The sequence below is a fragment of the Ophidiomyces ophidiicola genome (assembly GCF_022830035.1).
Source record: "Ophidiomyces ophidiicola strain CBS 122913 chromosome Unknown scaffold_12, whole genome shotgun sequence".
NCBI lineage: Eukaryota > Fungi > Ascomycota > Eurotiomycetes > Onygenales > Onygenaceae > Ophidiomyces > Ophidiomyces ophidiicola.
Genome location: NW_026054652.1, coordinates 11,137 through 80,492, shown reverse-complemented (window position 1 = coordinate 80,492; position 69,356 = coordinate 11,137). Strand labels below are relative to the sequence as shown.

Genomic DNA, 69,356 nt, shown 5'->3' with positions numbered 1-69,356 from the left:
CGCCGCCCAAGCCGTCGCTGGCCGGCTACTGGCGCCTGTTCGCCTACCCGCCCATCGGCATCGTGTGCCTCAACACCGCCGTGCTGTACGCCTCGTACTTCTGCATCGCCGTGCAGCTGCCCGCCGCCCTGCAGGGCGTGTACCGCTGGTCCACCGCCAGCGTCGGCGCCGGCTACCTCGTCGTCGGCATCGCCATGGTCCTCGGCTCGCTCTCCGGCGGTCACTTCTCCGACTGGCGCCGCGCTCGCATCGCCCGCCTGCGCGGCGAGCACACGGTCACGCCGGAGATCCGCCTGCTCGATCAGATCTGGGGCGTGCTGCTGTGCGCGGCCGGTTTGCTGATGTTTGGCTGGTTCGTCGACCGCGCCGTGCACCCTGCCGCCACGCTGGTGTCGACTTTTCTAAGTGAGTTGGTCCCAAGACCTCGATATTGTGAAGAACTTGACACATTAACCTCTCCGATAACTACAGCCGGCTTTGGCATGTCGTGGATCTTCGTGGCCTCCAACGCCTTCCTGACCGAGTGCATCGCCCAGCAGGCCGCCGCCGCTTTTGCCCTTGGCAACATGCTGCGCAACCCCGCCGCCGCCGTCGCTGCCGCCATCATCGAGCCGTTGGTCCGCCGCATGGGCTGGGGCTGGTGCTTCACCGGCCTCTCCCTCCTGAACCTCGTCGGCGTCGGCGCCTCCGTCACCGTCCTGCGCCTCAAGTCGAGCGGCTGGCGCGAGCAGCGCCAGGCCCGCATGGCCGCCGCTGCGAAGAGCAAGAGCTGAGTGATCTTTTTGTTTTTTTCTTTTTTGTAGTACAAAAATATAACGATATGTGACGAAGACGCCTGTTAATACAAACTTATATAGACTTGGACGAGGCCCCCTTCCCCCGCCCCTTCATACTTAGACATAATCTAACAAGCATTCAAAACAAGTCTTTTTCTTGCCTCCACCCCTTTCCTCCGTACATTCTTATTATCCACAATTATTATGACTTCTTCGCCATCGAGCCCACACGGCTGGGGGGGGCCTCGTATAACCACTACATCCAGCCCGTTGGGAACCTCTACCAAGCTTTTCCTCCGCCCGCAACCAAGCTCATCATGAGCGCATATAACTACGCAACCGGGGAACACGTTCGCCCGTGCAGTGTGGGGAGTTAGCTTCGCCCTCCCGCGATCCAAGCCCGCCGCCGCGCCGGCCCCTCCCGCGCCCACCGTTCGGATGGACGCCGCTGCCGCCCCCGTCGTCGTAACTAGTTGAACTAACTAGAGAGCTGCGGAGCTAGCTACGGAGATGACGCGGACTGGATGACTCAGCGCGCATGTGCGCGAGCGCGACCACCGCCGGCTTTAATTCAACCGCAAACTCGTTTCGATCCGTGCTCGGCGGCGTTTTGACGTTGGTGTTTTTGTCGGTTTGTTTGGTGACAAAGGATATGGTAGGGAGAAGATTGGGAGACGTTCAGAGGTGTAGTGGTATGCCTCTGGTTTATGCTGGTTGAGGGTGAGACTCGCGTGAGACTGTAACTACCATGGCTGACTTGACGGCGTTTGATTGACTAGTTAACTATCTAGTTTACAGAGTAGTCGAATCCGCTTCACGCGTACCTTTTATTCTCCGCTAGTTAATTTATCGTCTCGCCGCCGAAGCAGTGCGCTGTGGAGTCGTTCCCGTGTATGCTTTCGTCGCGAAACTACCTACCTACCTCCAGCCGTGCCCTGACCGATTGACCACATCATCGCTTCGACCACGGCCCACCCGGATACTCAGGGCCGGTAAAACACCGTTGATAGGGAGGAGACATAGTCATCTCGCACGCAAAAAAGAAACCAGCTCCTCCATATTCTCGCTGTACGCCCCGCCGGGGGCCCTTCCCACGTCATTCCCGGTTCCTTTTTCAATACCCCGCAAACCGCCCGCGTGCGTTTTTATATATTATTTTTTTTTTTCTGGTTTGGTTTGAATTTCGAAACGGACCGGGGGGGAGAACGGATGCCACGCGGAAGGAAGATCTGCGGTGGCGTGGAGGAGACTTAATTGGTTAGCCAGTTAGCTGGCTCTGACCTTTGGTCGGGCTGGAGTCATCTAGCTATTAGCTAGTTACTGGCTGGCTGGTTGTCAGATCGGTGCTCAAGCTGGTGAGCGGAGACCTTAGTCGTCCAGACTGCGGGCGAAGGGTTTGAACCGCGTTGAGGGGAAGATGGTTTGATGGCATGGGACTTGGGAAGGACTTATGTTTACGGTATTGGCTGGTTACTTGAGGAGCTACTTACTGAGCGTTGAAGCTCGCGTTTATAGGTACGAGTCACCATGGCTAGTTTTGCCCAAAGGACAATTAACTTTTTGACTGAGCGTCATCAATGTGGGGAATTGTGGAGAGAGAGTGAGTCCCTGTTGAATGGCGGAATGCTGAGAAATTCTCGGGTCTCGGTGCACACTGACGGATAGACTGAGACGTCCCTGAGAAACTGCCTGAGGTAAAGGTGAGGTATGTATGAAGCAAGAGGTGATGATGCGGAGAGTGACTGGTAAGTTTGACCCTCATGCTTACAGTAGGTGATACAGATCCACCTCCCCAGCCAGTGCCCTAACAGGTAGGTATATTACCTAAAGTGAAGTTTCTTTGAAGTGAGTTGCAAGAATGCGAAGAATCAATTCACCAGCTTACTAACTTCCTCCTGCAGCCAGTGAATGGCACAAAGCATTGCCCATGCCTTATAAATGGCCCTCTCCATTCTTCCTCTCCTTCCTCTTCTCTTTTTTTTTCCAGAAAATAAAATACAATACAATGAATAAAAAAAAAAAAAAAAAAACCGCAATAGCACGATGGCTGGATGGACTGGAACCCTGACATAACAGCCTACACATATAACCATACCACAGACAGAATGTATGTGAGAGAAGACTGGATTGCCTTACAGTAAAACTTGGATGCATAAGCCTACCGGTCACAAAAATGACCACGAAGCATCGGTCATAGAATTCATTGCCACTGAAACAGCTGAGCGTGGGAAACCACGATGGCGACTCCAACCCCTAATACTTCAAAGCGCCCAAAATTAGGATGCTCTGCAAATAAATCTTCCAAAAAGCACCTTAAGAACAAGGTTACAATCTCCGCGTGGCCCTTATACCCAACTGCAAAATATCTCTACTATACCCAAAATTAAGAGCCACCTGAAAAGGGCCACCCCGGCCCTTTCTAGATGGCGATAGCAATGCGCTATACGTTCTTTTATGAAGCTTGGGAAGTCTTTTATGAAGTGTTTCCACCCTCCACACATGTGGCTAATAACTTATCAGAGAGCTAATATTCAGGCCTGATGGGAGCATTCAATGGTATCAACTGTGCCCAGTAATGATTTTTTCTCAAGCACCAGCTCTGTTGCCTCTGTTTGTCAGGTGTTGAGGGAGAGTGGTCACTCTTCCCCCCAGTCTGGTACTCTTGTTGGTAACACCCCACCTCATTTCTCTCAGCCTGAGCCATTCTTGCCACATCCTCTTCCACAGCCTGTGCCTTATCTCTTGCTGTGCCCATCTTTCAGCATCGGCACTGGCTCTGATGCCCCAACAGTATGTTGAAATGATTAATGTCCCCACTTCATAACATGTGACTTACAAAGCGGTTTTCACTTTGTAAACCCATTTACGAAGTGTTGTTTTGGGCTCTTCAGCGGCCAACTCTCCCCTCTCCTGCCCTGGGTTATGGCCGGGATGGAGAGATTCCACCAGCCCTATCACAGACAATGTTTGCCCCTGCCCCAGGCCACGGCCGGAATGGGGGGTTGGAATCGCTCCGTTTCCTGACGCTGTACAGTTCACAGCCCTATACCTCCGAGGACTCCCCCTTGTCAGGCAGCCTCTCCCACTGCTCCCACCCCTATTGGGACTGGGAAATCCATCCTACCCAGCAGAGTGGAGTCTAGAGTATCCTGCGAGTTACAGCTTGGCAAGCTTACATAGATACCTTGTTGTCTCGCGGTCAAAATTATAAATAACACTCTTAAAAACAGACTCCAAGCTTTCTTAAAGGCTCACACATGGTGTGGCTGATTAGCCTAGAGTTGAAGGTCCAAGAAAAGCAATGGAACCGATTCTGAAACGAACAGTCGCTACTGAGGAAATGTGGAGAGGCGTATGGGGTGCAGAGAAAAAAGCAAAAACAGAAGACCTACTCTGGAAACCCCTACACAGTAAAGTCTGCACAGGGTCAAGACTCCACTGGCTTGAAATAGAAAAATAGATTTTCTACTTAACAGCCCACAGAACACAGATATGCCAACAAATTCATAAGTGACAAGAGAATTACATCAAACCTATGTCGCCCACATGCCAAACTTATGTGCTCAAAATTTGGTATGCAAACAAAATGATTAAAGACAAATGAATTGTACAGCTGATTGCAGACACTGTATTGGAATTGGATGGATCAGGCATAACCACCATTATTGATATGTCTTCCCGGGACAGCGAACAGGTTGTTGTTCCCCTGGAAGCGCATGTCAGAGTAAACAGTGAAAGTTCCAAAATGATATAATAGCTGATATGCAAAAGTTAACTGAGGCACAGAACAATGAGATGTTTTTCGAGGTTATTATAAAACCTATTGTCCAGCACCATTCCTGGCAACACCTCATCTCCAACTTATTTTTTTTAAAAATTAAGCGGCACCCAATATCTGGGACTTCATATGCTGCATGCATATAGTCAGCTTCACAAACGTGGCTGTTCGCTAAATTTCCTAGTCTAGATGTACCAATTGGGCTTTTATGGCAGATATTATATCACGGGGCTTGAAACCAAATCCATAAGCGGTGATACAATCTGGAACATTTTCCCCAACAGGACTCTTTCTTCAATTTAAGCTGGCTCATATATCGAAATGAGACAAGAATAACCAGCATATTTTCTACACTGTTATTACTCTGGGTTCTATACTTTTATCTCCCTGAATATTTTTCGTGCCGGTTTTCAAGATCTAAGAGCTTTGAGAACTAAAAATGTTTTAATTTTCCCGTCTATGGCTTCACTTGCCTCCTTTGAATTTCTAAACCTGGGCTTTACCAGTGATGACGATATTGGTTTTGATGATGAGTCGATGACCAGCTGGGAATCAGTTTGACCACCTTTGCAGACCTAAGTATCACCAAAACCAACAACGCGCATAATTTGTGAAGAACAGCGGGGTTTTCTAATGGATAAACGTGCATCAAAACTTTGTGGTGTCAGAAAATTCTCTGATCAAGATTACTGCTTTTGTAATATGTCTTGTTTCAAACCTCTCAATAATACAGACAGCACCACAATTTTCTGAAGCGAAGAACTTCATATACAATCATGAGAATAATTAAGTGCTTTCTCTTAATGAAGACACACATTGAGCACCTGCCCAGAACACTGATGGTGGAGCTGGTGGCGTTCGGCAGTGGGACCGCCCAGTCCCTCTGCCCTGCACCCCAAAGCAGCACCCAGGCCGCTGTGTTTACACCTCTACCACCAGCCTCTGTTCTGGCAGGTGCTTCGCGGGCAAACCCTGTTGTTCTCGCGGGGCTTCCACCGCTTTTCGATCGCAGGGCCTGCGGGTGGAGCTCCAGCAAATCTCTGATCTCTAGTCATAGCGGAATTACGTTAAAGAATTCAGCAAGGGTTAGTTTTGATGGTACAGCGTGCTGAACATTCTGACCTCTCTTTGCCAACTGGCATTCTTTTGGAAAATGATACTTACATGGACTCATGGAGACTGAAGAACGGACCAAGGAGCCCAGAAGCTTTGTGAACTAAGCTGACACCGAGTCAATAAATGGGTGAATAAATGAGATATTTTTTTAAACAAAATAAAAAGGAGGCTTATGATATCCTTTCCTTAAAAGGCTTACATTGTGTTCTGAAATAATAATAGCAAACTGCAAAGAGTAGCAGCTCTAGAGGAGAGAGTCGCAAGACTGGAATTATCTGCTACAAGAATCTATGTTCCTGGAGTTTACTTTCTGTGTATGTACATACACACCAACAACAGTCTTGTGCGATCCAGGGACATTAAGCCAGAGAATCTTTCGATCACTGGATAAGAAACTTTGATGAGTAGAAGGACAGCAAGCTACCACAACCACTTACCTTCTGATCCTTCCATAAAAGTCCAACTATACCGAGAAGTGCAGCAGGTAAAGCAAAAACGTGGAATGCAAATCTGGTTACAGTTGACTTTTCAGGGGCTTGCTTTATTTGCAACGCGGTACACAACGAAATGGATCTTTTCCGTTGCCCTTCACTTACATACCTCAAGACAAACCCTAAGTTTGTCAATTTCGTAAATGAACTACCCAATTAATGTCCACTTTCTCGCTGAAATTGGGACCTACGGAGTCGGTTTCTCGTGATTACTATCCCGCGGCCGTCCGATGGCCCGGTCCAGAAAACGGAATCGTCAGATTTATGAACAACACACATGTAAAAATGCTCACCCAGACCTGGAGCTGAATCCCCCTGCCACAGAAACTCAGTGTGAAAAAAGCAATCAAAGCCAATCTGATCTCACATGATTCATGAAGAGCCTGACCCAGATGTTTGACTTGATGCAATCGGCTCAAAATACAGATATCTCAGAGATTAACACACATCTGACACGAGTTGAAAGTCAGCTGATGATCCTGACTGATATGATATCTGCTCTGATCGATAACTTGTCCACAATATATTCATTCAAGTAATATTGTCTCTGAACTACTTTATTGCTGGAATCTGGACCAGATGTCTGGCAAGTTATTGTATGTAATCAGAATACGGAATAGTATGTAGGAAATAAAAATGATCAGATCCATTTCCTCAAGTATCACAATTGTTAGATTCATTATCACATAAGACAATCAGATAACCAATCTCAACACTGAAGCAGGCAAAGATTGAAAAAAAAGACAAGTTAAAAGACATCAGCACTGTTCTTTCAGATCATTCAGAAAACAGTACCAACAATGTGGTTCATGGATCACATTCTTTCTCTACTGATGATCTTCTTTCAACAGCATCAGAAGAGAGCAGCAACACTGTCATTCATGTACCACTTTCTACTTCCACTGACTCTGCTCTTTCAAACTCACTGGCATATCTGTTGTGCATGTGCTACAGCTTTCCCCGCTTCATTTCAAATTCAGTGATAAAGCAACAACTAACCCTTCATCAATTAGTGAGTCCAAGAAATATTAAGACTGATCTGTGCAACAATCCCTGGCAGTTAATGTTCAATCTGCTTCATAATCTGCCCATTAATTATTTGCTTATGATAAAGATCCTGGTTAATACTGTTGTTGTCTTCTCCTTCCCTATCTGTACCTAGTTTCACAATATGATAAAGTCTCGCCCAAGATACGGGTATTTCGGAAGCAATGGGTATTTAACAGATTCAATTTGTATATTTGACTTGATCTTTCATTTCATAACAAGACGTTCCTAGGGTTATAACCTTTGCACCGTGGCAAAGAAGTTCTTATCTTAGTGTCCGATATAGCAAAACCATCAAGTCATTCCAGCAGATTTTGTTGGTACCACGTATATTTCTCGTGGCGAGTCAACATACCAGGTTGAACCGATACATTCTAAGTTCTGAAAGGGGTTGAGAGAGTTAAAATAGCGACCTATCAACATCAAAAGGTCGTGGTGGTGATCACAGAAGAAAAACAATTGTCCAAGAAAGCTCGATAGCTTCGAGAACAAGCGAAATCAAGGGATCTTAAGTGGGATAGAATAATAGATTTTGTCTTTTTATTTGAAGAGTGTGAGATCACAAACTTCCAAAGGCAGATCCGGAGTTGACCAAACAGCTTTAGAACCACAAGTGGCCGAAACCAGTTATTTTTGAAAGTGGAGAGTGTTGGTATGTATCTCATGTGCAAGTTGTTATGGTATTATGATAGAATCAGGGATAGATTAGCACTGCCTATAGAATTGATAAATAAAATGAACAAAAAATCTATTGACCCATTAGTTTAGACCAGCAAGCAACGAAGGGAGTAAATGAGCCCTAGAACGATGTGGTGCATTGGCTGCCGGTTTGAGGAGATGACGGTACTCTTCGATATCACCAAATGCCGGGCCATTATTAGCTTCGACATGCGGTATAAGTGAGCACCACTGTGCGACTCGGGGCAAAGCGGCAATCGCGGAAATGTAAGTATTTACATAATGCGATCCTAAGGAACGTGACGACAAGCCTCGTCGAGTGCTACGCAGAGTAGCAACTGTCCATTTGGCTCTGGGATATTTGATAAATGATAAAGTCTTGGTCCCACGCAGCACATAATGCCCCCCACATACCGAACCACGTGGAGGCAAGGCAAGCATCGAAGTTCCGTTGTTCAAGGTATACTCCGCACATGCTGACGGGTGCTGACGCTTAGCCGGGCATGTTCATGGATAAGATGTACGACCCACGTGTGATAACAGGAATCCTATGCCGATCGAGGCAGCAGCAAAGGAACGGAACTGATAATAACGTGATACCTTTGGCACTGTTTCGAGGTGGGGAATAATACTCTTCAGCTAATACGACATGGACATGGACATGCACTAGCTGGCTAGTAAGAGCTGGGATACTGATATTATAGACAGTGGGGCAATGCCACGAGGGAACGGCGTTTCAACAAGGGAGGCCGTCTCTCGCAACGTGCTTTCGGACGATTGAGTCTGTGCTTGCTTGAAGACATGGGTCTCCTAAACTCTCCGAGGGTTCATCTGCATAGCTCCAGCCTGCATTGGAAGTATCTCAGCAGGAATGGGCAGGTTAAACAATGCATGTCTCATCTCCAAACCACAACATCTGCAGTTGCACGAGGGGGCGATGCATATTTCCGTGCCTTCAGCGTCTTGTCAGACAAAAGGTAAGAAGAGATCAGCTTTAAGATTCGTGTACAGTGTGATTCCGACGAAACTCCATTAGCAAGGGGCCATTCTGGCACATCTGGCACCAGGGTTCGGGTTCATCGTTGGAAGGCTGGTTTGAAATTTTGGCGGCGCATTCGCCGAATTAGCACCGCTGGAGCCAGAATAGCTTACCCGTCGACATGAGTCGTGTAGTCGCATCCAACGCTTATGTGGGATGAAAGTAGGAAAGGTAATTTGTTTCGTGAATCGACTTTGCCTTGGAGTAGTAGAGAATATACAACGTCGCGATGAGGTTGAAGTCAATCCGAGGATATATATTTATCCGAACACCAAATGCGGAATAATGTTTACCAATAACCACTTTCACGTGCTTGATATAGTTATTGATTACATCAGCTTACGAAACCGCAGGAAAAATTCCAGCAAATGCGAATGGAAAGCCGGAAAGTTGCTCAAAAAATAGAAGAAAATTTCATAGGGTCGTTCAACTATTGTTACCGCTTTCCAGAGATACACAGGCGTCCACATTTCAGTCGTAGAAGTAAAAAATGGGGGGTAAGGACCGACATTAAGCAATGGACAGTAGAAGACAGGTAGAGAAAATAAAGAAATGGGGTTGATACAATGTACTAGAATGAAAAGGAGGAAATGACTGAAAGATATCAAGACAAGAGGCGTAGACAGTAAAATCAAACCTCCCAGCTGGGCACGTAAAAAAGCAAACCACCCTGGCGCCAGGTTGTAAAGGGAGCAAGCGCCCAAAAGAGACAGGACAACTTTTTTCAGGCTCGCGAGAGTCAACACACATCTTTCATTCAAAGGGGAGGAGGGATCAAGTCAAACGCAGCACCGAGCGCCCAGAAATTCTTTTCCATAACAGCCAGCATTGCACCAGGCTCTCCTTTGCACGCAACAAAGCTGGGGTAGTAATTTCGACAAATTTTCCTCACCAAAATACAGTTGTCAAAAAGTGGTCAGAGTTAAGATAAAAAAGGGTAGAAAAATTGGAGGGAAAATGAAGGTAATAGAGAAAGGAATGTAGAAGACCAAATAATTCAAAAGATTATGTCGGGGGATAAGGACTCCGAAATAACGCCATTCTCGCTCATAGACTCGTAGCATCTCGTTCAAAGGTCGGGTTCAGATAAGAAGATTCGTAAGCGATAGTGTCAACCGCTGATGCGGCGCGCATGCTCAAGTTTTGCGGCATTTTTGGCTTCCCATTCCTTTCTGCGCTGTTTGAACTCTTCTGGGTCGAAAGCAGGGTCGCTGTCTGAGCTGCCGGAATTGCGCTTATCTTTTTCTTTGAGCAGGCCAGACTTCATTCTCTTGAGGCCCCGTACAGCCTTCTTCTCCTCCTTCGCCGAATCCCCAAGGTCACTGCGCGATTTCATCTTACGAATTTCTTTAGCAATTCTTTCCAGCGTTGTTCCACCCTTGGGTCTGGGATTTGTTGGAGACTGGGGGAGGGGCTTGTTTAGGTGTTTTGTATGATGGCTGGCGACACTGCTGCTTGTGGAGGGTCGGTCGATCGACATGAAGCTGATTCCCGAATCAACCTTCCGGTTCTTGTGTTTGGTTTCTTGCGGCGGCTGTTCAAAGTTCTGGCGGCTTGTGACCTCGGAACACTCATCGATAATGGCATTGGCGGCACGAAGGTATTTCTCAATATAGTCTTGGGTAACAGGCCAGCCAGTGGTATCGCCAGGGCGCATATCCTTCTGAATAATTGGCTCAAGAACTTGTTTGCCTCTCTTTCCAATATCGAGAATGAGGTTGTAAAAATGCATGCGCTGCTCCTGAAGAATCTTTGAATTGAGGTGGGCGGTGGGGGGTGTGGCCACAACAGGAGGGAACAGAGTATTAAGCATGGCGATGCAATTGGCCTTGTTGAAGGGTTCGAGGAGCATCTCATTGATCAAAGTCTAGGCTTGTCAGTTAAGATCCAGTAAACGGTGCTGCAGAAAACCGTTTTCACTTACCCAGTGGCGGAGGCGTAGATAAACTTGAGTATAGAGCGCCACAGCAACTCTTTCTTTAGCTTCAACGGAATCAACCCAAGCCAGAACACCAGGATAACGGCGCGAGAGCTCTTCCTTTTCGCCTTCGGCACCACTAATACCCAGTCTGCTCAGCGCTTCCATGACACCCTTTCTTCTGCGGTTCTCCAGGTCTCGAAGGTAGTCCAACGCGGTCAATGACTGAGGAAAATCGACTTCTTCGACGATAGGAGGGAAGCATCTGCGAACGAAGGAAGTGATGAAGCTTGGCGGGAGCGAGCAGGGCTGGGACGGCAGCTGTGCGATCTGGGACATGAGCTGAGCCTTGAATAGCGCGGCAGTATCGGACATGCTGTGCTTATCGCTCCCTAGCACTGGAGACTTGTTGCCTGGGAACGCGTTTCCGGGTGCTTCACGAGCGAAGGCGGAAGTAGGCGGCAGGAGAGGCGCAGAGAGCGTAGGAGGCTGAGCGATGGAGGTAGAATTCAGAGAGTACATGGTGCGAAGGGGAATCTCGTAGCTGCCCGGGTAGGCCAGGAGATGCTCCAGGATCCATGGCAGCGCTGCACCCTCGGTATTGCTGGAAGACGTGCTGCTCTGGCGGGAATGATCTGACCGGCCATCCATGTTGTGGGATTGGCAGCAGAAATGCAAACAAAGAGTGGAAAAAGTGCTAGAGAATGGACAACAACATCAATCTGACTCAAACCAACAAAGATGAGAAGAGTTGGAGAGAGAGGAAGAGGACGGGGCGGGCGAGGTGGCGTTGAGGGTTGTTTGCAGGGAAGAGTTTGATATGGTCGGTTGTTTGGCCGGGATGTTTATTTATGAAGGAGAGCGGACGACAAGCACGACACAACGGCAGGCTGCGAGCAACACAGCGCGCGGGCTTAATTTAGGTAAAGTGTTTTCCCTCACGGTCCTGACCTGGTGAGAGATTTTGTTTTGAAATTGCAGAAGAGGCACTTGAGACAAAACACCGGGCATGCAGGGTTTGAAAGGAAGGGCAGTAGTGGCCAGACCACAACACGGGAGGGTGGCAACAGGGTCACAGATAAAGAGAGCCAGGCAGGGCGAAGAGGGGAGAGGCAGAGCAAGCGGAAGCGGAAGCGAAAGAGAGGACGAGAGAGCGAACAGGCCGTTGGTAACGAGAACGCGGAGAGGCAGGAAAGCAGAAGAAAGAGAGAGAGAGAGAGAGGCTGGTCGCGAAGCTATAACGCCGGGGCTAGCTGAGCTGCCACGAAGGAATGCCACGGACAGCAACAGCAGACAGACGCTTGGGCAACGTCCCGAAGATCCTGTGCTCCGGCACCCTTGTGCTTCACGCCGGCAAACCCAATAAATGCCAGACGGGCGTGGGCGGCGATGGTTTGGCGGGCCCGCAACGCTAAGACGCCAACCAAGGCGCCGGCGCGATGCTGCAGAGGCGGTGGTGCCGCCAGATGGCCGCCCGGTCCACCAGCGCCGGAGCGTCAATCCCAGTCCCTGTTTAATCTCGACGAGCCGGTTTCCCCTCACGTTAGCCGCAACAACGAGCCGGGGGGAGGGAGGGAGCAGTAGGAGGAGGAGCAGCAGCAGGAGACCGTGGTGGGCGGGATACTTTGCGGATATTGGCTCTGCGTTTCAACTGCTCGCTGTGGGCCAGGATTGCGGCCAGCACAGCATTCTCTGCTCCCTCTCTGTCTCTCGCGTGCGCGCTCTCTCACTCTCTCTCTCAGCTGCAGCAGAAAATTCAGACAGGCTCGCACAGTGCAGCCCGTCGAGTCCGGCTTGTCGCCAACGCGCGGCAGCTGCAGGCGTTCAAGCGCAGCTGCAGGCCTCGCCCGGCCCAGCCCACGCCGCGAATAGGGCTGCCTGGCCGTGCTGGGGCGGTCTGGCGGGTTGCAGGCGACGCGGTGCCGGGTGGCTCAGGCCGGCATGGAGCTGCGATGGAGCAGTGCTGACTCTTCCTCCTCGTCAATCAATAGTAAGTAATTGATTGATAGTTATTAATACTCCCGCCGCCCCCGCGACTATCGATTCTGATGAATCCTAAAGCTTCTTTTACATACGACAGCTCAGCGGGGAGTGCGGTGCGCAGCCTCTGCGTGTTTGTGATATAAATGAATGGCCACGGGCTGATCGCAGCTCATCCCTCCCCCCCCAGTACGATCTCGCAATAAGCGACCCAATTGCGAACCCTCCGGCGGCCATCCGCGGTGGCAGGGGACAGCCCGGCCGCCGGCGAGCCACCCGTGCGACCACGGAAACATTTGCCCCTTGCAGCTTCAGTTCGCCGGGGCGATGGGCACAAGAGCACCCCGTCTAGCACGCCCTGAAACAATCAGCATGCATCGCAGGACCATCGCGACCGGTGGGAAAACAGCAATCATCACCAGGCGCCGTCGCCCACGGGCCACCCGCCGACCAGCGCGCTGGAAGGTCTCTTGATAGTTCTGCTGGCGAGGTGCGCTGGCCGCTGCCCGCGAATTGCGATACGTCCAGTCCGCCACCTCGATCACCCGCAAGGGCTTCACAGATCTGAGAGATCGCCTGCCGGACGCCCATGGCGAACGACAGCTTGGCCCCGCCCTTCGCGCCTCCTATTCGCCGCGGAGCGTCGTGCGGTGGAGATGTTGAGCTGTGAAACTCGCGGTCGCGCCCCTGGCGGTTTGAGCTGTCGATAAACCACCCCGTTCCCGCCCACCGGCTGCGCTGGCTGCTGGACAGGAGCCAACAAACGTGCTTGAGGATATCAGTCGGCCCGTCGCTGGCGAGCTAGTTAACGAACTAGTTAACTAACCAACTAGCTGACATAGACTCTAAGACCTCCCCCATCGCCTCACGCTGAGCCCCGCCGACTTCGCCACAGGATGTGCATGATGTCTATGAATTAACCTCTCTCGTCCAGTGCCAAAAGGGCTAAAGCATACCCGATCCGTTACGAGGCGCATATCGATCCCCCCGTCTGCTGAATCAATGCCGTCATGATGGGCGTGGATAAGGCTGCTTGCAGCGGCGTGTTGAACAAAGGCGGCAGAACGATCGCCCCTTGGTTTGCTTTGGAATTCGATTTCCCGCGCATTATTGTGCCACGGGGGGTGCGCTTTTCTTTACATGTGTGTCCGCCGTGCTCTCTCTGTATATACATAGTGCATCCATCCATTTTTGTTTCTTGAACTACATACGCGAGCACCCGCCCACATGTAGACCGCAGGAGGCCAGCACGCACGGGGCTTCGGGTCGCGCGTCTGTGCGTGTGATGAAGACGACCTGGATTTTACCGTGGGATGATAAGCAATAATGGGCCTCCCTCTGCAGCTCGCCGCTCCCAGAAGGCTACTCAGTGCCGTCTCTACGCGGCTGTTACCCGGCGGGCCCTGAGTCAGGGAAGAATCCTACATCCGCGAGAAACCAAGGAGGAGCAGCTGCGAAATAAAAACTATATCATGTTTCAGGAACGGAATCCTTTATCGCAGAGAGACACCCAAGCCGGTGTTTCCAAAGCTGCCAATAGTAGGCATCATGCAATGCACGGAGACAAATCGCAGACTGTGCATCACACCTGTGCATACATATGTGCTCTGTATGTACTCCGTATGTTGAGACGTGCGTGCGCTTCCCAGGACATGCAAGGCCTTCCCTGTTCTTCCCTTCGAGCGATGGTCGTGCGTATGTGTGTGCGGTTTCAAGCAAACCGCCCCCTGAAGCTCGTACCGTCCGAGCAATGGCCGAAATGCAAGCAGAAGTTAGAACACACCAATGGGTGGCGGGAGGGACGGCCGGCCAACTCCAGCCAGGTAGAATTTTGGATATGTACATGCCGTAGAAGACCCGCTCGTCACCAGCACCGGCGGTGGCCAGCGGCCGTCCACAGACCCAAGAGCAGCATGCAATGCAACCAAGGCGTCTCCCTCCACTGTCAGCTCTCGACGGCGTCAGGGCACGGCGCTGAAAGAGATCCCAAGACTAAGCTCCGGCTCGGTTCTGATCCAATCACCAAACTCCCCAAGAAGCCAAAAAGCCAAAACGCGCACCGCCGTCACCAGCCATTCATGAAACACGCTTTCCAACGGCTTTTCCGGCGATCCGTCAGCGATCTTCGCCCAGCACGCCCGCTTTCGCCAGGGAAACAAACGATATCGCCGGCGCCCGTTCGCTGTTATTCTCATTATTATTCCATTCGCCCGACGCTGGGTCCTGGGTTTCTTTTTTTCTTGCAGTCTTCCCAGGCTGCTGTTTCGTAGACGAAAGCTTAATCCGCACCTTACGCGTTGGTAGGAATCGGCGGGACGGGTGACAGCCAGACTGTTTAACAGCGGCCGCTAGGGAATCTCCGCCGGCGTGGAGCTTCGAATTTCTTGAGCAGGATCTCTCTGCATCGCAGCAACATCTGGCGCGGGGGAGCCAGCCAATTGGTTCAGCGCAGTTCGTGGGAATATGGCGGCTGGGCCACACACGTTTGGTGAGAATCCGACCTGCGAGTTGGCCCATTGACTTTGGCTTGCAATACGGGGAGGCGGGCTGTTGGTCTTCCTGCTGGAAGCTGCCGTGAGGCTGGTCGGACTGACAGATTCATTGATTTGGCTTTCCTAGTTGCGGCGGACGTCTTCTCGTCGGAAAGGTGATGTGCTTGCTGCCCTGCATCTGCAGTCGACATCGCGCCCCCACCACCAACCAGCCATCCCCAGCGTGCCTCAACGCTCACCGCATCATTCTCTGACACGCACTGCAGATATCGTGGCCTCCAGCTCGCGATCGTTAGCGTCCGTGGCGATGCCCTCTCCTACCAGCAGAAGCAGCAGATAGCCAGAGAGTTCAACCATCCCACAACCGCCTTCCTGCACGATGCGCCCCATTATTCATCTCGACCCCGCAAGCTAGAGCTGTTCAGCCCCGGGGCCGAACGAAACTTTGCTGCGGGTGCCGTGCTGGGAACTGCTCAGTATATCTTTCAGAACCTGATGAACGAGGACGACGCCGCTTCCGCCGCGTTCGCCGCCCTCCCCAACCCGAGCATCCCCACCGGCCACACGCCAGGAGCAAAGTTAACCAAATGCGCCCTCGAAACCAAGGCTGGTGTGATCCAAGCGCATTTCGATCCCACCAGGCGGATTGCTGCCATTGACGTCCCGGTCGACGTCCACGTTCACGCCAAAGAGACTCCTAGAGATGAGATTCTGGCAGTCCAGCGCAGTCTTCGCGCCAGCCCGCTGGTGGACAGGATGAAGGCCTCCTACGCGGTCGTATCGATCTACAGAGGATTGGCTTTTACCCTGGTCGATTTCACGACTTGCCCAACCCTAATCAGCTTGCTTCAGCCCGGCGAGACCCCGGAGCCCTCTCTTGACATCGGCTGGAAGTCGGCTCCTGCGTCAGGCGCTTCAACACCCACGACAACGATAACGATGACCACGACGACGACGACAAAGACAAGCCCTGCCCCGGTCGTCGAGTGCTACGGCGCCGTATACTTCATCCAACTGCAGACCGATTTTACCGAGGAGCCGTACATCACGCGGCTGGTGGTTCGTGTTATCGCGGGCGGCGTCGAGGAAGCCGCCAGTGCGAGTGGGTGCTGTGCACTGGCAGCGTATCTCGCGCTCCAGAAAGGCGGGGCCAGCTCTAGACACGCCTTTGCGATTGAGCAAGGGATCGAGATGGGCAGGAAGAGCCAGCTCTGCATCGATGTGCGATTGAACGAGCAGGGAACTGGGGTCGTGAAGATTATGCTTTCGGGAAAAATGACCTTGGCCATGGAGGGCAGGCTGCTGCTGTGACTACTACTTACTACTGACGGAGCGAGGAACAGTAAATGCCCGTGCGGTTCATGCACATCGTGCGTTTCATGTTAAATAATGTCGTTTAAGGTGGGTAGGATCTTTTTTTTATTGGAAGGATTTTCAAATAGTTACTTTGATAAAAATGCTAAAGGCCCAAGTTATTATTTGTCTCTCAAATTCATCTATCTACGTTTTCGAAATTAATTGCCCTCCCCAATAATAATTATTATTAGCTCACTACCATTCGCAGAGAAATATATCTTCGCCATCGACCGTTCTCGATCTTTCGTCATCCCTGCCATGTCGTTCACGAGCTCATGACTCGAAACTCAATCATAAGGGTAACTGACTAGCGAATCTAACCTCGGAAAAGCTGTCATCCAAATTGAAAAAGGATCAAAAACTCCGTCGAACTATATTTCCCCTACATTAAACTCGATACTAACGCATGTCAAAGTACATCACTTCAACATGACAGTGCAACGTTCGGTCATTTTGCCTCGAGCAGCCTCACGTCAGATATTTAGCTCTCGCGCTTGTTTCAAACTGTGGCTTGCCGAGACCACACTACCGACCACGCTTCGCGGAGGGCGGGGTTGGTAGCAGCCAGATTTGGGAGGGAAGAGTTCAAAACTTGCTTTCGCTGTTTGTTTATTTTGCTGTTCTAGAGGGTCGCTCTAAATTGCCGGGTTTCCGATAGAGAACCACGTCCGGAAAAAAAAGTTGCAAGATGGTAGCTTTTGTTTATCATTTTGAAATGAAACTAAATCAATAACAAATGTCTATCCAGAGAAAGCCAGCGCCTTCAAGATCAGCGATGTGCAAATACGCCGCTTTCATTTCTGGCCCCTCCAAACAGACTAGGTAGATAGGGGGGAAATAATAAAATAAAAGGGGCAGAATTGTGAATCAGAGAGACGATCCGATCAACGAAAAGCACCAAATCTATCGTTTTAAACATAAGGAAAGGGACAGATGGCGTTTGAAAGATGCGCGTAAAATCAAGAAACTCAGTCAATGCCGCACCTCACGTCGTCCGTACAAACCCATCATAGCTCTAAGCTGTAACTCCATTTTTGGGACCCTCGACAACGCCACGAACGCCTCCTTTCCCGCCAACTTCCCTGGCAGTAATCTGTACCACTAGGTGCTCGTTGACGCTGATCATGACTTCAACCTTGCCACTGGCCTTGACACCTTTGATGGCAGTCTCGGCGATGGGCTTGGAGATGTTCCACACAATCTCACGAATCTCCTCCTCTTCCTCGTCGCTGTCGTCATCGGAGTCAAAGTCCGAGTCCTCCTCGTCCTTGGGCTCCGCGGCTTTTGGTTTGGGTTCTGGCTTCGTGACCTTGATATCGCGAGTGCCCTCGCAGACACGGATCAGGACGTCGCCACCAGTTTTGGGCGCGGGATATTGTGCAACCCGGCGAGCAGGAAGGGCAGTCTCGGCGTTCAGGAGTGGCTTGAAGATGGAGGTTGATTCAGGACTCTGGTCGGCGGAGACGAGTTGGACACCAATGGCTCTTTCGAGGTGAGGGGCGGCAGTCACCATGGGGTGGGTGGACTGGTCGATGTCATCCTTTTCAAACTCTTCTATTAATGATGCCTGGATGGCAGCACCCCTGGCAGCTAGGTCTGAGGGGTTGATGGCGGTAGGTGATGTGGATGGGGACTGGACGGCTGTTTTCGGGGGGAAGAGGGATTGCACAAGGCGGGCAATCTTGGGGGTGTGTGAGGTACCGCCGCAGAGGATGACCTGTCATTCGTCAGTTTGGAGCTACATACATAGCATATGGGAAAACGACCAACCTCATCAATATCAAGCACATCCAAGTCTGCCTTTTTTACTGCCTGCTCGATCAGCTGCGTAAAGCTGTTGAACACTCTGCCGCAAAGCAGCTCATATCTTGTTCTGTTTACTGTAGAGCTGAAATCAATACCATTTGCCAGGCTCTCAATGCTAAGTGCCGCGTTGGATCCAAGACTCAAGGCTTTCTTTGTTACCTCAGCTTCAAGCTTCAGTTTTGCCAAACTGCGTTCGTTCTCGCGCGGATCAGCCTTGTGCTTTTTAATGAACTCCTTAGCAAAATGATCGATGAGGATCTGATCTAATTGGGCACCTCCAAGCTCTGGATCGTGTACGGTAGACAGAATGGTATACATTCCGCCTCTCGAGGCGATGACGGCAATGTCTGATCTTGTTCCACCAAAGTCCGCAACGACAACAAACTTATCTCTGACTTGAGTTTCAGGCCTGGCGTCATAAGCCAGCAGCGCGGCAACCGGCTCGTGTATGAATTGCAGAACTTCGATGCCGGCATTCTTTGCTGCTATCTTCAACTCGTTACGCTGCGCTTCAGAGAAATCTGTGGGCACAGTGACAACTGCAGCGTTGACATCCTTTCCAAGAAAGTCAGACGCGGACTGCTTCAGCCGTCTTAAATGGCGGGTGGTAATCTCAGATACGGTGATAATGCTGGGTTCTTCGGAAGCAGTATCGCAAACTGTGAATGCAACGGTAGATTCGTGAAGTTGAGGGTGAGCAGAAGCGTGGGCTGCTGTTGGATCTATGGATTTGAAGCTAAGAAATGAAGTGATCAGTATTCGTCCATATACAGCACTAAACCTCCAGATCAATGATGGGGTAGCTAACGTACTCTTTTCCGAGAAAGTCTCTAAAATATGCAACAGTATTCTTTGGACTTCGAACTAATTGCGCTTTGGCTTGTGCTCCATGATACTCTTCCGCTTCGACATACGATAAAACGGAAGGTATATGGCGATCTATCGGAAAAAAGTTCTTGTTAATCGGGCGGAAAGACTTCATAGCCTTGGGTGGAAATGAAAGACTAACCTCCCTCTTCATTAGCGATGACTTGGGCTTTCCCCTCCTACGAGGAATGTTTTAGTTCCATATTCGTTTCATATTCGATATAAATTGGGGCGAATCGCTGGCTTACGGGAGAAATATGAGCTATAGAGCTGTTGGAGTTTCCAAACGAGATACCGATGGCGTATCGCTCTGCCGCCTCCGGAGCAACGCCATTAGGCTGGTCACTCATTTTCCTAGGGAAAAAACGTAGAACTATTCGAATTCAATACAGATAGTTAACTTGCAAGGGAAAAACAACTGTGCCCGCTCCTCCTCGCTTCGACTCTCGAGTTGGAATCGAAATCGCGAAAATCAAAAAAGAAGATTTGATGAGGCTCGCGTCCGCCTTCCCTTCAGAGTTTATCGATAAGGCTCGGCTAGACTTTCTTCCGCGGCTGCCAGTAGGACACGAAATGATTCTTCCATTCATGGATTTTGCAATACATGCAATGTGAAGATAGGACAGAAGTCAGTGGCTAGTTTTCATCAAAGCTTTGGTGCCACTGGTGATGGCGAAACTCAGGCATAAAGTTCATAAGGAGCTTCTTTTTGAGAAAAAGAACCGAGATTTGTTGAAGCTGCCAAAATGTGATACACAAAAATTATGCATCCAGGTGTTTGAGCAAATGCTAACCTTCATTTTGATCTCTGTCCAGATGCTCATATCAAGAAACGCCCGATTAACCACCCTCCAGCAGCATCGCCTTATGCCGGACCAAATGTGCCGAAGATTGTTTACGTTTCTAGCAAAACGCCATTCATGAGCGCGGCCAAACGCGTCCAGAAGCTTTTACGGGAAGCCGAAAAACGCGCCATATCAAAGGTCAAGATTCAAAATAAGAAGACTGATGATAAAGCGAACTTTTTGCTCCTGAAAGAGAGCACTGAGGTGCTAAAAAAGGATGAGGTATTCATCAAAGCTACTGGCCGCGCAATAAAAAAAGCGATGGATGTTGCGAAATGGCTTTCTGAAAAGGAAGGATGTAATATCAAAACGAAGACGGGAACATTGTTAGTTGTTGATGACATCGTCGAAGACGAAGAGCTGAAAAGGAGCGAACTACAGACGAAGGATGTTGATCAAATAGAAGAACAGGACGACAGGAAAACAACCGGGCCAATACGAGATGGGCAGAAGCGCCCGAAGAGAAAGCAAGTACTTAGAGGTGAAACAATAGCCTCGGGAGAGGACATGCCTGAATCACGTACACGATGGGTCAATGTGGTGGAGATCGCGGTGGCCTTACGGTAACATATGGACCAGGCCACGTGTGCCCCCTTCATGCATATAACAATACCCACGAGTATGATATTCTGGGTTTTGCAAGAACCAGATTTGGCATAGCAAGCAGCTGCTGGACTAAGCTGTGTAAAGCTGCTGATTATCTTTCCGGGTCAACAAACGTCTTTGAATAAGTGAAAACAGATATATTCTGTGATTTGGAACACTACTGCTGAACGGAGAAGGCCCCTCATGAGAAATCTCAGTGTCGAATAATAATTGCCAGTCGCCAGCGACAAAATAGCCGTGGTGTCACTATTGGGAACACCGAGACTAAGTTTTGAATAGCAACATGAAAACTGGCCTATTTAGGTACCTATTTGACTTACGAAGAACTCTATGCTGTCTCCTTTTGGCAGATTCATAAAAATTTTGATAGCTTTCTCATGCGGATAATGCAAACATCTTATCAGATGAGTTTGTACCTAACCTTATGGAACTCACGCTTAACTTAATGAGGGATAGTTTGGCATTGCTTACCTACCGTGATGTCATCTGCCCCATTTCTCCAACGATCCCGAGATCGACTTCAGATTCTTAGAGATCGGCTTGGATCTTGTTGGATAAGTGTTTTAGAGTATATATTTGATTTTTGATTGGTGCATTCTTCTTATACCCACGACTTTGAGAGGCAGACTGAAGTATAGGTGGTCTGCTAGCACGGCCGAAAAGGTTGATAAATTCCATGCAGTGGATCGCATATCAAACACTTCCTTGAAATGCTCCGTGAAAAACCTGCAGGGCTGAACCTACAGTGTACCCTTCCTCCTTCCTATGAGGAATCTACTTCTGGCTCCGCATCACGCGGAGCCCCGCACTCCACTATTTCACGGATATCGCATCTTGAAATTAATAAAACTTTTATCAACCCTATATCACCCACCTCAGCTTCGTCCTGTGGAACAGCCCCTATATACGAGCTCTCTCACGAACTTGATGCCGGCCACAGCGTCATCTCCCTGTCTCGCCACCTCCCCAACCCAGGCCCCGCGTTGGAAACTAGAAGCAAACGTGTTTACTACTTCAGTCAGCCACCCCTTTCCGACGCCGTTGAGATTGTTGGGATGCGCCGTAGCTCGCTGCCTGGCACTTTATATCTTCAGCTGAATCGCACACTCTTTCGCCAAATGTGGGAGCTTTGGCATCGCCCCTCCTCCAACGAGAAAAGCAAGTTACTCTTTCGAACGCGACCCACTAAAAAAGTGCGGAAAGCGGATAGGCTACAATGGGAAAACGGGGACAGAGAACTTGTGGCAGTGGAAACGCTGTCCACGAACGAGTCTGCGCCGGATCTCCATGTGGTCAAAGATCTTGAAACCCGTATGATGGACTTGCTGGTGACGGCATGGTGTGCCCAGATTTGGATTCAGCGGCAGGTGAGAATTGCAGAGGTGAGAGAGCGAGAGCTCAGTTCTGGTATGTCCTTTGGCGTAATACCGGAGACTAAAATGTCTTTATACCAGCAGCATACTGACTTAATGATAGTTCATACAAGTTGACATATGGAAGTAATATCTATTCTTCCGATTCTAATGCGATGTTTACTCTATGGTCCCATTGAGGGGACGAATTCGAAGTAAAGAATTCCCCAAAATTGTCCATATTTCGTCCTATAGTTTCACATGAGCGGATATAATGATTGTTCCAAGTTGATTTTGCTGGATATGCATCGGAAATTTATCATGTTATAACTAAATGAATGCCTATTATGAATAAAAAAGCACATAGCAACCCTTCTAAGCTTGTTTCTTTATCGATTCCAAACGCCAGGGTATACAACATCCCTATATGAATAAAAAGAGCCAGTGAAACAAAGAAATCGATGCTGGACAGGACAATGATCAAGTCCCCAATTCCATCTCCCTCAAAACTTTTGAAACAAACTTTTTCTGCTCCGACACACTGATATTCTTTTCATCTGCCTCTCTCAGGCATCTTCCAACCGCAACAATTATCGAGGTTCCGATTTTCCCATCTGCAGAGCTATCAATCCATACTCTACCATTTCGACCCACAGCAACCTCAAAGCCGCCATGTGACTCGAGCTTTTTCCCTAGTTCGTCTAGCACCACTAAGCCACTGTTACCTCCGGTCATCATTAACCTATCCGCAAGGCCCACAGAGACGTCAAATACCATCCCGCCATTCAAGGGACCCAACCCGCCAGGCTCTGCCTTCCCAGTTGCAGGATTGACACACGATATCTCAATCTCCGCCACAGGTCCAACACCAACAGACATAACACGCGCGTAAACTAGTTCTCCAGATTTCAGCTGCGGGCGAGTTTTCCGCGTTGCAGCTTCAAACGCAAGGTGTGCAAGGTAAACATGCGGCGTATGCGGAGAGAGGCTGCAGAGGAAGAAATCGGAGCTGGACCGGCTGATCTGGGCAATTACAAGATCATTGGGTTGAGCTATATATCGGCGATTGGGAAACGGAAGAACGGTGAGTGTGTTTCGTTTCGGGTCGGAAAGCAGGAGGCCTGTTTGAGTGCTTGTCACTGTGGAGGCGGCGGAAGCGGAGGCGGCGGTGTTCGCGGGAGGGAGAATGTGGAGGTGGGTGCCAAGTTTGGCAGAGGCGCTGAGGGGGTTTGAGACAGAGTCCCCCGGCAGCAGAAAGGAGCGCGAAGACATGGCGCCAGGATGCGCGCTCGTCGTTGTCGTTATCGCGGTGTATCCCAGACGGATCGTTTCGGTGCGGCGGCTAGAGGGGCCCGTCACGTGTCGGGCGCAAAGGCTAAATCGGTACTCCGGGCTCCATAGAGAGAGCATGCGTATTCGAAGTACCGAGTACCCTTGTAACTCCCTTAGTTGATCGCATCCACCAAGAGCCCAAGCCGTAAATCCATCGGCCGAAGTCTTATAAAGCCCAGGCAGATCCCCTGTCGTTCACCCCGTTTCTCTTCGCAATTGAGTCGCTGCGGTTATCCAATACTCAGTCGCCATGAATTGCCCTTCCCGGACCGAAAACGATTTCCTGCACCCGCATTGGAACCAGAACCCGCCACTACTTTCCGCCGATCTCACCCCGCGAGAAGATCTCAACGGCCGGGTCAATGCCACGCAGCTACGGGACGCCTCTGCGGGTGCCTCGTCTCCTGCTGTTCCGACCGGTGCGGATGAGGGTCCTGAAAAGAGTCTAGACGCTCCGCCGTCGTCCCGGCCTGCTTGCCCGCTTGCAGATGCAAAACTTCTTCGTGAATACCGCGAAGGTTAGTGTGGCCGCAGTGCGTACATGTTATGAAAAGATCGTCGCTAATTTGTTTCTTTTCCCTGACTGCCTTCAGAATTTTGCTCTGCAAAACACCAGGCGCCCCGCCTGACCTCTTATCTCAAGACTGCCGCCAGCAATGGCTGGCCTTGGTGGCTATCGGGCGTCTTTATGGCCCTATATTCTATCTACTATATGGGAGTCATAGTTTCAACTTTTGAAATAAGTATGTATATCCATGCTATCTACCTACTCATGAACGTTGTTGCTGACACTCTTCCCTTACAGAGCAAAGGCCGGCACCTACCAAAATGGAGAAACGACAGGCAGTTTCTTGCAGCACAGGAGGCCCCAAACCCAACTACAATGTCGGCCTACATGTGGGTGCACTCGGCATCATCCTCTTCGTGTCCTTTTTTGCGTGCTCGTTTCCCATGCTCACAGTCCGATTTCCGCGTTTACGGATTCCACATTCCTTCCTGTTCTTTGTCAGGCATTTCGGTACTGGGGTCCTGGTAGCAACGGCCTTTGTTCACTTGCTTCCAACGGCTTTCATCTCGCTTGGAAACCGTTGCTTGTCGTCATTCTGGACTGACAAGTATCCTGCAATCCCCGGCGCTATTGCGCTAGCAGCTGTCTTTTTGGTCATGATTGTGGAAATGGTTTTTAGCCCGGCTCGCCATGTGTGTGGCAGCACCAAAGAGGTGACCCGCTTGGTGTGCAATGATAATCGGGATTTATCGGTTTCATCGGCCGACGAACGGCCGCATGTCCACTCTCGCGTCAACGAGCATCATCATCACGGTATCAGTGCGAACAGAACCGGCCATTTGGAACACGACCCGCTCTCTGGCCGGTCGGCGAGCATGGGTCGTGAATTGGCCAGTCTCAGTACAAGCGGCGACAGACCCGAAATTACAACAAGCGACGAGAAGATGGTTCCTCCTCACGATAGCGAGAAGGCCGCCATACACGATGAGACCAGCCCCATCATCCTGACCCCTGAGCAAAAGATGCAAAAGGCGTTTATGCAATGTGTCATGCTTGAGATTGGTATCCTTTTCCACAGCGTCTTCATTGGGATGGCACTGAGCGTTTCCGTCGGAAACGACTTCGTTGTCTTGCTCATTGCAATCACCTTCCACCGTACGTGCCCCCACCTTTTTTTTTTCTTTTCTTTTACACTGCTCATAACAGGCTTACGTTGATATTTGCGAATAGAGTCATTTGAAGGCTTGGCACTTGGCGCACGCATTGCCTCGCTGCCGTGGAATCGTGAGGCCATCCAGCCATGGCTCATGGCTCTCGCATATGGCTGCACGTAAGTGGATCTTTCTTAATCTTCTCATACCTTCAGAGCGAAAAAGCATGGACGTGGACTAAGGATGCGGAACCAGAACCCCGATTGGTCAGGCAATCGGCTTGGCTACTCACCAACTCTACGAGCCGGAATCTGAAGTCGGTCTCATTATGGTTGGCACAATGAATGCCATTTCATCGGGCCTTCTCGTATTCGCCTCTCTTGTTGAGCTGTTGTCTGAGGATTTTCTCAGCGACGAAAGCTGGCGAACACTGAGGGGCAAGAAGCGAATCATTGCATGCGTCTTGGTTCTCGCTGGCGCATTTGGAATGAGTCTAGTCGGAGCCTGGGCGTAAGGTGTTGCAAGTGACGATTGTGATAAGTATGTACTTGATCTGTGCGAGGAACTACCCTGGGAACGAATTCAACATTCTCTCGGGCAAAGGTGATATACCTGCAATGCTTCTTGAATTGAAATCTCCTCGATGCTGGCTAATAATTTCGGGATTGTGTTGATTGATCCCTTATCACCTCGGCTGCAGTTCAGCACATTAACATACCCTTCTATAATTTCACACCTTGGTCTCACTTGGCTTTTCCTATTACACTTTAGTCTCACTACATTGTTTCTTACTTCTTCTACACAAAGAGCGTTGTTGTTATGTTGGATATCTACACTCTAACGAGTGACATGCTACTAGAACAGGCATTTGCTATTTTCATTTCATATTGCTAGACCTGACTTTAAATACCGTCTTATATATACTATATCCACTCTACAAAAATCTAATAATTAACCGCGAGGCCTTCGTGTTATTGATCCTCCTGCGGCACATCCAAAATGTAACGGTCGGGAGATACTGTCCACGAATTCCCAGGCGAAATCCCAATATTACTACTCTCCATATCGACCAAACTCCCGGGAATCTGGGGGCGGGACATGCCACCCGTCGGTTTTCGGGTGCCCGGGACCGAAAGGCGTCGGGCTCAGTTAGATTATTTGTGATAAAAGCCGTTCGGAGGCGCGAATTTGAAATCGCAAAGCCACCGCTATCCTTTTGCTCCAGATCCCGAAATCTCCCGGTAACTCTGACCGCCACGAGTAATGTCTTTTTTTTCGTATCTTGTAACGAGCAGCGTCGCGCTCGCTACGCGAACCGCCGCGACCCTTGCTAGTAACTATTCCGTTACTCCGTCGTCCTTTTACAAAAGAAATCCCAGGCGGGCGTGGAATTTGCTTCTGAAAGGCGCAGAGCTGCACGCCGCGCCTGACGCATCCTACTCTGATGATCAAGAGAGCCAAGTGAGCAAGTAAAAGGGTTTTAAATGGTTGATTAAGGAAGAGCTAGCAAAGGTTAACCGGTTGTCTGGCTAATCATAGCAGGATTTCGACCGACTAAGCAATTAGGGCAAGGGTTGGGTGAGAACGTGACAGTATGCTGTGCGGAGCACTCCGTACATCTCTTGAAATGAATTTGGAGGATAACTAATGCGGGACAGGTCAGGGATTCCGGCGCGAACGGAACATGGGCTTCGAGACAGCCAAGAGGCGTCATGTCAAAAAGAGGCGTTTTTATTTGATGATTTGTACGGAGTAACCTGTGGGAGTCACTGCGAATTTGGGAGACGCAGAGCGGCGAAGTGATCGGCCAACAGCGCAACGCAAGGGGTGATGGGTGATGGGGAGGGTGGGTTGATGCCGCCAGCCAGTGCCCGCAGAAATCCTTCCGGCGTGGTCTGTTGTTGGGGAGCAACCACCTGAGGAGGAAGACTGTGGGTTCAAATCCCACTATTTTCAACTGAATCCATGATATGTTGCAGAGAAGGCCTCTCTCTCTATGAGAGCAAGTTTACTGATTGCTGAGAACCAGGAAACACTTCAAGTGGCGGAATAGAGATTAATCTTCTATACGGAGTATTCTGTTCCGAATTTCTACCGGTTCTTGTCATGTTTAGATATATCAGTTACATCCCAGATTTTAGGAGGATTTATCTAAAGGGCATAATTCAAGAGAGGAATAATATGATAGAGACCTTGACTCCTTCTAAACATACTACAACATAAACAGAATGGAGAGGTGAGAGCCCAGATATTGATGATAACACGTGCCAGAAACACTTGTTATACTAGACGTCGCCTCAAGTTTGAAATGTAAGGTGTTCTGAGTATATATTGATTATTGCTCTCTATCGACTGATCTGTATTTGCCAATAATGAAGGAAACTTGCCCACCCTAGCTACGTTTCTCCGCCTCTCAAGTGCGACACAAATACCTCGTAGGACAGTACTCTTTCAGCAACAGCTGTATTGTTCATCCTTCTGTATATAAATTAGCCACTACTCCGTATAGCACTACAGGGTCCAGGCTGCCTTTCCTCTTGCCCAGTTCTAAAAATATCTAAAGTTGCTACCCCTTTGCGAAATAGCAAATACTTTATGCAAGTGCCTGAACGTCCCTGAAATGGTTCGAGGCCGGAATTTCGGCTTCTCTTAAAAGATTATCTCACACTTCTGGACGCAGTATAGCAGGGCATGGCAGTACATGGGTCCAAAACACGCAAATGAATCTAGCAGTGACAAGTTGACTAGACATAGCAAACCTGACCTCATTTGAGCATTTTGAATTTCCTTCAATATTTATCATCAATAATGGCCTTGGGCACACCAAGACTTCCATACCTTGAAATAGATTGTGATGACGGCATTCAAGTGTTCTTTTGTCCCAATACCACACATTATACCATCAAGCCCTAGTTCTGTTCTGCGGATATGCTATCGGTTTTAGGAATTGATATTCTGACTGTAAATCCTCCGCAGGAGACCTTGAATGCGTTGAGTCGTGTGTAACGATGTGCAGCACGGACGCCTTCTGTTTGATCATTTCCTGATACAGGTGTTGCAGGGTTCTATGGTTCTCATCGAAGAAATCAACTTTGCAAGCAGCGAAAACGGAGAATAGGATATAGAATGACCGCATCACGTCTAAGCTCTTGTTAACGGCATTTTTCCAAAAAAAAAAGGAAGCATGGGACAGAAGGGTCTTAGCCCCCACAGCAATTTCTCCTATAGAATTTTTTTGTCTCTTATCGAACTTCCTTTGGTGAATTTTCTACCGGCTTCTCTATTGTTATTGGAGGTATCAGTATTCCGACAAGCGGCCCTAACGTGCCTTGTTATGGGATCGAAGAACAAGGACAACAGTAAATTTTCGAAGGGTGAATTAATGCTGCCCCATGCTGCAAGGTGTTTGTTCATTTTGCCGCCCCTTATCAAGTGCATGGAAAAGCTCCTCGAAAGGGGCTGACGCCGCAAACAGGAGTTCACCCAGTTGACGAGCGGAGAGCAAGAATGAAGTAGCCCAAGGTTAGCGAATGGGGCTGACCGCTTAACTAGGGGCCCGACTCCTGCGCCTTGAGAAGACCACAGCCACTAGGCGAAAGGAGACCACACAGCTTGATGGATGCAACGCGGTTCGTTTTGTTGCATAAGGATCGAAGTGTCCCTCTTTGGCGCCAGATGAGACCGCCACCCCAGGCAGAAGAAGGATTGAGGATGCGGTACGCGTCTTAGGGGGATAGCTTGATGTCGACTATGGCCGTCTGACAGGCGAGTGGCGTTGCGGTTGACGAAGCTAACTATGTGACACCTCCTGGCGCCAGGCCCAGAACCGGCTTATTGATCAGCCAGGAGCGCCGGGACCATGGAACTGCCGCGCTTTATGCAGCCTGGCGATCCATCACCCCTTGGGCTCATCTTCTAGCCCATGGCAGACCGATTCCTGCTGGCAGGGTGAGTTGAAAAACCGGTTCGCATACGGGCCTCCCTTTGGTGGTGCCTTCAGGTACCTCGCGGACGGGGCAGCAGAGATATAGGGGACGCTGTTATGGCGATGTATGCATGACCTAGCAGACATGATTACCGTGTGTAGGTAGTACTTACTATTCAGTACTTCTAGAGGTTGATCACGTATCATCTGCGGTTCTAGAAGGTTACTCTGTGCCTGGGAACAGAATTCATCTTCACCTACTAACTGGCAGTCAACAACCTAGTTATTCGATGAACCTCATTCGCCAGTAAGCCCAAACCCGCCTGGAGTTCTACCAGGGCGGGCAGGGAACGTAATCTAGATGAGCCTACTAATGAATATAGCCATTATCATTGTCTAAGGGTTCGAACGTTTATTCATAACATGTATTCGAACTAACGAAGGAAAGATAGGGCCAATTAATCAAAAGGCACAGAGGGATGAAGACAAGGGGGAAGAAAGAAGGGGTGAACGTAAAAAAATTTCCTGTACAGCTGAAGAAGTAGGAGCAAGAAAGAATCCCAAGGAAAGACATAAATAATACACAAAAGTCGAGTACTCGCGCGGTGCCATAGATCACATCCAGAGACAAGGGGCAAGGCCAGGGGAGAAGTTCGAGGAGAAAGGGGTGGATATCACTGGGGCGGAACTACAACTCGCAACGAGACCCTCCTTCATTTTAAACAACCTTAAGCAATGAACTCCCTTTTAACAAAGGCACGACGTGGCCGCGCCTTTGCTTGTTGAGTCCCCTGGCGAACCTGGGTATTGCGTCGGGCCTCACCACCTCCAGCACCGCCAAAGCCGCCGGCGGCCTCACCACCATCAGCACCACCAGCGCCTCCAGCAGCCTCACCTTCAGCACCGCGGCCAGCGCCGCCAGCTCCTCCAGCACCACCGGCAACTTCACCTTCAGCACCTTCAGCACCACGGCCAGCTCCACCAGCTCCTCCAGCACCACCGGCAACTTCACCCTCAGCACCGCGGCCAGCTCCACCAGCGCCTCCAGCAGCTTCACCTTCAGCACCTTCAGCACCACGGCCAGCTCCACCAGCTCCTCCAGCACCACCGGCAACTTCACCTTCAGCACCGCGGCCAGCTCCACCAGCAGCACCGCCCGCAGCACCACCTTCTTCACCGTCAGCGCCAGCGGCTTCTGCAGCAGCAACTCTGTTACCACCAGCAGCGCCTCTGTTGGCGCCGGCGTTGCCAGCTTGTCCTTGGCCTGCCTGCCCAGCTTGCCGTTGACCGCCTGCCTGTCCTTGATTGGCAGCCTGTCTTTGTTGGCCGGCCTGTCCCTGACCAGCTTGTCGTTGGCCTGCCTGTCCGGCTTGTCGTTGGCCGCCTGCCTGGCCTTGGTTACCAGCCTGTCCCTGATTGCCGCCGGCGTTCCTGCCAGCGTTGCCGCCTTGGCCCTGGTTGCCCTGCTGTCCTTGGTTGCCCTGTTGTCCTTGGTTGTTATTGTTGTTGCCGCCGTTATTGTTATTGTTGTTGTTATTGTTATTATTGTTGTTGTTATTTCCTCGGCCGACTGTGAATTTTTGGCAATCATCCTGGGCACCACGTTGCGCGACCTTCGACTCATGTTAGCAAACCCGAGACGTAGAAAGTCATGCATAGATAGAGTACTTACAGGCATGATGACAGGCTGGTGATTGGAGGCAGAGCTCATTGTACACACGCGGTATACGCCTGCTGGCAATCCACCTTCAACTGCAGCACTAAGGCCGCCTCGTCCATTCCCTGCATCATTTATACCCTTGAAGAAGACGAACTGTTCTGGGTCAGGCGGGTTTTGGGTCGCAAGGTTGTTACCCAAAGATTGAATGGTAACATGGGTATGCCCAACAATCTTGCCACCTTGGAGTTCCTGGGGAGCGGAGTAGTAGGTGTTGTCAGGGTTGGTGAATGAGCCCGCAACCAAGTTTGTAACTTGAAGATTGACATTGAAGTCAGTGTTGGGGTTCAGGTTTTGGCCGGGGCCGGGATTTGTGATAATGGTCGAGACCATGTTATTTTTATTGGGGATATCACCCATCACTATCTTTAAGTCAGCTTGAACTGATGAAGCACCTAGCCACGTAAGAAAACGAACCAATTCCGTTGCAAGAACCCTGCTGGTTTTGAAGGCCATTGGTCAATGTCTTTCCGGTACAGAAGTTGATGAAATTTGCGTTATCGCTATCATTTAATTGTCAGTAAAAGCAAGATAGCCACGGAAAATAGAGACATACGTCTTTGAAGGGCTCTGGCCCTCTTCTGCATTTGCATTTCCATCATTCTGGCTTCCCCTTTGAACATTCTGAGCTCTCAGTAAAAGAGCATTGCCCCCATTGTTATTGTTGTTATTGTTATTGTTGTTGTTATTGTTTCCCTGGTTGCCACCGTTGTTCCCTTGATTTCCACGATTCTGGCCGCCATTCTGGCCGCCATTCTGTCCAGCGTTCTGTCCGCCATTCTGAGCACCGTTGTTCTGACGGCCTCTGTTTCCCCCGTTATTTTGCTGGCCAGCCACCGCACCGAGAAGACTCGATGAGAGGAGCAAAGCAAAAATGAAATTCTTCGTAAACATTGTTGGCGAATGGCTTGGTTATGCCGAAGTGCCCGCTTGAGAAGCGCTCTTCGAGTCCGGTTAAGAAATCAGAACTGCACAGCTTATTGGGAGTTGTGTTTAGATATTATAGTTTCCCCCGAAGCTCGTTCACCAGTACCGGTCGAAGAATAAGAATAAATTGAAAGAAAGGAGTGAAAGAAAAAGATCCACGATCAACGTGGTCTCATTAAAAAGCAAATGGTTGGAATGAATGGAGGGAGACTGACATGGAATGAAAGTAATCCCTCGAGCGATCGTCTTCAACCAGTGGACTGAAAAGAAGGCCACAAAAAAGATTGTAAGTGAACGCGACAAGACACAAGAGGGGAAGAAATAGGTAAGAAATTTGGGTGGTCAGTAGGAGATATTTGAAAGGCCAAGACGCTGAGACGGGCTCCATCTTGCAAGTCCTGCCGCGGGGAGGTCACAGTAATGCTTAAGGTGCCATGAAACCTGGCTTGACATCCTCTCTGTCGCAGAATCCAATGTGGAGGCTGCGGCCCATGTCCAGGAGAGGAAAAGGCCGGGTCCTTTGGGAAATGGAAAAAATGAAAAGCTTGCCCAATCGGGGGTTTTTTAGTGCATGGGAGCGCATGAGGGTGGCTAGCTTCAAAATTGGGGCGAACTCTCCGTGAACCATCGGATGTCGCGATGGTCGAACATAGACTGCCGCACCTGAGTTTGACGTGGAGCAATCTCAAACCGCTGGCGCGTGGAGAGACCCTAGCCGCGAAGCCAAGCCCCAGCAATTCTCCGGGATAGGCGACATCCCCCTATACATAAGAGCGATACTATCGGGCCCGAATCCATTGATTGCTGTCGCAGGAGGGGGGGAATTTGTCATTCGGGAGCAATCAAACACCCCTTGGATGACGACGTGTAGACCGCACGGTTGAGGAGTCAAGAGGCGCCGTTTAAAATTCCGACAAAGCCCCGAGAGGGGTTCAAGAGGGGTCCTTGAATGCCGGCAGGCTCCTCTCCCTTTAATGATCACGCTGTTCCCAGCTGTCAGCGCACAGTACGGAGTAGAATTGAGGGTGAAGGAAAACCAGGAAGGACGACGACGACAGCGACTCCAGAAATAGACGCGTGGCGAGAGGTCGGCCTGGACGGCCGGCTTAGTCAGCCATCCCTCTACGCCGACGCCGAAGCCCTTCCAGAAGACGGCCGAGCTGCTGAGACACAGCGCGAAACGCTTTACCTAGTTAATTGGTTAATTCACCTAATTCACCTAAGGTATCCGCCATGGCGGCGTGGGTGTACCCACAGCTGCCGCCCACCCAGCTGCAACGCGAGGAGGAAGATTCGCTGGTAACAGCTCTCCATGCTACACCCAGAGCCGAACAGGCTGACACGCACGCCGTCTAGTCCCGTGAATTACTGTGGCTGCTACGGTCCTTGCAGGATTCTTTGGCTGCTTTACGTGAAGGCTTTCAAGAATGCGCCGCCCTACTCGCCCCGTCCGAACCAGGCTCAACATTGGTGCTGTCGTCTCTACGCTCTGAGAGTGTCAAGGGATATGTAACTAGGGTTGGGCCAAAGATCGTCAAGGGGGTACGTTGTCGAGAAACGAGGGGAGGTACTTGGTGGACATTTGATGAACCCCGCTATGTAGAATGGAACCGCTGGCGACGCCCATGGTGGACTAATCATTTTGCCGTTGACAGGACGTGCATCTTCGTATGCAGACTTTAGCTCCTCCGCGGGGCTCAAATTCCACAAGGCTCTTTCTTTCCAGCGCCCCCACTGCCCCGGAATTAGTTCTGGAGCAGCTCGTGTCGGCTCGCCGGCATATTAACGACTGCCTTGATGTCGTCGATGTCAGCACCTTCACAGGTGACCCCATGAACGCCAGCTTTATATCCGGCCAACTGCGACTTTTACAGGACCATATAAGAGAGGCACAGCATGCTTTAAAAGGCGAGCGAGAAGATACGCGAAAGCCATGGAATGAAGGAAGTGTGGATGCGAATGTATGGTGTCCCTTCTCAGTGGCTCGATTCCCAAGAAATCTCATTGACTATTTTCCAAGGCATTCGACCCTCCTCTTTCAAGCTATCTCTCATTCTATCTTACTATCTCTGAGGCCGCGCTTGTCCTCTACCTGCGTACTCTTGAACCTCTGGGCGCTTCTGAGCACCCACCCACTTATTTTTCTGGCGAGCTTGGACTAAGTGGATTCTCTCTCCGTGATCGCCTCTTTGGTACAAAGCAGTCGACTCATGATGAGGCAGGGGATGTATTTAACTGGAGGGGTGAAGACGTAAAGGTCAAGGAAAAGATAAGAGTTGAAAGCCAGGACCCTAGTCTGATGGCAGTTATGGCTAAATTGATTGCCTTACAGCATGAAACTGCCAAGCTAAGGAAAGCTCTCGGGGTTGTAATGGGGGATGAAGAAAGTGATAGTGAGTAGATTAAAAGGTCTAAGCACTCTATACTAAGTTTTATTCCTATAATTCATATACATGTACTCTGTATACTCCGTATATATATAAAAATACATGTGTATGTGTATTTCTATTTCTATATTTCTTTGAATTCTCACTCAACTGAGAAACTAATTCGAGCATATCTACTGAATTTGTAGTCGAGGAGAGCTGCTGTTGCAAATTGTGATAGGCTTCAAGTACTCCGTATGGGGTTGAATGTTCAGGTTAAATCACGATCGCGATCAATATCACGCCAAAGCAGTATCCGTGTACATTATAACGTAGAAAAAGTGTAGACATTAAGCAATAGGAATTTTCAGTGTTTATACTAACTTGGCAAAAAAGCCACCAGTACGGAGTACATCCATAAAGACGAAGAGCCCTCGGTATATATTACTAAGGGTAAAAACGAAATTTTGTAAGTGTTATCTTAAATATCATTAAATGCCGGAATAATTTTGATTCGGACTCATAACATTCCGGCACGCCCAGATTTGATGAAGAGGCTGGTCGGATAAAGGTTTCTCCCGCCGGACAATGAAGAAACTTTATACCAAGACGATGACAACGGGAGATCAAGCCTATAAACCAATAAGAGCTCGCTGATTGACGAGGGCGCAATCACATGACTATCAGTGGATCCCACTTAGAGTTGGGGTTAGCGCAGAAGTCAAACCAAAGCTTTTTTACGTTTTTTCGGCATCATAAGTCGGTTTGATCACGGCTCCAACTCCAATTATCATTTTTCATTTATTTACAGACCATTTCCTTTGCCGTTAGTTCCGCCAACGGTGGGAGTATTGTCTCTGGGTACTGACATTATGATATCTGGCAGACCTGCGGCAATATGCACACTGTATCGGCGTAATGTGCTTACTCGTTGGGCTTTAAGCCCTTCGTCGTCTTCCTTTTCGACAGCCCGGACAGCAGGGACGACTTGTTTTCTGGGCCGCTCACTCGTACTATTATCACACATTCTGCGTCCTCGTATTTCGTCTTGTACACGGCGGCGCTATGACGAACGTTTATCCTCAACAACCTCCACAAACCCTCTCCTCTCTCAGACTCTTGCTATCTTTGAATTGGTAGATAGGATACACGAACATCAATGCACTTTGATAAAGGAAGCACACTATTTAGGAATTTCGAGTCATCGGCTTGCCGGGCTAGGTAGCCTTATAACATTGGGTCTCGAAGACCAGCTCGCTGCTATCCTCTGCTCTCCCAATGGAGCGGAAAGAGTCCGGTTAGCGAGACAGAGATATGGCGATGAGTTGCCAGATGGAGAATTGAATGTGGATGAGATGGCTCTATACAAAAGTCTGTATGGAACGCCACGCGCAGCACCTGCAGCTGAATCTGAGGAGACGCAAAATCCTGGACCTCAATTGTTCCGTGCTGATGGCCAAGGCAGCCTTATTAAGGTTGATCTTGGATCCGAATTTGAATTGGATAAAAACGATCCCTATTCACCGAACGAAGATGAAGTTTTTCAAGAAGAGTCTCTCGACACGGAGGAATCCGAACGTTGTCTTGAAACCCATCAAAGAGCCGTACCTGTAAAATTTATTGAAGATTATGATCCTAATGAATTTGGCCCTCGAGCCCATCCTTTGACTACTATCGGAAAATTTAATACGCCCTCTTCTACAGTATTCATGCCGCAAACTACTCTTATCAAGCCTATCACCGACATTATTTCCCACTCAAACATGAAACATATCATAGACAGATCGCATGAATTGTTTGGCAAATCTTTGTCAGAATCTACACGTGTTGTTAAAGGCACTCCCCAGTTACCTATTGCATGCTCCGCAACGCAGCACTCCATGAAACCAATAGACGCTACCCTTTTTCTCTCTGTTTTATATCCTGGATTATATACTACTTCTTTGAGTATCCTATCAGAAGTTCGAAAGCGATTAGGAAGCAAATGGCTACGCGACCTAATGTACAAGAAAGGAGGCGCTAAAATACTTGACGTTGGTGCTGGAGGTGCTGGTATTTTGGCATGGAGAGATGTCCTCAAAGCTGAATGGTCGCTTATTCATCCAGATTATACGGACGCTTCCCAGGCTCCTCAAGGGAAGGCGACCGTCGTCGTCGGGTCAGACACCTTGCGGCACAACATAAGCCACCTTCTGGAAAACACAACATTTATTCCTCGATTGCCAGATTACTTGCATGCGAGTGACCCATCAACAGTCGGTGACGAAGAATCATCGCCAAAGCGAAAAAGGTTTGACGTGATCATTGCATCGCACAACTTAATGAAGCATTCTGAAGCCTATATGCGCAAGGAGACCATTCTAAAACTCTGGTCGTTGTTAAATCCAGATGGCGGCGTTCTTATTCTGGTAGAAAAAGGGTTTCAGAGTGGGTTTGATTGCATTGGGGGTGCTCGAGAGATGATTTTGAACAGGTTGATCGCTTCACCAGGGTCTACTCATTACGAAAAGATTTTAGGGTCCTCGAATGATGAAACTATTGTGCAAAAAGAGAAAGGCATGATTATCGCACCCTGCACTAATCACTCAGAATGTCCCCTATATGTAAATCCTGGAATAAAGGTGCCAAATAAGGATCTCTGCCATTTCAGCCAGCGGTATGTCCGTCCCAATTTTCTTCAGCGAATTGTGGACTCCAAGGATGAAAATCATGAGGACATTAAATTCAGCTACTTAGCTGTTCAGCGAGGAGTAGACAAGCGCGAAACGGAGGCGGTAATTCAGGGTCAAAGTGCCTCTGATGCGGCGTTCTCTGGCTACGATGCCTCCGTAGACAATGCCGGCAACTTTGCAATTCCAGAAGTCAGAGCGATGGATGAAAACAATACACCCCAAATCAACACGCTATCTCTCCCCCGGCTGATCCTGCCCCCACTGAAGCGAAAGGGGCACGTTGTCCTGGACTTGTGCACTCCCGCCGGCCAAATCGAACGATGGGTCGTCTCCCGTTCGTATAGCAAGCAAGCATTCCGTGACGCTCGCAAATCGTCATGGGGTGATCTCTGGGCTTTAGGCGCGAAGTCGCGGACACCACGAAATTTGAAACTCACCAACAAGAACGATTCTTTGTCTCAAAATAAAGAAGAAGAATGTGAAAAGGACGAAGAAGAGACTGAACCTAAACCTCAGCCAGCCTACATGGCTGAGCACGACATGGATATTCCCGATTTTCAGCGGACACTTGAAAAGTTTCCAGAATGGGGGCTTAAAGCAAATAAAAGCCAGAAAAAGCCCGAGAAAAAAGTTCCGGCCTGGGTGAAAAAGATGCAAAAGAGAAAGGCAAGGAAACATTATGCCCAGAAGGACCACAGAGGAGTTAATGACATGATTTGAGTGCTTGGCAGTTGCCTAGCGTTCAAGTGTAGGATTACCTGGAGAATGACTGTAAATTAGACATCTTGGGGCAAGGTTCGATATTTGTATTATTAGCCAAGTCATGTAGGACCGTAGAAAAAATTTTCCACTTCCTCTGAATATATAATTCTCCCCTTCCGTTTAGTCTTTGAATTCAACCCTCCATCCAGTATCAGGTGCTGTAGAACCGTACCTTGAGGAACACGGTGCATAACCGAATTTGTCGCATTTCTGACATGAGTGAAAGAGAGAATACCTCTATCGATTGTTCCGGGTTACGCAGTATGAATTCTGGGAAAGGTCCCGGAATGGAGAGTAGAAACAAACACTCGCCGCCATCGATATCGCGAATATCAAATGCCAAGAGTCGGCACGATGGTTAGCGAGTCCGTTTTTTTGTTTCCTTTGCATCCAGCAAATATTATTTGTTTTTCACTATCGAATGGACATCGGCAGTGATATATCAAATGTATGAGGTAGAAGGCGAAGCCCAATAATGAGACGCGGCTTGTTGTTGTTTAATGCGCGGCCATACTCTTTCTCAGTTGCCTCTCCCTTTGCCTTGACTGTAGCTCCAACCTCTCGACTGCATACTTTAATCGTTCCTTTTTCTGTACTAGTTTCCGGAGCTCTGCAGCTCTGGCAGTACTGGATCCAGGCGTGACATTTGTTTCTTTATTCGTATAGCCTCCAATATGAGATGGTAGCCTCGTGTCGCGACACAATCTCCCTTCCTGAAGTACACACTTGGCCTTGAGAGATTCTTCGCGTCGCGCGAGCTTATCGAGGTGGTTTGATGCGAGAGTTAGTAGGTGCGCGATGCTAGGGGATATTTCATCAAAAATAGCTTTTTGGGCCTCATGTAAAGTGGGTTCAGGTAGAAGTTCAAAATGCTACCACTTGTTAGGCCATCATTTGGAAAGTCGGTGCCCTCTCATAACTCACTCTAGTTGACTGGAGTACTTTGCAAAGTCGAGGGAAGTCATTGACTCCCTCATCCAGAATATCAATGGAGGACTCTAGTAGCTGTAGTGATGACCGTAAAGAAGACACAGAGGATGACAACGAATTAGCCATACTGAACGCTATTCTCAATTTCGCCGAGTGTCGAAAAAGGGTGTTTGATTGTTAGTTACCCCATGTCCGAAGCCGTTGTTATTTTTCACGTGACCGGACATGCGAAAACAGCCGAAATCCGCAAACCAACCACCATCAACGACACCCCAAGCAACGCCGTCGCTTTCTTCTCTCACAGATCCGCCCTTTACGTACCGGCTCTACTCGCTCTAGAAATACCACAATGCGTCTTCCTTGGAAACGGTTCCCGGCACCAGTTGGTAAGCTTTATCGCTTCTCCTCAATTGACAAGTGCCAATGGACGGTTACGCTGACATAGCACTTTACAATAGCTCGTCCAATGGCTCCCTTCCTCGCTGCCTGTATGTTACACTCTCCTGTGCGGCTATAATACAATTGAGGCGGCAAGTAGTGTTAAGACACCAATGCCGCCTTGATGTGTAGGATGAGTCTTCCTAGAGTGCTGACCAAGAACAATGCAGCATTAATCGTTCTTTATGGCGTCAACTCCCTTCAGAATGCTATGATGAACTGTAAGTTTCAATATCCACTGATAAGAGTGACCTTTTGGTCATAGCAAGATTATACTTTGAATCAGAGCATTTTTCCTTGCGTAAATCATTACATCTCACTTACATCATTATAGCCGAAGAATTCAGAAACGACCCTCGAAACCCCAACAGACAAGTGAAATCTGCGGAGAAACATTAGATCCAGATATCCCATGAGTGTATAAGCTATGGAGGGGCTAAATGGGAAATGTTGCCAAAAGACTTGTGTACATTGAACTATAGACTACTTCTATCAAATATTTTGGCCTTAAACGGCAGTTCCGCGTGGATATACTTTCCAATCGATATACCCTACGGAGTACTATACATCGCGAATATGAAGCTTCCGCTACACTGTGCCACAGAGTCCAGGACCGCGGAAACCAGGATTAAAAAGATCAACATGTTTCTTCATTCTCTTACTTAGAAGACTTTTTTATAGCTCTCGTGATTTCGAATCGAAAACGGTCAGCCAGTCCACTAGTCTTTTTAAGGGCTCCTATAAAATCTTACACCCACAACTATTGTTGCTGGGTCATAGGGTAACCTGCAGTAATATGGTACTGTATTTTCCGCTACGTTATCGATCTATGTACTCCGTACTTTGTACTCCGTACTCCCAGCATCCGAGCATGTCAAAAAAAAAGACATGGTCACGTGACAAATGATATTATTACATAATCTAGACTGCTTCGGGAGAGGTTTTCAGCAATTTAGACCAAATGACATCTCATATCAACAATTGGGCATTTCACCATGGCGCAATTCCGTGCAAAACGACTGGATATAGCCTGCTATATCAATCCTAGGGTTATCCGAGACCATACTAAGCGCAAAGTCTTTCAGCAATATGAACCAGAGCGGTAGGCGACCATTCCACTACTTTTCGCCTGGACGATAGCATTGTCTGCAGTACTAGCCTTACTAATGACCCTTAATTATGCTAGACAAGCCCTCCGATACATAATTCGCAACACATCACTCCCTGTGCGAGTCCGAGCCCAGGCGCAACTCCAACTCTCCCAGATGCATTGCTACACAAGGCCAACGCAAATAAGAAACAGATGTACTGCTGGTGGAATTGCTAGAGCGGTCTTAAGAGATTTTAGATTAGCCAGAGTACGCCTTCCATCGAAACACGAATCCGTGCTGAATGAAATATCTTAAAGTGCTAACCTTGGTGCAGTTTCAATTTCGACAACTAGCTTTAGCGGGAGAACTTCCAGGTGTGAAGAAAGCTAGTTGGTAATTTGGATACTCGTTTTCTTTCGTATGAACCCCATTATCGAGGCCATCTAGTCCGATGAACGTTGGCGTTTATAAGGTGTATAATCAATTCATGCATATTTCTGCGGTACACTTAACGATGACCTAGAAAACTTTGTGGTGCTGCTCGGCCCGCTATGAACACCCATTTCATTCCTATATCTGCTTTTGATACTTAATGGTGTTTGGTTTAAGCAAATTAGCCTAACTACATACTTGTCAATATTTGTCAAAGCTCGCTCGCTAGTAGTGTTACAGTCCCTTGAACGCGCTGCCCTGGGGTATTAGTATTGTCGACTTTTTGAAATTCATATGATGCGGTTAACCATGTAAGTTAATGTTAACTAGCAGGCACTTAACCGCTCCGTGCTCCATACTAGAGTACTCCGTACAGAGGACCTATCAGGCGACCAGTGGGCCATTTCTAGTATCCTAGGTTTAGTCATCGTTAACTAGTTAACTAAGCAGTTGGCCATTAGTAAGCAAGTCAGCGGTGGTGAGTAGCTGCAAACGTCAAGGCACAATGATAGCTGTTTAATATTCTACAGCTGATCCTTTCTGTTCGACCAGCATCTATGCTACCTTTATAAGATATCTGATCTGCCCACGTATTGTGGTCCAGGCTATAATACCCTCTACCGTCGCCCGATGATAGCCTTCCTCTTGGAATACATGGGCAAGAAGCCCGGCAGTTACCAGATCCCCGCCCAACTCCAGATAGGAGTCACCTAACAAGAAGTTTTGTTTATTTTCACGTCTCCCAAGCACCTTACTCCATGCATTTTCCACTAGATGTCGAAGTTTCTGGAATAGCTCGGAGCTTTCGTCGTCATGTATAGTCTCCTGGTCGGAGATGCCATTCTCACAATTTCGACCTGATGATAGGGGGTTGAATGGGATCAGAATCCGGGTTGAAAAGAAATCGTTGACTGGTATCTTGGCGTAGGCAGGATCGCAGAGCTTCGCGGTTACCGAGCAAAATTTATCCAACATCTCCTGCGCAGCCCAAAGGGGGATATGTGAGGAGAAGTAAAGTTGCACGTCTACATCCCTCTCGTGGGGTGTAGTTAAAACCCAGATATCAGTCGAAGCACCGATACGGGCGATTCCGGGCAAGGTTACGGTTGAAGCGTGATCCAGATTTTGATGCTGCAAGATAGAGCTGAAACTAGACCATGATGGCCACGATGTACAAGATTTTAGGATAGTGCGCCACCCGACCCACTCGTGAGGGAGTGAGTCTACATGCTGATCTTGGATTTCTCGCATGAGCTGGAGGCTTGTTTGACAATTGGGGTCCTTGTCGAGCTTTGCCCTAATTGGTATGATATTGAGAAATGCTCCAATCGTTGTGTCGAACCTGGGCAGATACGCGCTTCGACCAGCCGAAACATGGCCGAAGGTAACATCTTTTTGCCCTGAAAATTTCGACAGCACTAGAGCCCAAGCTGCTTTGAATATTGTGGCCACGGTGATTCCAGTTCTACCCTGGACTGCAGGTGAACTTATTTTTCGGAAAAGACACGTATCAGCCTTACCGGCATAATGAAGACCATCGTGAGCAACGATTTGCGTCATATGAGACTTATATAGCAGTTGCCTCCAGAATGCTAGATGGGACACTTTTTCCCGGCTAGCATACTCATCAAGGTAATCAAAGTAATTTGAGAGAGAAGTACCGTCAAGACCAGTATATGCTGCCCTAAGATCATTTAGCATCAGCGGTACACTGATACCATCGTACTGTGCGTGTGAGATCCGGATCACCAAGCGATATCCTGAGTTGGATTTCTCAATCAATGCAAAGCGGATAGGCGGTTTTCCATATTTGACTGTTTTGAGCTCCCAGGAAAGGGGAGCTCCAGTAACGGTCCCTCCATCACACTTATAGACTTGGAAATCAAGATCCACATCCTTGAAAGCAACCAGCAGAATTCGATCTTCATGGCCCACAAATGCGGCGCGAAGGATAGGATTGTGTTGAACAAGAATGTGACAAGCTTGCCTTATACGCGAAATGTCAGAATCGCCGCTAAAGTCAACAAATAAGTCATTATAGAAGCCGCGGTGCGCCATCATCCCATGAATAGCGGTCCACGCCTGATAATCAGTTGCCTCGGCAATGTGTTGGATGTTTTTATAATTAGGCAGCTGGCTGGCGATGGTGTCACGCATGTGGTCCTCAGGTTTTGGCTTAAATACAGACTGCAATTTGGGGATATCAAATCTGGTCACAATTTTTGAAATATCATCCAGCTGCGGATACTTGAAAATGTCGGCCACAGATAGTGAGAGGCCTTCCCTGTGAGCAGAAGCCGCGAGCTTCATTGCAACAATAGAGTTGCCACCGAGATCAAAGAAATTGTCTAAAGAGCCAATAGAGGCAAGTGGAAGCTCTAGTACTCGGCTCCATAGGTTTTGCATCTTTTGCCCCTTCTTAGTGACAGGCTGGCGCTTGATCAGCCTCTTCGACGTGGTTGTACCCTCACCTGGTATTGCTGCTATCGATGTGAGTCCAGCTTCGTTTAAAATCGCTGCCCCCAGCGTGCGAAGTCGGGTGCGATCTGTTTTACCAGAAGTGTTCAACGGCATAGTTGCCAATTGCGCGAACATCGAAGGAACCATATATTCTGGTAGTAAGGACGCAAGATGTTTTTTGAGTTTCCTTAGCCTGTTCTGCACCTCGTTCGTGACGGGTACAACCATCACCTCTGGTTCTCGCCCTCCAATTGCATCATAACTGGCAAAAAACGCTGCCAGACAGGCGGACTCTTGCTTAGAACCCTGAACCAATTCTACTGCCCAAACGTGTTCCTCCCCATAATTGGATGCCAGTTGCTCTTCGATCTCTTGGAGCTCAATACGCTGCCCGTGTAGCTTGACTTGTGTATCTTTTCTGCCAACGTAGATAACAGCACCGTCTTCAGGGCTTTGATACACCAAATCCCCCGTCCTAAATATCCGATGAGTCCGGTTTGGTCCAAAATCTCTTTCCGCCAGAAAAGCAGGGGCCTCTGTAAGGTAACTCCGTGCTGTCTTTTCAGGGTCTTTCAGATACCCTCGGGATATGGCTGGTCCTTGTATTAAGAGCTCCCCAATGGTCCCAATTGGAACGAGGGTATGATGGTTGTCGGGATCTACAACCCAAAGGTTTGCATCGATGCCGTGGCCTACTGTCCTCGGGTTGAGACTACGGTCCGCCGAAAGATCACTCATCGTGGCTCCAATCACTGTTTCGGCTGGCCCATCTAGGAGTTGTGTCAGAGTGTCCCGTATTCTTACAGGATCTAGGCTTGACTTACAGGAATTGATAACGCGAACATGACCGGCCCAGGTCTCAGTATCTTCTTTAGCAAGTGGCTCTCCACCGAGTGTAAGAGTTCTCACTGTTGGCACTGATTCTGGGGTAAGCAAGCGTGACACAGTTGGCGTCAATCCTATCCAGTTAGCTCTCATCTCAGAGATTGTCTGGGCGAGATTGCTCAGTCTGTCATCTTCAGAAGGCACACAAACACATCCACCTCGCATGAGTGTTGTCCATGTATCACCGAGGCTCACATCGAAGGCATACGAAGCAAATGAAAACACACGGCTATCCAACCCAATATTCATGGTAGAGCCTTGAGCTTCCGAGCTTGTGCAAATATGGACATGCTCAATAATAATGCCCTTAGGCTTCCCGGTGCTGCCCGATGTGAAAATGACAAAAGCGGCATTGGAAGAACAGACATTTGTCCGAGGGTCCTCGATTTGGGAAGGCAACCCATCAAGGAACGACTTATCGACTACAACCGTGTTGTCAACAAGTCCAGAAAACCTGTTACGATATTGCGCTGATACAACAATTAGAGGAGCCTCTGTGTCTTGAATGATACAATGCAGACGATCTGTTGGATGTGAAGGATCAAGTGTGGCGCATGCTCCCCCTGCTTTCAGTATACCAATCATTGCGACAATCGTCCATGCCGACTTCTCCATGATAACGGGTACCAAGACCTCAGGCCCAACACCCATCCTCACAATATAATGTGCAAATGCCGTGGCATATTGGTCAACTTGGGAATAACTTAGTTGGTAGTCCCATGCATGAACCGCAGGTGCCTTAGGCCAAGCAAACACCTGTTTTTTAAATACATGATGAACGCACGTCTCCATGGCTCGAGGAATCTTTTCGTTCCATTTCTTGATCAGTTGCCTTTCATAGCTGCTGCATCGTGTGATCTGAAGTAAAGTTCGTTGGTGACCGGAACTGAGCTCGACGAATGTGTGTGCCAACTGATGGATTACTAGCTCCATTTTGCGCTCATTGATGAGATTTGAATCAAAATGTGCCGAAACCTCGAGTTGACCTTCCCCAATACTGCACTCCATGGTCAGTGGAGTAGCCCTGGCATTGTTATAATCCATTTCCACACGTTCACACCCTAACATTGCTCCACTATGGACAAACAGAGGTTGGATGACAAAGAGGCTTAAAAACTGGCAGGCAGCCCGAGCATCTTCACTGGCGCTAGATATATTTTGTAGCCCTTCTTGCTCGAAAGGTATTTTCTGAGCTGCCTGTTGCTGGATATCATACAGCAACTTTGAAATCGGCTGGCTTTTATTCAAATTCACTCTGACCGGAAGTGTTGCGATAGTTGGACCAATAATTTCTGAAATACCTGGTACAGGAGCATTGCGTCCAGATACCACAGATCCAAATGTGATGTCAGTAGACTCTGTGATTTGTGAAAGAACAATTGCCCAAGCAGCCTGCAGAATTGTCGAAGCTGTGAAGTCACCCTGTGTCTCTATTCCTATATCAATAGGAACCCTGAGTGATTTGTTGACTACAAACTGATATTCTGGATCGTGAATCTGTGGGAATTTTGATTGTTTAGCCCCCTTGAGAAACTGACTCCAGAACTTTCGACCTCTTTCTCGATCAATCTCAGTAACATGCTTGATAAAAGTACGAAACTCAGACTGTGAATGATGAGATCCATCTTGATGGTACATATTCTCGACGCTTCGAAACAACAGCGGTAATGACCATCCATCATACACGGAGTGGTGCATTGTTAGGACGAAATATTGGCGATTCCCCTCTCGAAGCAACGCATATGTCGACAGTGGAGACTGGGGTCGCATGTCAAGTTTCTGATCTTGTGCAAGATACAACTGTAGATTATCTCCATATTCCCATTGGATGTCTTCAGAGATCACAACTTGCCACATCGAGTTCTCTATAGCAATGATTCTTGTCCGCAAAATTGGTGTCCTTTCAATAACGAGTGACCACGCTTTCTGGAATCGCCAGATATCGATGTGTGCTGGCAAGCTGAAGACAAACTGAGAGATGTAAGAGCCTGGTCTTTTATTTGATAGTGCTACTAGCCCCTCCTGAAGCGGTGTACAAGGATAAATGTCAAGGATTGACTCCGATTGCACTTCGATAGCCTCACTCGCCTGGCTAATAACGTCTGTCATTGAATGTGACGCTCCTAGCAACCCAAAAGCCTCAAGAGAAGATGCATCCAAAGACCCCCCAGCCTCCAAGCATCGAGACATTTTCTTCAAAGTCGGATTCCCAAATATTTCAGAAATTCCTATAGACAAATTGTTGTTTCGCACAATATTAACGAGGTGCAAAGCCGCAATAGAATCTCCCCCCAAGTGGAAGAAGTTACTATTTGCTCCGATATTGGATCCCTCCATTCGCAATACCTGCCCCCAAAAACCTTGCATGATCGATTCATATTCGGTAGATGGCCCATTACTCGTTTCATCACTCATGAGCGAGTACTTTGATTGATCTTCCTGAGAAAGTGTTGCGATCAACTGCCGAAGAAGAGGGCGGTTGAGCTTTCCTGTTGGGGTAGGTGGCATTTTTTTTATCTGAATATACAGTGATGGCACCATATAAGATGGCAATACTGCGTCGAGCTTTTGTCGTAGATCCTCCATTTGTGACCGGAATGACTCCGTCATTGGGTTGAGGAGGTCTTCATTGTTGACAGCTTCGGTGCAACGAGCATCACAAACAAATGCAGCTAAAGCCTTGGACCCTTCTATACCGGCCCGGTCGACTAGCTCTACTGCGACGGCTATGTGTTCAGGGAGATTGAGCCCCATGTTATATTCGATTTCGCCAAGTTCCAGACGCTGGCCCCGCAACTTTACCTGATTGTCTTTTCGTCCAATGTACATCATAGTTCCATCCGTGTTGTAACGCACAAGGTCTCCTGTGCGGTACATTTTCCGCCGCGCCCCATGAAGCCAGACTGGACTATCGATGAATGCTGCTGCTGTTTTTTCAGGGTCGTTTAGGTACCCACGCGCGAGAATTGGACCCTCAAGCAGGAGCTCACCAACAGATCCCACGGGCAACAGCTTATCAGGATTTCTAGGGTCAACAATCCAGGAGACACTGCCAAAAGCTCGACCAAGTATAATTCGATGGCCTTTATCTCTGTTGACTGTATGAGATACGGAAAATATGCAGCATTCCGTTGGACCATAGACATGGATGAAAGTAACGCTAGGAACCCATGTAGAGAGAATATCTTGCCCTACAATTTCCCCACCAACAGCCAGAGTTCGAACCGTTGGTACTGATCTTGGCTCGATAGTGCGGATGAAGGATGGGGTAGAAAATATCCAATTAACTCGGGCCCTGTTGATAAACGACACAATATCCCCCATTCGCTCTTTTTCAGTCGGGATGCAGACTGTGCCACCCATCGTGAGCGTTGTGAATATCTCTGCAATGGAGGCATCAAATGTGTACGAAGAGAATTGGAGTACACGAGAGGACTTCTCAAATCCCATTGGACCTGCATGTTCTGTGCAGCTGGAACTTACTGCACGATGCTCGATGACTACACCCTTGGGTTTCCCGGTGCTCCCTGAGGTGAAGATTATGTAGGCAACATTCGAAGGTGTCACAGCCTGTTTGGTAAGCATTGGACAATCCTGGAGGCTACAATTGACAGTCTCTTGTGACACCTCTAGCACTGTTGGCACATATGAACGTAGAATCGCACTGGTTACTCGTGATCCAAGAACAAGCTTCGCTTCCACATTTTTGATGACGGCAAGGTGTCTTTCAGGTGGATGTTTTGGATCAAGTGGCACAAATCCTCCTCCTGCCTTTAAGACTCCTAGCATTGCTACCACTGCCCATGTTGACTTTTCAAAGCAAATTGGAACTAGAATTTCCGATGAAACCCCTGCTGCAGCTAGAGTTAATGCAAGAGCGGAAGATATCAAATCTAATTGTCGATATGACCATGACTCTTGAGACGAGTAAATTGCTTCGTTATGGGGATATTCCTTGACAACTGACTGGAAGATTTCGTGAAGACAGCGATTTGATGGGGCTGGGATATTCTTGTTCCACTCGAAGATTCGATCATAATGAGCGTCTGATATGCTAACACTCCCAATGTCCTGTTGTGGGTCGTTTGTGATTGAAGAAAGCGCTGCCACAAACATTTTTGAAGTTGCTTGCATTTGGTCCTCTGATACTCGAGATTTCCAGAATCTGAGCGCAACATCTACAGCTGCGGGAGAATCAAACACATGAAGCGTGACGTCATACTCGTTGGGATCATTATCTGGTAGCTGATGGACCTGGAGCTCTCCAGTAGCTCCTAGAAAACTGGGTCTCTGGAATGATATTGCCGTATTGAAAAGGTGTTTCCCTTGCAGCCCGAGGGCGCAGTGAATCTCTGCCAATGAGATATGCTGATGCTCCAGGCTCAGTCGAAATTGTTTCTTTGACACGTTCAGTATCTGAATCAAAGACACTCCTTCATCCATCTCGAATCTGCAGACCAACATATTCACAAACACGCCTACAGCATCCATAATGCCGTCCACAGGCACATCCCGTCCAGACGCTAGGCACCCAAAGCAAACGGAGTCCGAACCTGTGAGCGCACGTAGGACTAGTGCCCATGCTAACTGGACCACACTTGCCGTAGTGAGTTGCATTTGTACACAGAGCTCACGAATCTTCTGAACGAGACAAGGGTCCAGTCTAATCGCCTGCTCAGCATAATCTGATTGTTTTCGCTCTGAGCATGGGAAATAACATGGGGGGGTACCCGCGAGATATTGTTCCCAGTAAGCCCGGTCATCTGCAGGGGACCTCTGAGTAAGATAACGCACATATTCCTTATAGAGGGGGCCGGAATGTGGGACAAGCTCATTTTTATAGCCGAGAATTAGGTCTTTGAGTATGATTTGGGCAGAAGCGCCATCAAACAAGGCGTGGTTGATGGAGAGCTCACAAACTGTTGTCGATGGGCTAGTGCTATAGATGGTCAGCTCGTGCTCATGTACGAACTGATCTTTAGAAGCTCCTCGCCCATTTGACTGTCTGAAATCACCATCCTCGTTACAGAAGATAATGGCTGTGAGAGGCTCGTAGCCCTCAAGAACGATCTGATTGAACAATGATTGCTGATTAAAACTGGGAGTAAAGACTGTTCGCAGAATGCTGTGTCTTTTTACAACCTGGGACCATGCTTTAAGTAAGCGGTCATTATCAACCATGGATTCTTTGTCTGCCGTGATCTTCCACCGAATTGAAGATCTGTATAGACTGGAGTTTCTCGCCTGACTTGCCAATATTCCATCTTGCATGGGAGTACATGGATAGATATCTTCAATGATTATGCCGTTACTCTCTCTCAGGTTCTTCAAACGATCGTTTACTAGGGTATCCAGGGTCTGATAGTCTAGCGCAAGCATTGGGAAATCACTGAGCGTATACTCAAAGTCACGCCCTTTCAAGATTCCGGCCATCATTTCTAGAATGGAAGCAAACTCCGTGACCCATTTTGTGATTTTTTCCTGATATCTTAGTCTCCTCCCGTGCTTGAGCGCAAAGCCCAGCTGGGAACGTTCGACCTGCACCGATACTTCAAATATCGCAACATCAAGGGCTTGACGGCCTAGATCTTCCGCGATGCCATTGGGAACTTGTTGTAGAATCGCGTCTGCTCTTTCTAATTGCTGGTACTGGCCAAAAAAATTAAACAATATCTCAACAGGAAAATTATTCGTGTGAGAATTGTCTTGTTTCAGGATCTGATTCCGGAAGAACGCTGTCTCGTGCCCCGCTAGTGTTCTACGAAAGTCCTTAACACGACGAATCATATCGACAATTGTTCCATTCTTCTTTGGGTTCACTAAAATGGGAAATAAGACGGTGAACCAGCCTACCGTTTGAGATACATCGATCGCTTTGTCACCCAAGCTTCGCCCATGTCCCTCATCGAAAACAGTGGGTAGAGGCCGGTCATTGAAGACTGTCCCAAAAGAGAATAGAAGTGCTGCAAGCATAATATCCACAGGGTTTGTGCGGAGTGAAGAATGGCAGAACTTCATGATCTGCTCCGTCAAACTTGTGCTAAGCGTGAAAGTATGCGTTTGCGTGTCTACTGACGACAAAGGCTTTGCTGTGATCCCCCAGTACTCCAGATTCGGGGGAGCATATTCGAATGATTGAAGAACTGGGGGAAGCACTGCCCTTGAAAGGTGTTTGTCTTGCAGACGAAGCCAACTCCGGAATGAAAGCGGTTTCTCTCTACTCAGAGAGCCTTGTGTAAGGTATTCTTCCAGGTCATGAAGAATGATTCTCCACGAGACAAGGTCAATGACCAGATGATGGGCTGTTAATCTTAAATACCTGCCCCCTTTATCTTTTGCTATGATATCCCCCACGAGTAAAGGGCCTGTCTCCACGTTCATCAATGCCGCACTGTGGGGGAAGTTGTCTTTCATTATACCTTGTCCTATATCATGAGAAAAAAGAAGATAAGAGGCGTCGGCATCTTTTGATATGTATTGTACCCACTCTCCCTTATAGCGAGTGAAACGAGCCCGAAGCATTGAGTGCCGCTCAACCACTGCCTTGAGAGCGAAACCGAGAGTCTCCCTATCCACATCCCCACGAAGCTTCAAGAGAAAACTTTGGTTGAATTCATTATCACCATTTGGCACAAGACTGAAATACAGTTTTTGCATTGGTGATAGTTCAAATTTCTCGTCACTCTCTTCTTCGCTCGGGTCCTCTAGTATTTGTATGGTGGATAAACTGACGTGACGGGCCATGTCTGATATTGACTTGCTACTGAGAATATTCCTTGTTGCTATCTCTATCCCTTTTGTCCTGCAGAGGCTCACTATCTGCATCGCGGATATGGAGTCGCCCCCCAGGCTCAGATATGATTGTTGAAGGTCGATGTCTCCCACAGAAATATTTAACACATCACCCACAATCTGCTGGAGGGACTTCTCTATACTGGAAACGGGAAAACACTCCGACAAGGCTTGAGGTTTAGTCTCGATGGTCCTGAGAGATGAGCCGTTGACATCTTCAGCCCATCGCACTAGTGATTTCCTATCGACCTTTCCAGAGGGAAGCAGTGGCAATGATTGGACCGCTATCAAATGGGCGGGAACCATGTATTGGGGTAGAGATCTGGAAAGTAAATCGCGGATCTGGTTAATTCTTGACCCAGCTTCCTCTCCTAGTGGACGAATTTGACCGTCAAAATTAGCTCTGGTGTCTTCCTTTAGTACTAAAACCCCCACAAGCCGATGTTTAAGCACTCCAGAAGGAGGGAACAATACAAGCGCCTGCGAGACCATTCCTGTTGCAAAAATATGGTGCTCGATTTCCCCCAGTTCAACGCGCTGACCACGGACCTTGATCTGGGAGTCTTTCCGACCAATATAAAGTAGGGACCCGTCCGATTCATATCGAACAAGATCACCAGTTTTGTAAAACTTGGAAGCAGTATTCAACAATTCAAAATCCGAATACCATTCAGGCGCTTCAATGAACAGAGCTGCTGTTTTCTCGTCATCTTGGAAATACCCGCGAGCCAACGTGTGACCCTGAACCAGAAGCTCACCCACACACCCCAGGGGTGCCAGCCTAGCATGATTATCTGGATCAACAATCCAAGATAGCGTATTTATTGCGCGCCCAATGCACTTAGTAGGTAGTTCAACCGAGAGCTGTGCCATATTGCAAGCAATGGTAATCTCGCTCGGACCATATGCATTCAATACTGAGCGAGTCTTTAACCAAGCCTTTAGCGTGTCCCCAGAGAAAGCCTCCCCTCCTGTGACTAGAGTGTGCACGGTGGGAATATTTCTGGGCTCGAGAAGTCTTGCAATCGAGGGTGTGAGGAAGACAAGATCGACACTGTTGTCGTTGATATAGACAACAAGGTTGTCAACTCTGTCCGAGTCTGAAGGCATGCAAACACAACCTCCGCTGAACAAGGTAGGAAAGATCTCAAGAATAGACGCATCAAAAGTGAAGGATGAGAATTGCAGCATTCGCGTCTCACTGGAAGACCCCATCCGAGCAGCCAAGTCCAAGCAGGACTGAACGAGCGAGTGGTGCTCAATCATCACTCCTTTTGGCGCACCTGTGCTACCAGAGGTAAAAATCACATATGCCAGGTTGTTGGGGGTGACAGTGCTCAGCAGCTGCGTTGAATCGCCCAGTGGTGAAACCAGCTCCGGCTGCGAAACAACAACAGCCGTTGGTTTTAGTGATCTCATTCTCTCGATGCTTGATTCTGAGGTGAGTAGAACCTCCGCTTGTATTCTTTCTAGGATGCCACTCAGTCTCTCTAGGGGGTGTGCCGGGTCGAGGGCGACGAATGCTGCCCCAGCCTTAAGGATGCCGAGCATCGCGACAATTGCCCAAGCGGATTTCTCCATGCAGAATGGTATGAGAGAATCTGGCTTTACCCCCAAGAGTAGCAACCGCTGAGCCAGGCTGTCTGAGAAGCTGTCCATCTCTCCATATGTGAGCCTAGCATCCCAAGCCCTGACTGCTAGGGCATCCGGCCGTCGTCTGGCCTGCGATGTTATGATTCCATGCGCCAGCTCCATAACGGGCTCGGGACACTTTGTGTTCCATTGTCGAATCTGAGATATATCCTCTGGGCCACAAACCTGCAATTTACCCAAGGTTGCTTTGCCGGTAGACTCAGAGAGTACACTGACCAGGTGCAAGAATTGGTCAAGGATTCGATTCACCTCCGCGATCCGTAACATTTGCTCGTTGTATCTGCCGATAACAGATAACTCCGAAGCCTTCCACGCGCATGCAATCACAAGCGCGACATTGCCCTCCAGCTTCTGTTCCCATTTGGCATCGACAGTACCTTTGCAAGGAAGCTGTCCGAGACCGCACTGCCCAAGCTGAAGGATATAGGGTAGGCTCTTCTGCTCGCCCGCATCGCACCCTGCTGCCCACTGAGTTTCAACATGGTTGAAGAACTCTTCCAGTGGTTTCTTCTTATCTACTGTCACTTCAATTTGTCTCAGCTGCGAGTTGACTTGGTGGTTTCTTTGCTTGAGGCAATTTTTCTCCGTGCAACAGTGGTCTTGAAGAACAAATGACACGGTATCAATGTTGAAGGTAAAGCCAATAAGCATGGCCCAGGCTGATTGAATCACCACAGGCGGACTGGCTGTAAATCCAGATGAGAGGGCCTTGTCCCTGGCAACCGTGGCGATTAACGGCCTGCCATGTGCCACAGAATGGCTTGGGGGGAATGCAGAGAGCCGGCTAGGCATGGTGTGAGATGATTTTTGCGCTGGGCAAAACAAGAAACAATGTGAATGAAAGAACTAGACGGGTTAATGGTCACCATGCCGGTCTATCTGCGGGACGAAACCGATACGTTTATACCACGCTGCCTATGGCTGAGGACGTACCAGGCCTCTTTTGCTCGGACCATCTCGCCCCGTTTGTGCTACAGGTTTTTTGTTCACCGATCGTATTCCCTCGCATATTCTAACAAATGTTAATCATTATAATCAACCCTGCCGCTGTGACCTCAAATTCGATAGGTACTATCAAGAGAAAGTATCAAACTAGCTGGCGGTTGATAGAAATAGGAACCCGCACGGGCCATTATGGAGTCTAACCTAGCTGATATTGATGGATGCCGGTGTTTCTGACCCAGTCCCCTCCATAACGTTTCAACCCTGCAAAGCTATTTGCATACTATCAAACCAACTCGCATTTAGCACTCTCAGCTTCAGCCCCAGATATCCACTGCGCTACAAGCTACGCACGCTGCCCGTTTCCCAACTATCTCCGCTGGCTTCAACCTCCCTTCACCAATTTGCACCACAGAACAACCTCTCCGCCTTTTACCTCCAAGGCAACCCACACCACTCGAATCCGGTGTGAATAGAGGTGGCATTGGTGGCTAGGGTATCCTGCTGTAAAAGTATGCCTGCGCAATGGATGGTATGCTCTTCTAGGAAAATTCCATGTTCAATTGGTTTTCCCTCTCTATACGCCCGCATTTGCATTTCCCAGAGATAGGCACAGTGAGCGTAGTGGAAGAACTTGCGAGTCCATATTACATCGTGGTCTCCACGGCGCACTTCCTCATCTGTCATAGGGATAGTGAGACTTTGGTCTCGGAACCAGCTGTAGTTTCCGCGCGCAATGTATTTCTCCATCAGATCCGAGGCATAACAGTCTGCATGAATCCAACCTCCCAACATGACATCGTACATGCAGCCTTTTTTGCGCGCCTCAGCTGAATTGCTGCCGCATCCCTTCCAAGTCGCCTTCATCTCCTCTTCTGTGATGGGATGGTCTGGGATGTCCTTGCACTTCATGCCGCCCTTAGCGCTGAGCTGGTGCCAGAGCACCATCAGCAGGAGAATCAACATCACGCCCGTAGCAACCCCCGTAAAGATGGAGCAAATGGAGGTGAAAACGTTCAGACGACGACGCTTGACCTTTAGTCGCCTACGTTGCTGCGAGCTCAGCATAGCCTCGTACTGGCCTTTCATAAGGGTTTCACTGTCATCTTCCTGAGAATGTGCGGTATCGTCATGATGGTTGTTCATTTTGAAGTAAATAGCAGTGAATATTGAGACAGAGACCCGTAAGCCGGCGATTTCGAAGTATAGCAGGGCGTCCGAGACACGATTTTCGTCCTGGTATTTCCAGACGAGCAACCATTTCACACGTAGATCGCGGTCTAAATAGGCACGCTGCGGACCCATCTATCTCCCTGGTCATTCAGACATACGAGCATAACCAGCACCCTCTTAGCAATATGCTAGAGGCCAGAGCCCTCCCTGTTCACCGTCGACGGCGGTTCGCAGTTACTCGCGAATCAAGCAAGGGCTGATTTCCGATCAAGCCTCGTAATAGGGGCCCACTCTATCCAGACTACTCCGCTCCGCATCTTGCCAGATTCCACTTTGCTTCCGATGATAGCATACGGCGCGCCTTCTCAGCTTCTTCACCGGGTACGTAATATGTATGCACCCCTTCTGTTGCATGACGATGAAGTTGGAAGCTAGCTGCATGTAGGTCAGGAAAGATACACACCCCCATTAATACTGAGTAGCCCGGAATTAGTTCCTTGGACTCCGTACTCCGTACGGCGTACGGAGTAGAGAGAGAGAGAGTGGGGGATACGGACTTTGACGATGCTTTTCAGCCGAAGTTGTTCTAGCAGGCTCACCTTGCTCATGTCTCAGCTAAAACTTGCGGGGAAATCTTGGCCCACGCCTGACGACTCTGCGCCTTTGATTGATATCGTTCACTGTTGGTTACGGAGCTCTCGTGGTATGGGGTAGTCATAAGGTTAGCCAACACAGTCAAGCTTTGCACTGAAGCTTTGATCGGCAATCTTGCAACAGCCGCTGAGCCAGACTGCTGGGCCAATCAGTGGCCCGGGGAGAAGAAAGCCACCCGAGAAGTTAGAGTTTAATGAAGACCAGAGCAACGGCCGTAGGGGATGTCCGGCTTGAAAGGGTACACTCATGGATACGAAAAACCCTCCCGCCACGCCGAGGCACCCCACAGACAACCAGGCAGACACCCACGCCTGGCAGGGAATATCTCAATCCTGCCTGAAATATTTCCATGCACCTGTTCGCTGCATTTCGGTGTATCCGTTGGTCCGAAGCTTACTCCGTACATGCTGGTTCCAACAAAAAAATGGGTGCTTGTTTGGATGAAGATCTATTGTCGATCGTCCATCTGCAGCCCTAATTCAGCCTATTTTGATTTCTTTTCGTTCTCGTTTTTGCCAGGCGATCTGCATGCCGTACCGGACGGAGCACATATACGGGCCTCTATTACTCACACCGCACCGGAACAGACGTCGGAGTGTTGAATTGCATGACGTTTGAGGCGGCTATGCACGTTGCTCGGCTAAACTGGCTAAAGCAGGAATGTGTGTACGAGTTTCTCTATGTATTTGGACTGGGAATACCTCTCTCTAGTCTAAAGAAGCCTTTCCAGAAGCCTTTAAAGCTCCTATGCCGTGATGCCAAGGATATCGTCCTTAATCGCCCAAGTTGACAGGGAATCGCTTTCTCAACTTCTCCCCGTACCGGAAGAACAGGATTGGTAACCCTCCAAACAGCAGCGACAGAAACGCTAGGAGAGAGTTGCCCCATCCGTAGCCTAGCTTGCTGTAAAGAGCTGGTCCAGCCAGTGGTAAAGTACCGCCGCTAATGCTGCGGAGAAGATTGTTGCCAGCGAGCCCACTAGCTCCGTGGAGCGGGAAAGCGTCAATAACATACGCTTGAGTTGGAACCTAGACGAGACACAAGATGAGTACAGGAGCGGCATCTTTCATAGTGTAGGCAAGGGAGACGAACAAAACAAAACGTTACACCAACTCCAGCAAAGCTGGTTCCGATAACAGGGAGGATCCAGTGTACCCGATAGTGCACACACCAGCCATAAAGGAACATCCCGATAGGGAGAGCGACTGCCCCGTAAATAAGGAACGGAAGTCGAAACCTATGCAGTAGTCCTTCAGCATGAGATGCCTTGTAAGATAAAACGATGAGCTAAAGAAAAGGCATAAACTAACTCCGGCTTCTCTTCGTGGTGCTTCTCACTGAGTCTTTTGTGAATACTATCGTTGAAATACCCTGCTACCAAGAGGGAAAGGACCATTCCGGCCGCAAACCCGAGATATGTAAGACCAGAGTTGCCTGTATCGAAGCCATAAACGCCCTGAAAGACAGTGGAGAGAGTAGTGAATAGAATATAGATGATGCCATACACGAGACTCATGTATAGAGAAAGGCCCAAAATAATGGGACTGAAAATTAGGATCTGGAGAGGACGAAGGAATGCACGCGAGAGGAGAACACCTAAAGGCTTGGTCGTCTGTCCTTTAGCACGGAGGTTGTGATTCCCGGTTGCCTTACGTAGGCGTTTTGCTTTTCTGCTAAGAATAACAGGGGCATACGTCTCACGCAGAACAAACAAGCAAAATATCCCGATAGAACCGCTCTATATGGAAGGTTAGTCTAACTGGATACATTTCTAGAAGAAGTAGTGCATACGCACGACTATACTCAGTACCCAGAACATCCATCGCCAGCCCTTTGCTGATGCAATATACCCACCTGCACTGGGGCCGAGAACTGGAGCGATCACATCCACGCCACCAAGCAGACTCAGAACTGCACCTCGCCGTCCAACAGGAATCATATCTGCAATTGTTCCTCCTGGGTTCGTTATGGTCGCTCCCCCGCAGAGCCCTGCCAAAATCCGACAGGCTATGAGGGTTTGGATATTTTGTGACAGCGCACAGCCCACAGTGAAGCCCGTGAACAGAAGGTTTCCTACATGGTACACAATGTTCCGCCCATAGATTTCAGACATAGGTGCCAAAAAAATAGGGCCTACTCCGAAGCCAATAACCTAAAGCGTTCAGTCAGGCAGCTACTCAAAATATACAGGAGAGGTAGGTGGTATAGAATACGGTCTGTACATACGTAGGCCGATAATGCAAAGGAGCCCGCTGCATCACTCTGGAAGCCCAGGTCCTTTTTAATATCCAAAATCGCAGGCGCCATCATAGAGGTCGCGAACGGGCTGCATCTATTTAGTATCACGGTGGGGAAGGCTTCACAATCGTGGAGACACACGTTACCAATCTCAATCCACAAAGAGCCACGATTGTCAGCCCTTTCCTCCAGCGACTCCAGTTCATGGGGTTTTCCGGGTCCTCCGGCCCCTCAAAGTCGACAATGCTTGCATCCCCATGTTCCATAAGCCGGTGAACAGGGCCGGTGTCTTCAGCACTCAAGCGCTCTTTAGTGTCGCTACAGCTGTCTGGCTTGAGTGTCATAGTGGACATGTCGAAAGCATGAGGAAGCCACGCGGAAATCAGAACAGACGATCAAAAAAGTGGGAGAGATTTAGATATGGGCATAAAATTGCGCACGGCCACTCCTAATGGTACTGCCCGCAGCAATGAACCCGATGTCCGTGGTCATGCAGGGATCTTTTATTCCGATACGAATTGTAGTTAAGTCCGGAAGCCTGATCAATCGGAGCTCGGGATACATCATGAACCGGCTGTTTGTTTGGTTGATTGAGAGCCTTTTTCGCGTGAGCATTTGAGTTCGCGCATCCAAACATCTCTCATCCAGGCCGGTTTCTCAGTCATTCTGACATAACTAACTTGTAATCTTCCATGCTGGGGCTGCCCTTCAGCCCACGACGCATCTTTCAGCCGTAGAATCTGCGCTACTCCGTACCATGCTCTGTGCCTTTTCACTATCCCCACCTGCAAGGCCTAATTTATCGCCACACAGGGCATCCTAAGACGTACTCTTCGGATCCAAAGCTTACTCTGGCGGTCTCGCAACAGTAGACCCGTAGCTCCCCTATCTCCACTTCTGCATCTATATGAATTTTCTTGCTGTCCAGAATCACACCTAGCCCTCATTCCACGAACCGGCAAATTGGCATCTTCAAAATCGTCAGTCAGTTGTAAAGCTTGCTAGGCTCTCTGTTTATGGATGGAGTCTGAGAATAACGACACCGCAACAAAATGAGGTTCTCTTCACGCATTTTATTCTCCCTCCTGTACTATATCTACGTTTCGCCTCTCGCCTTTGGAGCGGGCATCCAATACTGCCGAAATGACCCGCCACTCTGCTTCGCAGTCGCCAGTATGAAAAACAATACAGCTGGAGGTCATGATATTCATCTTTCTCTTGTCATGACACCGTCTATCAACGGAGGTTGGGCAGCTGTTGGCATTGGAAATAAAATGTCGGGCTCCTTGATGTTTTTGGTGTATTCAGAAAAAGGGCAAAAGGCACTAATGACCAGTATCCGTACTGTCGAAAGTCATGATAATCCTACATTGTTAATGGATCATGGGAGGCATGTCGAAATGATCAACAGTTCCATCTCATCCACAAGCTACCATGCGCGTTTTGTATGTTACTCATGTGACCATTGGTGGCGGACGGCGACTTCGAAGGAAGGAAAAACACAGTTCATCTATGCCGCAAACCGGAAACAGACGTTTGACACGGCCACATCGAATTCGGTTCTGAAAATTCACGATACCTACGGTGTTGTCGAAGGTGATATGGACAAAGCACTACTCTCCGATCCACACGAACCCTTACCGGCAATCAGACCTGGTGAGACTTCGGGATTTGAGCTGAAAAACGAGAATGGGGTAATAAAATCGACCCCGAAGTCTTCTACCCAGCAATCGCCCTGGCTATCTCCAGGGCAAGTCCATGGCATTGTCATGGTTTTTGTTTTTATGGGTCTTTTCATGCCAGGTGCAATAATCATCCGATTGCCGCTAGTCCGTGCGTTCAGGTATCACTGGGCCATTCAGGCATGTGCGTCACTGCTTGCCTTAGGAAGTGCCGCATATATGGCAGTTCGATCAACGCATTTTGACCTGCACAAGATTCTTGGCATCACAGTGGTAGGCTCATTGCCGCTTCAGGCAATGGTGGGTTATAAGCACCATGCAATATTCATGCGAATTCATCGGCAGTCTGTGTATACGTCAGTGCACAAGTGGGCCGGGCGTGCCCTCTTGCTCTTGGGGTCCCTTAATGTGGGGTTTGGTCTCTCTCATAGCAGGCGATCTACAGGAGCAATTCTTGCGTGGTTCATTATCTGGCTTGTTGAGATCGTAGGGATTGTATGGATTTTGCGACGAAAACGACAAGAGAGGCAACAGCAACGGGGACAGTTGGTGCCGAAGGACGAGCCTGAAAATGGATTAATTAGCTCTCAAGAATTCGAAATAGGTGATTCAGACAGCTCTGATTCGGAAGACGGGCTATGAACATGAAGGCAAAGGTGATCAAGTAGTATAAAGACTGGTTGGTGTGGGTCATGAAACGGCTTTTTACCGGGTTTTTGCAGATGTTCGATATGCGTCCTTGGTGAAACTAATCTACTAATAGCTGTTTTGGAGGTTAACTGTACGTAGTGTATTGTTGATTGTAGGGATTTGCTATAGGGTAAATCTGTGAAATAGGTCCTCTGGCCCTCAGCTTGACAATGCCAGTCCAGTCAATCTGTTGAGCAGGAGTCAGGTGACTTGTCAGGTGACCAGGTCTCTGAAGGAGGAACCAGAGAACTGTAGGTTCGCCACCTCCTCTTCTCAACCATGGTACCAATTTCATTATCTTTGTCTATTGGGCTGGTGGAGGTTTGCTAGGGGTTTTTCATATGTTTTTCCCATAGTCTTGATTATAGCATGTTTGTCTATAAGTATTCTTGTCTCATTTGTTAGAAGCAGACTGAGATGCAATATGATAGATGCTTAGTTACATAATCATCACATACTTCTGTGTTGTTCAATAGTTATGAGCCCAGACTCTTTCAAGAATTTGGTTGTTATCTAAAAATATGTTCAAGATACTTTATTTTACTCTTATTACTCATACAAATAGAGATCACTATTAAGTATCTTGAGATCATACATTGAACCCTCTATTTAAGCTTAAATCTTAATTGTGAAGTTTGTGGAGATCTAACACATCTATATAATTTTTACTGATCTAAGTCTACAGAAAACCATAATCTAGAGTCAATGTCTCACTTCAATAATTAATTAAAAATGAACAAATTGTCTAGAAGAGTTGTTATGCTGAATAGTTCTGATGATTGAGAAGAATGAATTGAAGACATCAAGCATTTAGCAAATCTTCACTAATTGTGATCATATGTTGATCTGACAAAAGAAACACATCTCAAACTTTGAAAATCTGTTATAGAGAATTTTCTTTCTTCTGAAAAAATCAAAGAAACTGCAACTTCTGCAGATACAAAACATGCAAGAAATATGCAAAGAGATCAATACAGAACTTGAAAGAAGAGAATCTTAGCAATGCAAGAGCTACAGAAAACAATAAGAGATCATATAGATTCATCTCTAAAAATTCTTATAATAAGTGAATTGAGTGGTGTAGAAGCTACTGCAAAAGAACATCTGAAAGCTCTATATACTAGAAATGCAGTGAATGCTTCTCAATTAAAAGCTAGACTAGTAGAGAGATTCAAAATTCTAGAAGATGAATCAAAGAATCAAGCAATTGAAGCATATTTACTGAATTATGAAGAAACATTAAATTGAACTACTGTATACAATATGTGCAAATATATCTGCAAGTCTTTTGCCTTCAAACAATTTCTGAGAGCAATCTCTCAGAATTACAGAGAGTTCTTCTATATGTATCTGTCAAAGCTTCTAACTGAAGAGAATTTGAATCAGAAGCATGAGCTGAATGTTTATAGACATATTTAAATATTTCAGCAGACATTAAAGAAGAATTCTGAGCCAGATCAACAGAATAAGCTGTCAGCATATTCCATCAAAAAGATAGTTCAAAATAAGTCATTGAGAAAGAGTAATGAAAATATGAACTCTGCATGTCTTTGCAGAGAGCATCATGATTGGGTGTACTGTTCATATTTTAATTCACTTGTTCAATCAATGGGCTGGAAACTGGATCCAAAAATTGATAATAAGATCAAGAAAGCATTGAAGAATCCAGTGAATGAAAGAAAATTAAAGAAAAAGATTGCAAATTGGAAGAAATTGAAGAATTTAAATACTACTGAAGAAGCTAGTGCTTCAGATGATGCAACAGACAGTGGTGCTAACAAAACTGTTGTCAAGACATTCTCTAATCTGACTATCTTTGCTTTTGTAATGATTTTTAACTTCACTAACATGAGCAATAAATATGAACTCTATTCATTATGGGACAGCTTCATATTGGATGGGGGTGCAGATGCACATATTTGCAATGATTTTACAAGATTTCAAAACTATCAGAACACTGATTCTTCAGATATTGTGCTTGTTGAAAATACTCATTGTAAAATTCACAGATACAGTGATGTTGAAGTTTATATTCAAATGCCAGCAGATGCTGACAAGATATTACTAAAGAACATTCTATACATTTCTGACTTTCATACAAATCTAGTAGTGCATGAATTGCTGTGTGCAAAGAGTTGTTATTTGGACAATGAGTCTTTTATGATTTACTACATCAGTACAAGAGATATCTTGTTCAATTTGACTGTTAAAGAGAGAAAAATGATTGTTGAATACAGATCTATTAACATTGCAACAGACAGTATAACAAAGAGTGTTTTTACTGCCTTATTGAGTGAAGATTTGATTAAAAAACTGATCACAGTGTTGGTCTTTAGCTCACTGAAAATCATAAATATTTAGCATCTAAGACTTGATCATCTGAACAGAGAGTCTCTGACACATCTTCTGAAGATGTCTATCAATGTGAAATTTGAAAAGATCTCTTGAGATTCTCTAACAGTGAAGTGCAGATCTTGTACTCTTTCAAAAGCAAAGTAAATTATACACAGAATGCTGTTGGAAAGATCTACACACTCATTTATGAAGATGTTCATTGATCTCATACAGTTTGCTCCAGATTATAATGAAGATAGATGAGTGGTTCACTTATATTGTGATTATACTCATCTGCACTATGTGGAAACAATGCAGCAAAAATCCAAAAGTTTGATGTGCACAGCAAAAATGATAAGAGTAATTCTCAATTTATATCAATTGACTATCTTAACTATTCAGATTGACAGAGAAATCTCTATGCAGTCAGAACTGACAGCTTTGACTCAAACATATGATATAGTTGTTCAATGTTCAGCATCCTACACACTGACTCAAAATGGAGCTGTGAAACATGCAGAAGCTTTAATAATAACAGCAGCACATACAATGCAGATTGAAGTCAACTTGTCTGAGAATTTATGATCAGAATGTGTCAAGACTACAGTGTATATTTTAAACAGAATTCTGATTAAAGATCTTGGTTGGAACACTTCTCTTGAATTCTTAGAGAAATATCTTTGAACTGCAACTTCTTTAACTGAAATTAGACATATAAGAGTTTTTGGCTGTAGAATGTATTCTTTAATTAAGAATGCATGATATGGAAGAAATCAGAAGCTGACTTCTAGAGTGAAAGTTGAATATCTCATTGAATACAAATCAATGAATATTTTTTGCATTTGGATTTCAGTACAACAAAAGATTATATTAATGAGAGACATTATATTTGATGAAGAAATGCTATTCAATTCTAATGAGATTAGCAGTGAGCTTTTATTACAGAAGAGCTTCATTGTGCTGGATACAATATCTTTTATTGAAGTAAGTGATATTAACAAGATGAGCTTGAGTGAGCATGACAGCAAAGATGAAGACTCTGAGAAGAATATATCACATGAAAGTCATGAGACTGTTGATCAGTTAATAAGATCAATGAAAACAATGACTAAGACACTAACTGATCAATTAGAAGAGACACATGCATTGTCAACATTAGAGTCTACATCAGAGTCATCAGCTTCAGACATTTACACTCAATCTCTTTCAGATGGTTCTACAATGCCATTGACTGAAATAGAGATGCTGAATCAACTTTCATTGACAGCCAATCATTCTGCTGCAGAAACTATGGAGGTAATGAGTGGTGTTGTAGCTGAGCTGTCTGAAGATATAACATTCACTACACTTTCTGCCACTAGCCCTATTGACATGTACATATTTATGGAAGTAGCTAGATAAAGATAGTAGTTAGTTAGTCAGCACCCCAAGTCTATCAAGAAAGCTTGGAGAAGAAAGAATAGAATCATCTTCTACTACTCAATCAAAATCACACAGACATTCCATAGCTCTTATAGACCAGGTAACAAACTGATAGCATGTCTTGCTTGATTGAGAACTCTGAGAGTAGTCCAAAATTCTAAAAAACCTTACTGAAATACTCATGAACTCTAAGCATAATTAATGAGAAATAATGGAATCAGCAAATGAAACCAGATCAATTATTGAGTCTCTCCCAAATTCTGTATTGCAAACAGCTAAATACATAATTAACTATAGCCAAAGTAACCCTAGCTCTCAAGTAATTTCACTCAGCACATGACACCTAGCAGAATTCATCACCAAAAATAATAAGATATCATTACCACAAAGTCAAGCCTTCAACATTTATCAATCTTGTATATCAAAAGAGAATTCTAAAGTGCTTCCACTGAACAGTTCACAGCTGACTCAATCAGAATCAGAGCTCTCTGACATTTTTTATCCAGCAGACTGAAATCTTGATTCATTAATAATCAGAACAGCAATCCACAAATTTATTCAGAATACAATGATAGTTACAAAGCTATCTTCTTATAGAGCATCACTACCAAATAAGTAAGTCATCTTGAACAAGTTCTCAAGTAATCTCTTGACTAATTTGATCATGGACTTTTCATTCAAAAGCAGTAATTCAAATGACATTCCATCAACAACTTTCAATCAAATACAGCAGGAACTATCTACACCAACAACATATGAATTTCCATCTCTTGATCAGACAACTACAGAAAACTAACAATCAATTGCAATCATGATCTTTAATGATCAAAACCTCTCAAACTCTGACAATTCTTCAGAACCATCAATTAAAGCCCTAGAGAAATGTGCAGCTTATACAAACAACATAAATATGCAACATATTATAGATGCAGTAACAGCAAACATGTGCACAATTATACACTCAGAATTAGCAGTCTTACACAGAGAATCATCTACTTCTCTTCCAACTTCAGTTTTATCAGCCCAACATCCTATCACTAACAACCCCATACCCCAGCAAAACTGGAAAATCACTGATATTGGCTATTTCTACTCAGATATGCCACACCATTGAGAAAGAGACATTGCAGACTGAGAAGAAAAGATCTGAATTAAAGATGTCTATCTTTTTACAGCTAGAATCAAAGCAGCAGCAGTAATTAAAGATCCACTGCAGATAGAAGCTGAATTGCACTTATGTCTTTATGAAAATGTCATAATCTGATGAATAGTTGAACTAAATGATCTTGCATGCAAAGCTCTCATTTAAGATTCAGTTGGCATTCATGATTGATGCTTTGCTCTTGAAAAACATTTTCAGATTTCATCAGCCCAAGCACAAGCAAAATTTGATAACATTCACTACACAGTTCTGAACATTTATAACAATAAGTCAACAGCAGCCTATCTCACTGATATTACAGCAGCAGCTCATCAATGTGAACTGATCACTTCAGAATTTGCAGTTGTACTTCATGCATGATGTCATTTTGAAACTTCTCTACAAGTCACAATAGATGAATCACTAGAAGGCACAACAATGAACATCTTTCATGAACTGCTGACTTACAAAGAAGTTAATTGATTTGATCAATATAACATGATATCTATCTACCAACCTCTCTATAAAGCAGTCACATTTCAGACATTAAATATGAGATGTCCATACACAACTAGTTGATTCTATGAACAGTTCAGTCACTCACAAAATAATCAACAATGAAGAACAAGACCAAACAATCAGCCCCAAAAATTTCAGTTCAAGTCAACTGAATGAAGTCCATCATCTCCATTCCATAATACAGTAGAACTGCAATGAGCATATATAACAGATCTAGACCCAACAAATGTTGATGAAGATTATTCATATGAATCAGAAGAAAACTCAATTACCTCTGAAGACAACACATCTTCAGAATCTGAAATGAATCAGATGAATGCTGATTCTCACACTATCTGCTATCATTGTGAAGAAGTCTTTTCTTCACAAAATCAGCTCTTCAAACATCTAAATACATGTGAATCATTAGCCTATCTCACTAGTTCTGAACATGATATAGTGATGTCACAACACATTGATCTCATTCTGAACACACAACAGAACTTCTGTCACTGAAAACATGCAACAGTGCAAGATTACATTAAGAACTCTTCCAGACTAGCAGTCTGTTGCCTTAACTCAGAGTGCAATCCTACATTAGTTAACTGAAAATTCCTCCAGAAACAGAACCTGATAATAATTATTCAAGATCTAACATCATTGCCCATTAGTGGAATTGATGAGAGATTGATATTTCATGCCTCAGCATGCTTTCCACTACACTTTCCAGATTTCAACTCAAAAGGCAATAAAATCATCATTTACATCATGATAATGACCTAAGTTGTCAACACTCTGTCAGTTAACATACTCATCAGAGTTGACAATCTAGCATCAGAAGGCATTATTCTTGATTTCCTTTGATGATGTGCAATATTTGCAAGGACAGATAACACCCACACATGACTGACTGTCATCTCAAAATCTAATCATCAACCAAAACAAACATTATATGCAGTCTTGATCATGAACATTCCATCACATTCTTGAATTGAACTATCAATTAGAATCTGAAATCAACAATCACTACCAACAGATAGAGACTATATTTTTCACCCCTAATGTTCTACTTTAACATGCTATAATTAAGTAATGCAGACTAATCTTCCATTTACTATTTTAGAAAACAATATCAATATCTTCTACACTATTAAACATCATGCCTGCATTGGATATCTAGAGAAAGTTCAGAAAGACTTTGTGTACCATGTTGACATTCTGATACTGAAAACTTTAGCTCACATACCAGCACAACAACTGTCAATAATAAAATTAATCACATCAGTACTAGAGGAAATCAAGCTACTGAACAAAGTCACCATATTTGGTAAATCATCAGACATTCAAAAACTGACTGACACAGTCATGGTTCACCACAATGTATGGGAAGACAAAGAGACATTCATGGACATTTCACAACATTAATGAATGAGAATTTCAATTAAAGACACTGCTAAATCACAAGAATCTGCAAGAAAGTATTCCCTTTCCAAACAAGAAGAAGTCATAATTGACAAGACATTTAATGAACTTCACCACAAAGATCATATGATGCACAGTCTACACCATGCAAAGTACACTTACCCAGTCTTTATAGCATATCAATGAGTCATGAAAAATGGGCAGCAAATAGTCAAAGACCACTCAGTGATTGACATTTGCTCATTAAATGTCTGTTCAGTTCCAGATATCTACTCACTACATCAACAAGAGAATATAATAGCAGTCATAGTTGGCTGTTTCTACATTACAGTTTTAGATGCCACATTCTTTTTTTATCAATGGTGAGTACACCCTGATGACTGAGATAAACTAACAGTGATAACACACAGAGAACAGAAAGTTTTTAATGTTGCAGTCATGAAATACATTAATAGTGTCTCTTATGTTCAACATCAAATGAATTATGAATTCTGACACTGGAAAAAATTTGTCCATATATATATAGATGACATAGTCATTTTCTCCAAAACACTAGAGAAGCATATTCAGCATCTTCACATCATTCTTGATCATCTTAACTCTCTGAACATTTCTCTGAATTCAAAGAAAGCCTTCATTGAATTCCCATCAATCAATCTTCTAGAACAATGGGTTACCAGTCTAGACATGTTCACAGCAAAAGAAAAACTTGAAGTGATTGCTCAATTAAAATTTCCAAAAACTTTACACCAACTTGAAATGTGCCTTGGCTTAACAGAATGGCTACACCAATACATTTCTTACTATGCACAACTCAGCAAACCACTCCAAATCAGAAAAACAGAACTCAATACAAATGCACCATCTAAAGACAAGAAACAGCTAAACTATACTAATCAGACTTACATGAACAATTCATTACAGCAAGAACTGAATTCTTTTGCAAAAATTCAAAAGCACTTCACTGTTGAAAATTTTCTAGCACATGATAATCCAAATTGCAACTTATTTATGGACATTGACACTTCAAAGGAATGAGGCTTTGAAGTCATGATTTTTCATGTCAAAAGTACATGGACTGGCATAATTAACAAGCAATTTACCACACCATCACTGTCAACACTAGTTGAACCAATCATGTTTCTAAGTAAACTACTCAACAGTGCTGAATGAAACTACTGGCCAACAGAACTTAAAGTTTCTTGTCTAGTCTGAACTCTTCAAAAAACTTGTCATTTAGTTCTAAATAACCACAATCCAACAGTAGTATACATGGACCATGCTGCCACTCTAGCCATAGCTAAGCAAATCTCAATGAACACCACAGCCACTGACAAACTAAATTTATGTCTAGTTCAAGCCACAGCATATATACAGCAATATTGACTACTTATCTACCACAAGCCAGAAAAAACCCACATAATATCAGACACACTATTCTGGCTGGAATCAAATCTTGACACACTGGCACACACTTTCCTCATCTCATACACTGCCATGATCATTGAACTTAGCCCAAAGTTCCATGCAGAACTAATAGCAGAATATATCAAAGACTCATTCTTCATAAAAGTCTTCTGAACACTCAACTCATCAACAACAGCCAAACTGCCATTCTATATATAGAATGATCTCATATGATGTTGAGACAATGGACACAATAGTCTCTGCATTCCAAAAGCAAGTATATCTACAGTAATCAAATTAGCACATGATTCAATCCACTTTGACATTGAATGAACACTAGCAAGACTCCATGAACTTTTCATTCATCAAATGCACCATAATGTCTGAATCTACATTCAACATTGTCAACAATGTAATTGCATTCATTCTAGATGTCACAGATCATTCAGTGACTATCAATCAATATTAACATCAAAGATTTCTCATCACACAATTATCATGGATTTTATATAAGAGCTATCTGATGGACAATATAATATGCTTCTGACAATAACTGACAAGTACACAAAAAGAATTGCCTTGATTCCAGACTGCACAACATGAACAGTCCATGACTGGGCTATAGCTTTCTACACCAGGCTCAGCATAGCAGATTGGGCAATCTCTAAAGTTATAATCTCTGACAGAGATTCAAAATTCACATCACAGTTATGACACTCACTTCTAGCCCAAACAGATACCAAGCTACTATACTCAACAGTCTATCACCCACAAATGAATGGTCAGTCTGAAAGAACTAATCAAACAGTTGAAATTGCACTCATCCATCTTCTACTAAGCATTGTCAACCCATTGCAATGGCACACACTTCTGCCTACATTGCAAAGATACTTAAATTCAGTCATAAACATCAGCACAAAGACATCAGCATATGAAATTCTCTATAACATACCATCCTCAACAGTATTGAATTGACCACTAGACAATCAATCTCAATTCACAGCCAGAGCCAATGCAGCTTTACTGCTTGATGAAGCAACAATGGTAGTGAAGCATTATTTTGACAAAAAGCATCACTACTCAGAATTCAAGAAAAAAGATCAAGTTTATCTCCAACTTTGCAAAGAATATACCATCACACTCAGCAAACAACTCTGAAAATTTGGCAACTGATACACAGAACCTTTCATCATCACAAAAAAAGTAGAAAAGTTAGCTTGTGAACTGAATCTGTCAGACACATGAAAAGTTCATAAAACAGTCAGTGTCATTCATTTAGAATCAGTCTCAAACATATCAGATCTCTTTAAATGAACAATCCAGCCTCCCCTACCAATACAAATCAATGATCATGAAGAATATGAACTGGAACAAATTGTCACAGAATGTACAAAAGGCAAAGATATCAAAGCATGAAAAGAATATCTAGTCCACTGAAAAGACTATGAACCCCAAGAAGACTCCTGGTTAAAAGAATCAGAACTAGTCAACATTAAAGAACTTTTACAGCAATATCAACTTGCTGACAAATCTATATAATATTCAACAACAACACCAACAACACA

The 69,356-nt window shown here is 46.8% G+C and overlaps 16 protein-coding genes across 16 annotated transcripts in view; 8 read left to right on the top strand and 8 right to left on the bottom strand.

Moving 5' to 3' along the window:
* The window catches only part of DTR1 (Dityrosine transporter 1), a gene marked incomplete at both ends in the record, with an annotated part of 1,095 nt that extends 322 nt beyond the window's left edge, over positions 1 to 773 (top strand). The window contains one exon of the mRNA XM_049252523.1: positions 1 to 773. This exon is cut by the window's left edge and continues 156 nt beyond it. Within this exon, the coding sequence (XP_049108364.1) occupies positions 1 to 773 (773 nt within the window).
* Positions 774 to 10,036: 9,263 nt separating this feature from the next.
* On the bottom strand, positions 10,037 to 11,494 carry LOZ57_003474 (uncharacterized protein; the record flags this gene model as incomplete). Its single annotated transcript, XM_049252522.1, has 2 exons — positions 10,037 to 10,792; positions 10,850 to 11,494. The coding sequence occupies 2 exons, from the start codon at positions 11,492 to 11,494 to the stop codon at positions 10,037 to 10,039; spliced, it is 1,401 nt and encodes a 466-aa protein (XP_049108363.1).
* A 3,792-nt stretch (positions 11,495 to 15,286) lies between these two features.
* On the top strand, positions 15,287 to 16,626 carry LOZ57_003473 (uncharacterized protein; the record flags this gene model as incomplete). The annotated part of the gene is made up of 3 exons (XM_049252521.1): positions 15,287 to 15,311; positions 15,443 to 15,470; positions 15,582 to 16,626. The coding sequence occupies 3 exons, from the start codon at positions 15,287 to 15,289 to the stop codon at positions 16,624 to 16,626; spliced, it is 1,098 nt and encodes a 365-aa protein (XP_049108362.1).
* A 1,060-nt stretch (positions 16,627 to 17,686) lies between these two features.
* On the bottom strand, positions 17,687 to 19,694 carry SSZ1 (Hsp70 protein that interacts with Zuo1p; the record flags this gene model as incomplete). The annotated part of the gene is made up of 5 exons (XM_049252520.1): positions 17,687 to 18,388; positions 18,442 to 19,213; positions 19,290 to 19,416; positions 19,487 to 19,523; positions 19,593 to 19,694. The coding sequence occupies 5 exons, from the start codon at positions 19,692 to 19,694 to the stop codon at positions 17,687 to 17,689; spliced, it is 1,740 nt and encodes a 579-aa protein (XP_049108361.1).
* A 319-nt stretch (positions 19,695 to 20,013) lies between these two features.
* LOZ57_003471 (uncharacterized protein) lies at positions 20,014 to 20,756 on the top strand (the record flags this gene model as incomplete). The annotated part of the gene is made up of 2 exons (XM_049252519.1): positions 20,014 to 20,092; positions 20,161 to 20,756. 2 exons carry the CDS (start codon positions 20,014 to 20,016, stop codon positions 20,754 to 20,756), a joined length of 675 nt encoding a protein of 224 aa, XP_049108360.1.
* Positions 20,757 to 21,505: 749 nt separating this feature from the next.
* LOZ57_003470 (uncharacterized protein) lies at positions 21,506 to 22,285 on the top strand (the record flags this gene model as incomplete). Its single annotated transcript, XM_049252518.1, has 1 exon — positions 21,506 to 22,285. One exon carries the CDS (start codon positions 21,506 to 21,508, stop codon positions 22,283 to 22,285), a length of 780 nt encoding a protein of 259 aa, XP_049108359.1.
* A 342-nt stretch (positions 22,286 to 22,627) lies between these two features.
* On the bottom strand, positions 22,628 to 23,419 carry RRP40 (exosome non-catalytic core subunit rrp40; the record flags this gene model as incomplete). Its single annotated transcript, XM_049252517.1, has 1 exon — positions 22,628 to 23,419. One exon carries the CDS (start codon positions 23,417 to 23,419, stop codon positions 22,628 to 22,630), a length of 792 nt encoding a protein of 263 aa, XP_049108358.1.
* Positions 23,420 to 23,729: 310 nt separating this feature from the next.
* Positions 23,730 to 25,652, top strand: LOZ57_003468 (uncharacterized protein; the record flags this gene model as incomplete). The annotated part of the gene is made up of 5 exons (XM_049252516.1): positions 23,730 to 23,997; positions 24,073 to 24,222; positions 24,285 to 25,142; positions 25,218 to 25,317; positions 25,394 to 25,652. 5 exons carry the CDS (start codon positions 23,730 to 23,732, stop codon positions 25,650 to 25,652), a joined length of 1,635 nt encoding a protein of 544 aa, XP_049108357.1.
* Positions 25,653 to 29,791: 4,139 nt separating this feature from the next.
* LOZ57_003467 (uncharacterized protein) lies at positions 29,792 to 31,674 on the bottom strand (the record flags this gene model as incomplete). Its single annotated transcript, XM_049252515.1, has 4 exons — positions 29,792 to 30,676; positions 30,736 to 31,142; positions 31,198 to 31,283; positions 31,337 to 31,674. The coding sequence occupies 4 exons, from the start codon at positions 31,672 to 31,674 to the stop codon at positions 29,792 to 29,794; spliced, it is 1,716 nt and encodes a 571-aa protein (XP_049108356.1).
* Positions 31,675 to 32,940: 1,266 nt separating this feature from the next.
* LOZ57_003466 (uncharacterized protein) lies at positions 32,941 to 34,108 on the top strand (the record flags this gene model as incomplete). The annotated part of the gene is made up of 4 exons (XM_049252514.1): positions 32,941 to 33,006; positions 33,064 to 33,249; positions 33,363 to 33,668; positions 33,728 to 34,108. The coding sequence occupies 4 exons, from the start codon at positions 32,941 to 32,943 to the stop codon at positions 34,106 to 34,108; spliced, it is 939 nt and encodes a 312-aa protein (XP_049108355.1).
* Positions 34,109 to 35,138: 1,030 nt separating this feature from the next.
* RSM22 (37S ribosomal protein S22) lies at positions 35,139 to 37,465 on the top strand (the record flags this gene model as incomplete). Its single annotated transcript, XM_049252513.1, has 2 exons — positions 35,139 to 35,147; positions 35,189 to 37,465. The coding sequence occupies 2 exons, from the start codon at positions 35,139 to 35,141 to the stop codon at positions 37,463 to 37,465; spliced, it is 2,286 nt and encodes a 761-aa protein (XP_049108354.1).
* A 539-nt stretch (positions 37,466 to 38,004) lies between these two features.
* SPC19 (DASH complex subunit spc19) lies at positions 38,005 to 38,563 on the bottom strand (the record flags this gene model as incomplete). The annotated part of the gene is made up of 2 exons (XM_049252512.1): positions 38,005 to 38,379; positions 38,432 to 38,563. The coding sequence occupies 2 exons, from the start codon at positions 38,561 to 38,563 to the stop codon at positions 38,005 to 38,007; spliced, it is 507 nt and encodes a 168-aa protein (XP_049108353.1).
* A 2,390-nt stretch (positions 38,564 to 40,953) lies between these two features.
* On the bottom strand, positions 40,954 to 52,980 carry LOZ57_003463 (uncharacterized protein; the record flags this gene model as incomplete). Its single annotated transcript, XM_049252511.1, has 1 exon — positions 40,954 to 52,980. The coding sequence occupies one exon, from the start codon at positions 52,978 to 52,980 to the stop codon at positions 40,954 to 40,956; it is 12,027 nt and encodes a 4,008-aa protein (XP_049108352.1).
* Positions 52,981 to 53,562: 582 nt separating this feature from the next.
* On the bottom strand, positions 53,563 to 54,435 carry LOZ57_003462 (uncharacterized protein; the record flags this gene model as incomplete). The annotated part of the gene is made up of 1 exon (XM_049252510.1): positions 53,563 to 54,435. The coding sequence occupies one exon, from the start codon at positions 54,433 to 54,435 to the stop codon at positions 53,563 to 53,565; it is 873 nt and encodes a 290-aa protein (XP_049108351.1).
* A 1,295-nt stretch (positions 54,436 to 55,730) lies between these two features.
* Positions 55,731 to 57,548, bottom strand: LOZ57_003461 (uncharacterized protein; the record flags this gene model as incomplete). Its single annotated transcript, XM_049252509.1, has 6 exons — positions 55,731 to 55,985; positions 56,050 to 56,194; positions 56,268 to 56,695; positions 56,753 to 57,109; positions 57,184 to 57,283; positions 57,337 to 57,548. The coding sequence occupies 6 exons, from the start codon at positions 57,546 to 57,548 to the stop codon at positions 55,731 to 55,733; spliced, it is 1,497 nt and encodes a 498-aa protein (XP_049108350.1).
* Positions 57,549 to 58,247: 699 nt separating this feature from the next.
* On the top strand, positions 58,248 to 59,519 carry LOZ57_003460 (uncharacterized protein; the record flags this gene model as incomplete). Its single annotated transcript, XM_049252508.1, has 1 exon — positions 58,248 to 59,519. The coding sequence occupies one exon, from the start codon at positions 58,248 to 58,250 to the stop codon at positions 59,517 to 59,519; it is 1,272 nt and encodes a 423-aa protein (XP_049108349.1).
* Between the last annotated feature and the right edge of the window lie 9,837 nt (positions 59,520 to 69,356).